This window comes from Pollicipes pollicipes, unplaced genomic scaffold (genome assembly GCF_011947565.3).
Source record: "Pollicipes pollicipes isolate AB1234 unplaced genomic scaffold, Ppol_2.1 Scaffold_5724;HRSCAF=6776_pilon_pilon_pilon, whole genome shotgun sequence".
NCBI lineage: Eukaryota > Metazoa > Arthropoda > Thecostraca > Pollicipedomorpha > Pollicipedidae > Pollicipes > Pollicipes pollicipes.
In genome coordinates this window covers 13,205,929-13,278,017 of record NW_023596746.1, presented here as the reverse complement: position 1 = coordinate 13,278,017, position 72,089 = coordinate 13,205,929, and the positions used below count along the sequence as shown (strand labels likewise).

Sequence of the window (72,089 nt, the reverse complement as noted above, 5' to 3'; positions counted from 1 at the left end):
GATAGGGAGACGGCCGTGGTCGGATGAGACGGATGGCTCATGTCTACCCACTATCTCGTGGGACTATTATTTCGACGTTTTTCAACGTATTGCGGCATTGGAGAGATTTAAGTGATCGGTAAAGTGACGCTTTCACCATCCTTCAGTTTTTGTTTTAAACCCCTAGTTAGCAAACTAATACCATCACGCTTCTTGGAATCACCCAAAGTGCCGCGAATTATCACAAGGCAAAAGAAAACATCGCTTTCCGGACGTGATCCGCAGGACCGGTCGTGTCTGTCAAGTGTTGAGCCTGTTATCCCAGCACCTGTCCGCCCCTCCCCCGGCCGTCGTCGGCGGCCCGCGCAGGATGTTTGCCGGCGTGCAAGGCCTTCCGGCGGCGCGCCCTGGCCTGCAGCGGCGGCGGGGGCGGCCCGCCGGCGCCGACGACAGACCATCGATCGCCGCTGTCCGGCGCCGCCGGCCGCGCATGATCGGCCGTCGTTTGTTGTTGCGCCCGCAGCAGCGCGCGCGAGTCAACAGCGCGCGCCGGCCGCCGGCCGCCCGTCGAACGGCCGCTTTGAACTGTCAATACGGCCCGTCTGCCCGTCAGGCGGCCGCGATAAAACTGGGGCCGCAGCCAGATCAAAAGGCCGACCGCGCCGCGCCGGCCGCGCAGTTTGACATGATGCTAAAGATGCTGCCGGCGCGCGCCGCCGCCGCCGCAGGAAAACACACGCCGGCTATAATTATCTGGCCGTGCGAGCTGTCCCACCGCTCCGGCGGTCGACACGGGACTGTGTCGTCCAGGTCACACCAGTTCCGCCCGCTCCCCATGGCATCTTCGTATTTGCTCATTGGTGTATGTACATCAGTGTAAATTGATGTTTTTTGTTTGGGCTTTCAATTCCGTTTTGATGGCCGCCCCAAAGCAATATTTGCATTAGCATCTGCCTGCGTCACCTCTGCTCTCTCCAGCGCCCCTGCACCAATTTCGTGCACGTGCCGCCCACCAGCGCGGGCGCGCCGCCGCTCCGCTCCTACGCTCTGCCCCGTGCTCCACGGCTCTGCCCTCGCCCGGCAGCCAAGCGGCCGCCACTACACGAGCCGACAGCGGCCGTTTAGACTAATGGCTTTGATACGATGTCAGCCGGTATTTCGCGCCGCGATTGGCTGGCTGAAATGTTGCCGCGTCTCCTGACCGGGATGTGAGGATGCCCTCCTAGGATGCTCGGGAGCAGTGTCAAAGCGTTCGGGGTAGAGCTAATGTGTCCTGGGACTGAGTCAAGTGCCCGGCTGATGAGACAGAGCACTCCGGGAGCTAAGACAAAGCACTCCGGGAGCTAAGTTCAAGAGTGCTTCAGGAGCTGAGCAGAGCGTTCTAGAAGGCTGAGTCAGAGCACCCCGGGGGCTGAGTAGAGCACTCCGGGAGCTGAGTAGAGGCACTCCGGGAGGAGACTGAGTAGAGCACCCCGGGGGCTGAGTAGAGCACTCCCGGGAGCTGAGTAGAGCACTCCGGGAGCTGAGTAGAGCACTCCGGGGAGCCTGGGTCAGAGCACTCCAGGAGCTGGAGTCAGAGCACTCTGGGAGCCATGTAGGGCACCCCTGCAGCGCGTCAGCGGAGCCGGGCGCTGCTGCTGTCGGCGTGGCACCGCACGTTTGAACGGAGTTGTCGATGCTGGCGCAGCACTACAGCCCGGCCGTCACGGAAGCCCCAGGTGAACATCATCGGCGGTGTTAACATGGCGGCCCGATCATGGCGGTGACATGACGAGCACCACAACTGGCGGCGGGGAACGAGGCAGCGGCGACGCCGACAGGGCCGCCTGCCATGCGCCGCGACGACCGGGGCAAGGTGGTCGGCACGGCCGCGTGCCATGTGCCGCGACGACCGGGGCAAGGTGGTCGGTACGGCCGCGTGCCATGTGCCCCGGGGGTCGGGACAAGGTGGTCGGCACGGCCGCGTGCCATGTGCCGCGACGACCGGGACAAGGGTGGCCGGCACTGTCGCGTGCCATGTGCCCCGGCGGGTCGGGACAAGGTGGCCCGGCACGGCCGCGTGCCACGTGCCGCGACGGTCGGAACAAGGTGGCCGGCACGGCCGCGTGCCACGTGCCGCGACGGTCGGGACAAGGTGGCCGGCACGGGGTGCGGAGGCCACAGCAGCTGGGTCAATAAACACCAGCTGGAGCAGAAGCCGCCGCTGTGGTGTTTCAACGAGCTGGTTAATCCAGCCTTAGTTTGTGTTTGCAGTCACTCAGGCAGATAGCCGGATGGAGGTCTCGCGAGGAATGGCTATGTCATGGAATATCCTGTGATGGTAATGCTAACGAAACTATAAGAATGTTCCTGCTCAGCCAATTGCACGACAAAAGATGAATATCCCATGACGGCAAAGCCTCTGAGAAACTTATTGAAGTGGAAGCGGCGAGCGAACGCGGTTTCGGCCACATTTCTTTCCGTGCAGTGTTCAGGCTCTTGTGCTAACTTCTCCCAAGATGGGTACCCTCCCTCCAGTACATACACCGTCACTGGGAAAAGCGATACCTATTTCATCACTCGAGCAGCGCAAGCGGGTGCACAGCACATGCAGCAGGAGGTCTGGGTCGTGTCGTGACTCAAACACGATTGCTCTTGAAGGGGCTCACCAAAGGAAGCCGCAGGGCCACCTCGCGATCAAAGCAGCGGTGATTGCTGATTACTTAAGAAATACCCACTCGTCAAAATGAATGATTCATAGACATCAATGTTAGTTTGCAAAACAACCGATCGGCCGCCTAAAGCAAGAAGAAAGGAAGTAATTTCCGGGCTTACACAAAGAAGTGCCACACATTCCTGCTGGTATCTGCAAGCATCACGTGTGCCTGGCATCATGAAAAACTGGATGCAGGGCCGGACCCATCCCGTGGATTCCCGAACTGGACGCCTGCGACGGTACCACATCCATGGCAAACTCTCCAAATGGTTCACGACTATGAGGAGGCTTCTTACGACCCTCCCTCCCTTCCTACGCTCCCTCAAAACTCTTCCTCACCTCAGATCGACTCCACCTCTCGCCCGCCCGCACGTCTCGCCCGAGAGACCGAGCGAGCTTGATTCACCCGCCGCGCGCGGCCGGCGAGCGGGCGGTGCGGCTTTGAAGTGCCGCCGGAGCATCCCCCGGAGAGGGCAGGCCGCTTTTTCGACGCGACTGTCAGCTCTGATCGGCGCGAGCAACTGTCGGCGGGGGTCGGTGCCGCACATGCCGGGCTGCTGGAGGCCGGCCGTCGCCCGAGGCCAGCGCTGACCCGCGCCGCGAGCGGGCCCGTCGACGTCGACGATACAATGGCGTCGGCGTCGGCGACGGCGCGGCCGGCGCGCGCCGCGCTAATTCAGGAGGCTTCGCCCGTAGATTAACAGGCAATTAAACGGATTTACGAACGCAAATGTTGTGCCCGCCCTGCCAAGACGGCCGGCTCCCACGGGCGCTGTTGGAGCGACGGACGGGTTTTTTCAGCCGTTGGGAGCCATCGCAGCGGGCAGTGTCGGGTTTCATGATGCGTCGTGTCGGACAGAACAAACTCTGCAAAGCGGGTAATGACGCGATAAACTGCTGATCACCAAGTAGGCCGGCGAGTTGTAGGGTTCAGCTGCTTCAGCTCGTACAGCAATGCCAACAAGCATGAATGCTGCTGGGGCGCTGCGATGAAAACGTGCGTAGGGAAACCAGGCTGTCAAGTCTGATTTTATGGCTGCGCAAAGTCAGCCTGATTAAGTTGTCGGTTTTCAGAGGGCCAACAGCATCATTTCACGGTTGTCTCTCACCAAACGAGCTGCGAGCCCCACGCCCGCTAATGTTCTGGTGGCATTCAGCAGGTGCTACAGACCCCAAACACGCTGTGGGAAGCGAGCGACATTTCGGCTTTTTGCCCGCTACCATGTTTTGCCAATTAAAGAAGTCGGTGCGCTGTGCTGGGTAATTTGTTAATTAGCGATGAGCTCCCATGCCATTTCCCGGGGCTGGGAATGTTCCTTAAACTGCAGCAACATCGTATGTGCGAGTGATTTCAATGACATGCCTGTTCCACGGCAACCAAGTTAAGAATGCATCGCAAAAGTTGACATTTGAGATCAAATACTGCTGAAGTTCCAGCGTGTATCATGCAATCATCGGTAATGTCATAGGTACTTTGATCAAATGCTTACGGTGTCGCGGTGGCAACGTGTCATTCTATTGAGAAGTGCTATGTGTAGCCAGACTTTATTAGATTAATATTCAAACCGATTCAAAAGAAGTAACTCATTACCATGTGTGTTAGGCACCGCATTGCTTCACTAAAGGAAGCTCAGATATTTATCACAAAATATCCATGATCTCGAAGCAAAAGGGTCGGATGCCCATTCCTGTGTGTTGTCTGGAAAATGGGTAAAAAAAATGTAGCATAGGCCTCTAATTCATGTGATATTTTTGCATTTATCGCCTCTCTTCACAGGCGTTTTTTGTTCGGCAAAGTTTTGATTTCAATGGGAAAGCGTCACATCCAGAAGCCATAGAAAAAAAACACATCTGCTACTGACGCTTGAGGATCATTTTGCCGCCAAAGATGACGAAAGAAGCAGACCTAGCTAACACAAATTAAACCATCGGCATATAACTTCAACTGATGTATGGTCTAATAGGGGATGGTAGCTGCAAGCAGCATGAGCTGAAACATTTAAAAAAGTTCGGGTTCCAAGTGTAACTTGTAGGTCCTATTTTTACTTGCAAAGCTATAGACGTAATGCTAAGTTCCTGATTGGAAGATTCAGTCCAGAATCAGTCCCCTGAAATTTGGGAGATGCAGCTGCATCCTCACCTAAGAGCAAAGTTACACCCATGCAAAGAGCACGCGGCAATAAGCAAAACGCAGTGTAGCCGGCAGCCCAACTGCTCCGAAGCTATTGGTTGCGCGTCCGCCGGTAGCTAATCAGATGACGGAGGCTTGAGAGAGGCTGAAGCGCCAAACCAAAGCCTCAAACCGCTACAAAAATACACCAACCCCAGAGGCGGTGCCACAAATACACCAACCCCAGAGGCGGTGCCACAAATACACCAACCTCAGAGGCGGTGCCACAAAATACACCAACCCCAGAGCCGGTGCCACAAACACACCAACCCCAGAGGTGGTGCCACAAATACACCAACCCCAGAGCGGTGCCACAAACACACCAACCCCAGAGGCGGTGCCACAAATACACCAACCCCAGAGGCGGTGCCACAAAATACATACCCAACCCCAGAGGCGGTGCCACAAATACACCAACCCAGAAGGCTGGTGCCACAAATTACCACCAACCCCAGAGTGGTGCACAAATACCCCACCCCGAGACCAGTGCCACAAATATACCAAACCCCAGAGGACGGTGTCACAAATATACCAACTCAAAGGCGGTGCCACAAATACACCAACCCCAGAGAGGGCGGTGCCACAAAGGTACAGCGCCGCACATGGATAAAGCGATTAACATGGGGACATTCCGCAGGATTGGGGGCCCTTCGCGGTCAAAGTATGAAAACAAGGCGTGCATGACATGCCATGATTATTGTACTTATGTGATGGCATGTTTTGGTAGCCAGACCGCTTTACGGAGTTGTATGGGCACTGGTTTTTCCTTTTTTGCACAGCCTGGACAGGTCAGGATGTATGGTGAGCTAGAAACCGGGCTGGAAGCCTCCCAAACATTACGCGCTTGATTAAGCCGGGTAGCTGCTTGTAATGTTTTTTTGTGCAGGCCTAAATTTCAGCAACTGTGACGATGCGAGTTTTAGTTCAGCGCAATAGTAGCTCTCATATGGTTTTATTAAATCCAACACGTCTGCACGACTTGGCTGCGTTGCTCGAGCTTCCCGTTGGTCGGGACAAACGCCTCCTCCCAGTCCCACCCTGGTCTGCTCCCAACCGCTGAAGCGATACTTTCTTAGTCCGAAGAGGACCTCACTCCGTGCTGGATCATGGCCATGCCGTCATAATGACGACCTCCTTCGGTATCATAGACCACGAGCCGTATCATAGACCTCCAGCCGTTCCCACAGACTTCCACCTGTTCTACAGACCTCTTGCCGCACCACAAACCCCCAGCCGTATTACAGACCTCCAGTCTTACTACAGCCTGTCAGCCGTACCATAGAGCTCCAGCTGTGCGCAGACCTCCAGCCGTGTTACAGACCTCCTGTCACACCAAAAACCTCCAGCCATACTACAGGCCTTCAGTTGTACCACAGATCTCCAGCCCTGCCACTGACCTCCAGCCGTACCACAGCCCTTCAGTTGTACCACAGATCTCCAACCCTACCACAGACCTCCAGCCCTACCACAGCCCTTCAGATGCACTACAGACCTTCAGCCGTACCCCGTCTACCATAGAACTCCAGCCGAACTCCAGCCTTGGTGCCAAATATGTTTTTGGACAGCGAATTTTGGTGACGGCCGAGACGAGATAATACAGCATCAAAACATAACATGAGGTCTGCATGCATAGATATTATGCCTCTATGGCAAACATTTCGTCACACAGCACCGCAAACGTTTCGGTAAGCACTCTTTATCCTACTCTACGGCACCATGGTATCTTTCCGGGTAAAATATTCCATGATTTTTTGTTGGTCGGCCGACCCAGGATGACAGTTCGGCGACAAATCAGTGTATTCTCCATGGCCCGGCCAGTCGGCTGACTTCGCTGTTTTTAACAGCCGACCCTCTCAGTGTCCCGAAATAGACAGTATAAAATGCTGAAAAAACCTAGATATGGGGCTTCATCTGGCCGCAAAGAACATGTTTCAATCGTTGCGATGCGACTAACGTGAAGTGGGCGTTGACTTTCAATGCTCCGCAATTTTGCAAGTGGCATTCGCAAGCTGTTAAGGGCAAGCCGTTTTGTTAAGAGCCTTTTCAAAGTTTCATTGAAGTGCATATTGACGAAACAACCCGCCGGAGCATAAGAATAAATATATATTAGGCCCATTGTGTTGCTGCCATTGCCAAATCACACAATTGAACTGCACTCATTTAGAACCACCAACCCATACTTCTAATCACGGGCGAAATTATGATCTGAAATCATTGGTCAGGTGTATGCTGTGCCATGGATATAAAAGCATGGGACACATATGATATGGGGACTAGAGCATGCAAAATGGACGGACACGAATGGTTGCGGCAGGGACGGTGATGGCAAACATGGCTGAGGTTCCTGCCGGGTTGGTCTAGTGCCCAAGCCCAATCGCACTGGGTATGCAGTTCAGGATGTGATGCGCAAGTCTAGCGTTAATCAATAACACACCGAAGTTGTTCGGAAGATCGCGTTACCTGGTAATCAGGGACACGAAAAGAGGTTACAGCCGACGACCCGACAACCTTTTGCTGGATCGTACGCAATTGCAAACATGTAAGATTTTGCAGCACCCTATCTAATGATACTACTCGCACTCAGAGATGTTAGTCTGCTTACATAGTGCATGATGGCCCCGAAGGCTGTCATTGGTGAGGTGGCTCGAGTCTGCTATCAACCCACGCACGTGAGGGCTACTGCGAACGATTTGCTCTCCTGATGGACACCATCTATGCGAGAGGCAATGGCTAAGTTTGAATCTAAGACCGCGATCGGGTTTCTCATCTCAGGTGAGCCTCTTAGGATGACACTTTTGATAGAACAAGATATACGTCTTTTTTACTTGGACTGAAAGTTGGCATAATGTAATTTCACTGCATACTTAATTGTTATTAATTATTATCGTAAAATTGAATTAAAATAGATACAAGTAAATAAATCAATTAAATTAAAAAATTACAGTAACATATATTTTTAAAATTATCATTGTAAAAGTATAAAAATGCTAATATGATAAATAATTTCAAACATATGTTCAAATTGGAGGTATTCTTTCAGATCAACTTCAAGAAGGGAAGTGTTGTCAGGGGAACGAATCTGCCCACAAAGTTTCGGAGTCGGTGTGCCTGACGCGAGCCGACCGGCGACAACGCGCATATCATCGCATTTATGAGATCGAGGGTCACACGTGGCAGCGCGCAGGAGGCGGCTCAGACATGAGCCCGACGAGGTGTGTCCAGTTCATCTCCCGTGTTTTTACCAGCTGCCCACGCCCACCACAGCCCGCCCACAGTCACCGCCGATCACATCGCGACGCGGCCCGGCCCGCCCCTGCCGCCGATGAGGGGCCGCGGTCCGGCCCGCCCCGACCGCCGATGAGGTCGCGACCCGGCCCGCCCCGGCCGCCGATGAGGTCGCGATCCGGCCCGCCCCGGCCGCCGATGAGGGGCCGCGACCCGGCCCGCCTCGGCCGCCGATGAGGCCAGCGACCCGGCCCGCCCCGGCCGTCGATGAGGGGCCGCGACCCGGCCCGCCCCGGCCGCCGATGAGGGGCCGCGACCCGGCCCGCCTCGGCCGCCGATGAGGCCGCGACCCGGCCCGCCCCGGCCGCCGATGAGGGCCGCGACCCCGGCCCGCCCCGGCCGCCGATAAAGGGGCCGCGACCCGGCCCGCCCCGGCCGCCGATGAGGGGCCGCGACCTGGCCCGCCCCCGGTCGCCGATGAGGCCGCGACCCCGGCCCGCCTCGGCCGCCGATGGAGACCGCGGCATCGGCACATTCCAGCGGCGGCGCGGCTGGACGGCCACGTGGTGCATACCCGGCGCGCGCGCGTCGGCTCGGTGGCGCGCCGCGACGCGGCCCGCCCGCGCGCTGACGGATCGGAGGCGCGCCTGTCAAATGCAGCCGGCGGGCGGTGACGGATGGCCAGGCGACGGCGACGGTACGCCGCCGGCGGCGACAGTCGAGGCGGAGTGGGCCCACCGCCATCGGCGACCGTCGAAGCGGAGTGGGCCCACCGCCATCGGCGGCAGTCGAGGTGGAGTGGGCCCACCGCCATCGGCGGCAGTCGGCGCGGAGTGGGCCCACCGGCATCGGCGGCAGTCGAGGCGGAGTGGGCCCACCGCCATCGGCGGCAGTCGAGGCGGAAGAGGCCCGACGCCGTAGCGTGTAGTTGTGCAGCAGTCGGCTGGCACAGCGCTGCCCGTTAGTTGAGCTAGGGCTGTGAGGAGTGACTGTGAGCTGTGGCTGCGTATGTATGGCTATGAGCTGCAGTGTGGTCCATCAGCTCACCATGCCGCGATCGCGAAACAGGGATGAAGAGTGAAGGCACATCAGAGGGCTGACAAGACTGAGGCCGGCTGTACGTGCACCGAGCAAGCTGTGATACTGCATTGAGTCGTGTGTACTGCTGAATTAAAGACAATATCGCTAAACTGACGCACTTCCCAAACTCTCTGCTACGCAATGAGTGCCCAAACACTTACTAAACATTTCATTAAGTTTCGGAAGTAACCGCGGCACTTAAGGGATGCATTACCATCAATCAACCCATTTATTATTACAATCAATTCATTAATCGCTTGGCACACGGAGATGGGCGAGTATTATTCCTAAAAATAAGTGGTAGCTGTCAAAATTGCAAGCGTGCTTCGGGCTACCTTGAGGCCGAACAATGGCTTTGTTAGCATCAGCATCGCGTTCTGGCGATTACAGGATGGATGACCACGACCACTCTCCAATGTTTAAAGGGTGCCTATTGGGTGTTGATTGGCCTTATCGCAGTCACTAGCGTTCGGCGAAGTCACGCGGGCAAGCCAGTGCTATGTGTTCGAAATCACGCATGCATGTTGATGGTGCATTTAAAGGTATATTTTCTCCGCATGTATTCGTTTGAAACGTGTTTGACCTTAGTTATCCGGTATATTACATGAACAATATCTGCAACGCAATGCTGTCTCCAGTCGGGATTCCAATTGTTTGAAAAATGGCTACGGCGCCGACGTGCTCCACCATGTATGGCCAGCACGAGGGCCAGCACAGCCTTTGACCAGCACAGCCCTTGGCCAGCACAGCTCTTTGCCAGCACAGCGCTGTGGCCAGTACGGCACATCTCCCTATGCATGCTCCGCTGCTGGGGTTAGGGAAAACCAAAATATAGCGGGGAGGTCAATTCAGCTCAATATTGTCGTACAGTGGGCTAGGCATGGACTCGTCACTCGTTCGCTCAAAGTGGGAACACACTCAGGTGATCATTTTTGTGTATTTTCGAGTCAACAAGCGTTACGGATAGCGACAAACCCGAGGCTCCAAGCAGGGTAGATGTAACTACCTCCTCCTCCAGCAACAGATCGGACTTGAGTACTCTACACACCTCCAAGACACACCCTTGAAGGTGTAGCACGAAAAATGGCCTATGCGGCATCTCACTGGCACGCGCTCCCCCATTATGCATTCGCCGACATTACTGCACCCGTGCCGACGCAGCCTGACCTCCCCTGCCCCGCCGTGGTCCGACAGAGGACGAGCTCGCCAAGGACTGTGACCAGACGGCCAAGGGCGGTGCCGTCGGCGGCGAGGCGGCGCGCAAGCGGAAGCCGCGGCGGAACCGCACCACCTTCACCTCGGCCAGCTGGCCGCGCTCGAGCGCGTGTTCGAGCGCACCCACTACCCGGACGCGTTCGTGCGCGAGGACCTGGCGCGCCGTGTCAACCTGAGCGAGGCGCGCGTGCAGGTGAGCTGTCGCCGGGGAGGGAAGGGTGAGCAGCGAGATGACGTGACGATGGCGTGGTGAGAAGGTGTGTGACGTGGTGAGCAGTTACATCGCGAGGAGGCGGTGAGCTGGGTGAGCGGCTGGTAAGGTGGAGAGGCAGTGAGCGTATTGGAGGGCTCCGTCGGCGCTGGCTAGTATCATTCAAGGGAAGCGCAGTGTGTGACATGGCGGGCAATGCCGAAGCATGTAAATTCACGAACTGTAAAAAGTTCACAGCGACAGCAGAACTGTTTGCACTCATTTAAACGATTACCTTATGATGTATCTGTGTGGAAACGTTGCGGGTCTTTCGGTAATGATGAAAGAAAACCAGCATGTTCTGAAGGATGTTCGCATCGCTTTGCAAGATCCTCAGCTGGCGTCATGATAAACTTCGATCGCGCGCCGATAGCAAACAAGAGAGGTAGAATGACTAATTTAGCTCATGATACTTGTTGCCAATCGTCCCCGCTTTCAGTCATAAAGGTGAGCATAAAAAAGTAAATTTCAGCAAATTAATCGATGTCTTGGGCTTCCACCGTTATGTCATACATATCTGTGGACATAATTCGGTTTTGCGCGAAAGGCTGGAACTCTCCCGGCACTCTGCGCTCACCAACTCGGCTTGTGAAGGAACCAGCAGCGATGTCTCGCAGCTGTCGAATGCAAGCCTCCTCTCAAGTTCGAATTTCTGAGCACAGCGTGCTTTTTTGCTGATCATACAAATGTGACAGGCGGGAAGTGACAGGAAACTGAACGAACGCCGCATTCAAACGTTGGCCGGTAATGAAGCATTTGACGACCATTGCCTCAATACTGTTTCGAGTTCGTAAAATGGTTTCTCAAACCGTTGGCATAATAATGGTGAGGTCGACACCTGATCCTTACTGGCGCTGACTTTGACTGGAGGCCATGCTTGCTGGATTCTCAGCGTGCGGATGGTTTGGTCAAAACTACCGCTATCTTCCGCGCCTTCTGTAACGGAGAAACCGAGATTCCGCTGGCAATAAGCGCCGCCCCATGCATGCATTCAGGACCTTTGAAGAGTTGTGCTTTGTCTACAACACATGTGCTTTCCGACAGAATAAGGTACAGCATAGTCCTACCGTCAAAGTAAATTACATCTTATAACCATGCTTTGTCACAGCTTGACCAGCGATGTTGGGGAGGGGCAGGGGGTAACCTGCCACTATGCTCTCCGCTCTCCACATCTAATACCAGCAGGGCCTGTTGGGGTGCACTGCGAGCGCGCCGTGTAACAGAATGCTAAACCTTAGACAGAATAGTCGAGAGGAGATATCTTGTAACCTTTCTCAAGAATATTTTTCCGGGAAAACAGCGCGTAGCGTACGTGACCATTTCATGCACACCCTGGAGAAGGAGAGCGAATGCACCACTGGGCAAACCCATAGTAGACCGACATAAGCAGGGGTGCAAAGCGCAACAAATACTAACTCTGAAATATGTACGCTAGCAGTAGCTAACGATTGGGCCGACCTAAAAATTGCTGTACATTAGTATTTCTAGGCCTATTCCCAGACCTGTTCGTAGAGCTAGAGGGCAGACCCAGGGATCGTTGCACGCATTTTTTTTTTAATCTTCGTCCGAGGCTGAACACACAAAAGGTTTCATGGAACCTGGTTTGAGCAGCCTTGTTTCGGTAAGGCACATTCAAACTAGCTCACTGCTCGTTGTAACGGACACCGACGCCCGCTGGCAAATTTCTCTCTATCCTGATCCACCTGTCTACCAGCACGGCTCATCGAAACCTTTCGGCGTAGCCGTCTGGACAGCCCTCAGCAGTGCCGCGTATGGGGTCTTAGGACGCCAGACTCCGAGTATAAGCGATGCTCAGGAGGCTCATGTAGCGTCCATGGTACCGGATGTTCGTGGTCAGTAATATTCTAACCTTATACTGTTGTCATGTGCTATCGTAACCTCCCGGGTTAGTTGTTCGTGTTTCTGCTAGCTCTTAGTGAAGTACCATGCATCGGTTATTAGGATGTGCGAGCCTAGATCATTTGCTATTTCGATCTGGTTTAGTGGCGATGTCTGCACTGATTATTGAATTCTGGGTTTTTACGTCCTGATATTTTCAACTCTGCTCACTTCTGGCCTTGAACATAAGCTCGAAGCGTCGTGTATTACAAATGCAGTCAAGATAACGCCTTTTAACGAATACCTCCTCTTGTATTGAACGCCGATAACTGTCAGCAAAGCATTCTGAACTCGTAATGACGAAAACCAGATGCTTAATACCTCTCTTGCCTATCTCAATAACAAACAACGTATAAGCACTAACACAGCAAAGCACTTACCAAGTTGGCCGAATCCGCAGAATGCGAATACGTCACGCGTCGGGCTAGATTGAATCAGGAACTTTCATTTAGACCCAATTATGAATTGACCAGCTTGACTTGTTTCAGCCCACATGGACGGGACGGATCGAAAATAGACGAAACGTAACACTTGCCTAACTGACCTTAAAGTACCAGGCTGGACGGCAATTAGGTAAAGGATCTCACACCTATAAAGACATTAGTTCAAAGTTAACAATACGAAAACAGATCACACAACTCATTACCATATCTTGCGGTCAAATTTTCAAAGGAACAGGTGGTATCGACCGATGGTGTCAGCCGATAAATAATTGAAAAGCTGCCTTGGGAAACATCGTTTCAATTCAGAGCAAAGGAGAAGACCAAACAATAAATTTGGTTTACTACGAGATTAATCAAACCTATCATAATGTTTCAGCGGTTTAATTCAATCTCATGAAGTAGCATTGCAATTATTATAAGGTCAAGTCATTTCCTATAATAAAGAAGCAAAGTGAAGTAAATGTTTACGCTCCCCGTCACAAAAGAGAGAGTACGCCTCAAGTCAGTATTAAATTTCTTTGCATTTTCAAATTGCAGTCCAATTTTCATCACCCATTTACAAGTGAACTTCAACAATGCAGCTACTGAGATGTTATTCCAATGTAATTATTAAGAAGGCCACATACCCTTTGTCAAGAAATCCAGGTGAAGTAACGTGAAAGTAAGCGTCCTATCACAAACTGCCTGTTCATGCCTCTCGTATGAAGGTTGAGCAAGCCTCCAAGTAACTCAGGGAAAGGGCTTGGTTAAGTTTGGGCCATAAAAGTGGTAGATGGCAAGACGACCTTTCTGATCAGTTGGATGCCGATATTGCCTGATGAGTCACGCAACCCCGTCCGGATCATCTGACGGCCCGTCAATTGTACACAGTTTACCACCGAGTTTGCATGGCAGTAATGGTAAGCAACGTTAGCGAGTACGGTGATGCACCGTGACATTCACATGCTTCTTACGGCTGCTACAGCTATCATCCTATTTTAATTAAGTGTAAACATACGAACAGAAGTCGCAGTGAATGCTTCGCCGAAATGTTGTTCGTTTCAGCGATCGCGATCACCATTCTAAGCCAACTATAGCGCACGTGCTGTAGCCAGTCTGTCGCCTGCGGCACCTTAAAATACAAATTCTTGCGTCGAGAAAGCATCACGTGCGACAAACGCGCCCAAAAGTCGCACTTCGTCTCGGCGTGCACAGCTGTCTAATTCGCAAAAACTGTGATACGGATGAGTTACGACTAAAAACTGTGGGCGATGATGCGCGCGGCTCATCCTATTTTTAATAATGTAGCGGGGGCGTTTCCATTTCAACAGTTTTGACACTGCCTGAACAGATTTCAAATCTTACTTCTGCTTCTTCTGAAAAGGTATTTCGTAACCTTAGATCGTGTTAAAATATGCTTTTTTACGGCACCTTTGAAAGCCTTCGGTAGTCTGAACTTATCTAGATCCGTAATCACCTATGTGGCCGCACAAATTCGCCTTGGAAATTTTCAGCTTGACATGCATATCTTTCTGTGTTATTTTAGTGACACTTTTCGTTTACAAGAATAAGAAGCATGGCCCGGCTGCGTGCTGAAAACCTTATCAGAAGGCACGTCTGAGCCAGCCTAAGCCAAGGTTTTCGGTTTCAGGTCACGGCTGTTTTGCCTTATTTTTTGCTTCATTTTACGAACATCTCAGCCAGAGGTCGACATTCTAAGCCACCTTATTTGCATCACAACCCACATTTGATCACAGATATAGACGTAAACTAAAACTGAATTGGCTTGAGACCACCTGGAAAAGCATGCATGGGTCATAGCCATTCACCTGCCTAAATCGGATGTCCTGGCGGTCAGGTCGTGCCAGGTCCTTCCGGCCAGGTCCCGCCAGGTACTGTCGGTCAGGTCTCGCCAGGTCCCGTCCCGTCGGCAGGGCGCCAGGTTCGGTGCCTGAGCTGCTCCAGGGAGTTGGTGCCACCAAGTTAATAATATAGTTTTTTCCAGCCGGACGTTCGCATACGGCATTGCCATGCGTTTTTGGAAACAAAACGATAGTTCGTTTTGAACTTCGCATGAATCGATTAAGTTTTTAATGTAGCAGTGCATGACAAATGCAGCGGTACCGTAAAGTGATACAACCTACGCACAGAGCCATAGCTTTAAAAATATTGGTTAAAACTTGGTGAAATCGCCGGCCATCATTCCATGCCTAAGGGCTGTGGAGCTGCAAGCTTTCCAAAAGCGTTAGGACGGCTCGGGTCGGGTCGTGTCGGGGCGGGTTGGGCCGCTTGCCCAAACACAAAGCCACTTATATTTCGTACAAGCTTGGCGAGCGGCCTCGCTACTAAGCATTTCGATGTCTCTGTGGGGTGTTCCCCAACTGAGTCAGAATCAGACGGGTTTCGTTCCACATGTCGGGGCGGAAGGCCGGACGCATCTGGTGTGGGGCAGATCAGCGTTCCTTTGTTGTCGCTGCCAGCCTTCCGTTCAAGTTCAGGGTGAAGCTGGCACCAATAATTCGCCGCCAGCGGTCTGCCTCCGGTGCCTGTGTGTGGCGGCCGGCGGGGAGGGGCGGGGAGGGGCGGGAAGGGGAGCGCCCGGGCCGGATCAGCGGCGCCGTCGCCAGCCGGCCGGAAATAGGCGGCGGTCCGGCGGCGGCGGCGGCGGCGGCAAGCTCTGATCGGCCTGATGTGCAGTGACGGCACCCGTCACGGCAGGCGGAGCGTCACCGCCCTCCGGACAGGGCGGCACCGACCGCCGCACGCCGCCTCGGACAGAGCAGCAGGCGCGCGCCGCCGCCAGCCGAGCTCAGCCGCGCCCGCCGGGGGTTTGGGGTCATCACCGACCCCCGTAGGTGGCGCGAGCTTCGTCAAGCCACGGCTGCTGGGAGCAGATCAAATGACTGAGCTATCGCCAGTGTGACTCCACTGGGGACCACCTCCCGAGGACCGGGCGTCTCTCAGACGTTCTCGGCTGCCCCGCGTGCGTCCTGTCACACTCGGCGGCTGGCATCGCGGCGGATCCTGTCCCGCTGCCGTCCCAGTGCCGGCCCGCTGCCGGCTCATTGCCGTACCGCTGCCGTCCCATTGCCGGCCCGCTGCCGTCCCGCTGCCGTCCCGCTGCCGGCTCACTGCCATCCCGCTGCCGTCCCACTGCCGTCCCGCTGTCGTCCCGCTGCCGGCTCACTGCCATCCCGCTGCCGTCCCACTGCCGTCCCGCCGTCGTCCCGCTGCCGTCCCGCTGCCGTCCCGCTGCCGGCTCACTGCCATCCCGCTGCCGTCCCACTGCCGTCCCGCTGTCGTCCCGCTGCCGGCTCACTGCCATCCCGCTGCCGTCCCACTGCCGTCCCGCTGTCGTCCCGCTGCCGGCTCACTGCCATCCCGCTGCCGTCCCACTGCCGCCCCGCTGTCGTCCCGCTGCCGGCCCGCTGCCGTTCCGCTGCCGGCACGCTGCCGACCCGCTGCCGCTGTTTCGTCTCCACGGGGACCGGGACGCGTCCCGACGGAGCCGGCATCCACGCTCCGTCGGAGCGGCTGATCTGCTCGGCTGACAGCCGCTGGCGGGGCCAGCCGTTACGGCGCGCCGCCCGCGCCGCCCCCTGCGCCCCCTGCGTCGCCGGTGCCGTCCCGCTGGCGCCGGCGGGCGTCGGCCGGCCGCCGACATTCCGGCCGCGATTGGTCCGTAACGCGAGCCGGCCGGCCTGGCTTGGGTTTCGCCGGCGGCACGGTCCCGCGTAATTAGATTAGCTAATTGTGTCAGGTCGCGGTGGCGCGAGCGTTTTTACCAGCTCGACGCGCGCCCTCGGCACGGAGCTGACGGAGACGGTGACGGGCCTTTGCTGACGCGCGCGCCACCTTGGCCGCCAGGTCTGGTTCCAGAACCGCCGCGCCAAGTTTCGTCGCAACGAGCGGAGCCTGCTGGCGCAGCGCAGTCCGGCGCTGAGTATGACCAGCGCCGTCGAGCACGCGGCCGTGGTAGAGCAGCCGCTTGCGCCCCGACCCACCGGTGAGAGCCGACGGGATCCATAGCTGTACCGCCATCCCCCACCTTCCGGTAAGAGCTGTCACCCCAACCAATAGTGAGAGCTGCCACCCCACCCAACGGTGAGCCTTACCCACCGGTGAGGGCTGCCCCCCTCCCCCCCAATGAGAGCTGCCACCCCAATCAACGATGAGAGCTGCCACTCCCTCCCGACAGTGAGAGCTGCCACCCCACCCACTAGTAAGAGCTGCCACCCCCGCCAAACAGTGAAGGCTGTCACCCCTCTCAACGGTGAGAGCTGCCACCCCACCCACCGGTGAGAACTATCACCCCCACTCACCGGTGAGAGCAGTCGCCCCACCCGCCGGTGAGAGCTGCCACCCCCACCCGCCGGTGAGAGCCAATCCGACTCATGGATGTACTGGCGCCCCCAACCCAACAGTGAAGGGAACCACCACCCTGAACCCACTCATGAAAATCGCCACTCACTCCTGACCCCATCCCATCGACGAGAATCGCCAACCCCTCCCATCTGGGGCGTGATCTTGCAAAATTAGTTTAGGGGAGGGGTCGAGCAGTGGAGCATTACGCCACCACCCGCCAAAGTACGCCACCAAGCAGATTTCCCCTCGGATTTGGCCAACTTTTTCTCAAAGTTGGAGATGGGGGGGGGGGGGGGCAGCTGAATAGGAAACTACACCACGGCTTTCGTCTTTGATCAGAAGGAACCTCCATCTCCGACATGTCGATGACAGCTGTCGTACCAACCCACCAATGAGAAGTACCATAACACCACAAAACGACAACACCGATCCACCCCGACTCAGGAGTAAACGCCAACACCGAGTCATTGGTGAAAATGGCTCTGACTCATTAGCGATCACCGCCCGACGCGGCAGTGGAAGCCGCGCGTTCCACACGTGGAAACGGTGGCTCGGGATGGGAGGCGGGAGGCAGTGGCGCCCTCAGACGTGACCGCCGACGACTGCCGGGATTCATTGGTGTAAAATCTGAAGGGACGGCCTGAGATGAACCGAAGCAAAATGAGGGGAAACAGATGCTTGAACGTACAGAAGAACGGAGGACCTGGGGGCGTATGCGTTGCGACAACAAAATTATCCATTAAGCTTTTACGTGGTGTTTGCACGCATTCAAAAGCTACGGAGAATAGTCCTGCCGAAAAGCCCGAAGAGGCTTGTTTATTTCCCAGCGAAGCGGAGTCAGACGCTGCATAATTGTACTTTGACATCATGGGCAAAGACGATGCAGACGAAGCACTTGTCATAGCGTAATTTCGTTTTAGAACAGTCCACGCAAAGCAAATGTCGAACTTCGCTGATGTGTTCGTGTTTTGTGCCGTACACTTTCAGCCAATGTGGTTATAGTACCACATTTACTGCTCACCTGGTCAATCGCATACACACGTTTGAAGTGACCAACAGGCAGCAGTGTGTCACTAGTCCCTGCCATGTCTCAGTAAAAATTCGGCAACGGCTTGATTGAAGCAGCTCACCCCACGAGCATCAGAATTCCGTTAACCTTTTATCCTGCCCGCCAGGGTCGCTGTGTGCCTCGACTTCGACTGTGACGTCACCCGGCGGCGACTACCCCGTCTACTCAACGTGGAAGCCGTCTGGCCCCGCCCACTACGCCATGATTGGCCAGTCTTTCATCGGCTCGACCACTAGCAGCGCGGCGTGCGCGATGGTTCCCGCCGCCGGTACGTCGCCGACGCCAGCCGCCAGACAGCCCGGGCTTCCCAGTAATCCGCCGATCAGCCGGGGGACGCCGCGCGGATAACGGCTGTTGGCCGCTGGCTGCTGCAGTCCAGGCGTGAACGACATGGCTAACGGGACCGCGCGTTGTTTCATGGAACGGAGTTTGTTTGGATAGTTGTTAGATTCCTGGTTTGCGGAATTGCTTGACGTCATGTGCCATTGACTTCCGGGTCCTTTGAGTACGCCGTTCCAGTTTTCATTTCATCATTCTTAACGGTATATTTCGTCTGGTACTATGCAGACGCCGAATCGCTCCCAAGCCTTGCCATTTGATGCTCCTCCCCAACGGAAGCCTTACACAGATGAATTCGGCGCCGTTCTTTGGGCCTTGCTAATTAACCCGCCTCGTTTGTCACAGCGTCGCTGGCATACACGGCCGGCCAGGCGGCGGCGGCCGCTGCCGCGGCGGGCTTTGGAACACTGGCGGCGCCCCGCGGCGGCCTCAACAACTTCCGGCTCCGTCCACCCGACTACTCGCTACACTAGCGCCGTCCGGCGATGACTTGCAAACTTGCGGACAGCTGGGAATGCTGACGACGAAGGGCGGGCGGATGCGCCGCGGCGCGTGATGAATGCAAGCCCGGGCCTCCGAACGGGTCTAGCCTATAGTGCTGAGAAATGTGTGTGGTATGAGGCTGAGCAAGCGCCAAAAACGACGCGTCGACCACACCAAGCGCGCTGGATAAAAACAGGTTCATGTGAGTCGTGCACGAGTGCAGTTCTCTCACTCTGTTGGGCATCAATGGCTGGCAGAAGCTGACGGCCGTGAGTAGAGGTGCTATGCTGACAGAACATCACGCAACGTGAAGTGCATATGTCATGATGAAATGTTTTAAGAAGTTATCAGCATCCCGGCATAAGCGACGCTGGGCTGCTACTTTCGCGACGCCGGAGGGTGTTCTCAGAGCTTCTCCAATTCGGCACAGGACGTATCCAAACACTCAAGGTTTTATATATGGCTGAACTACTCCATGCGTATCAAAGTGTGACACATGATTTTCAGTAGTTTGAATAAAGCTGTACCTCTTCGTCACGGCTTGGTGACGACCGAGCAGATATTAATGTGTAGAGCAATACCAGCTGGTGAAACTGTCTGCAGCACGGCGTATTCGGAGTGAGCGACTATGTTGCCTTTGAGGTAGGTAGCACTTTTCCCGTTATCGTGATAGACGGCCATCGTACTGATCATGTCAGAACTACTCGAATGGTAAAATAAAGCATCACCGTCGATGGAAATTTAGGCGATCCTACCTGAAACAACTCAGACGCAGTGGGACGCAGGTGGCAGCGAGGGCATACAACTTTGTAAGCTTGAGAGGCTGGGCCGTAATGTGTACAAAACGGGTTTAACATTACGCCTATGACGGTGCATTAAGAAACGAAAACACATTCCTGAGTCCCCTACGCTCTGTGCGAATTTCACCGTCTATGAAAGAACGCATCACAGAGTGCCTAAACACAAGTCTCCGTGCATCAGTACAGCAAAGCCAACAGTGCATCGGACATGTCATGTCGACCAGTTGGCTGTCAACGGAAGATAAAACGACGGTAGTACTACAGAGTAAACATGCACACGACGGTAGATAGTGCTTCAGAGCAAAGGTGTACACAACTGCAGATAGTATTTCCGAGTAAAGTTGCACAAAACGGTAGCTAGTGCTTCAGAGTAGAAGTGGACACAATGGCAGATAGTGTTTCTCAGAAAAGGTATGCAGACAGATCGTGCCTCTGAGTAAAGGTGCACACAACGGCAGATCGTGCCTTTGAGTAAAGGTACATGCAACGGTAAATAGGCTTTCAGTGTTATATACCCGGGCTGGAAGAACTAGAGTTAGCATCAGAGGCGTAAAATAAGCTCGGGGGGGGATTCGGTGGTGACTAAGTTGCCCCCCCCCCTAAGTTGTAGTGACGCAAGTTGCCCCCTCCCCCCTCAGGTACATCAACAAACGGGTTTCTTCACGGATTTAGCACACGTTCTTCTCAATGTTTTGGGAATGGAGCTCGAATCGAGGTGTTGAGGGAGGGGGCTCCTCAACTGAAAAGTAAACTACGCCCTACGCCCCTAGACAGTACGTCAACCTTCAGCCTGATTAGACCGTTTCTCGTAACGCGGATTGACAGGGGCAAAGCGAACCCCTGCCAAATCCAGGTTAAGAAAGATAGAGCTTCGTGGAGACAGTGTATATATTCCAGTGATATCTTGCGGGTGGTGATAAGTTTTGCGCTCCCAGATAAAAAAGGCCCAGCCAAGTCTAGTCAAATATTACATTTTTTCTGAAAAATTGGACAATTTTAGTTTATATGCCAATATCGACCAAAAAATACTGTGCAAAGCAGATGTAACTTGAACAGAAGTGGTACTGGTTTACCTCTGAGCAAACTGATCTAAGATCTTGTATACTTTGAGTATCAACATTTTTTAAACTTTTATAAATTTGATCCGAACCCTTTGAATGGATGGAGTTCTGGAATCAGCGCTCACGCTAAGCAGTGCTTGTTGTGTTGGTCCTGACCCCACCATCCGATCGCGCAACTTCAGGCAAGCGGCAGAATTTAGTGGCGAAAGCTTAACATGCCGCAATGCTCGACACGGTCCGTCCTGACGTCAACTGACATTTAGCGCGACCGCTGCCGCCGGCCGCAGGCCATACCTGTCAAGGGCAAACAGCGAGCGCCCTAAAGCGACTCGAACCCACCCTGCCACGGGTGGGTGGAACGGAAGGCAGGCGCTCTAACCAACTGAGCCACCGGGACGGACTATGTTAGCATATGTTGTAGGGCTCCGTTAATGTAACGATGTCGGCCCCAGCGCACGATCGGGGGCTTCGTCGCTTGCCACCTGCCGCCCGCGCCGGCCGTGGGTTGCTGTGCAGCGTTTCAAAGAAGTCCGTAGTCAGACACCATAAAGGCTAGATGCACGTTTTTGGTGCCTTAACGCGGGACTCGAATGTCTCAGAGGCTACTGAAAATTTGAATGCTACTGCGTAACATGATGGAGAGGTATCCTCAAGATATTTCGGCTGGGGTCGCATTGACTCCTCCTGCCATTAGGGCGAGAGTCAATTCAAAGTCACATTTTTCAGAACTGCTTCGTTACCTATAAAAAGTTCCCGGTTTGAAAACAGTGATTCAGGTTGTCATTTAGTGGTGACATTTTGGCCGTCTCGTTTTGACAGCGGCGAGGGCCCCGCGTGACCGCCTGGCTGGCATGGTGCCTGACGTGTCACACAAAACGTCAGAGGTCAGGACAGCAGGTGATGCACCAGGCACGGTGCGCAGTAGCTATGGTGAAGCAGCCCAGTGCTGCCAATCACGTCGGTTGGTATTTCCTCGTCACGGAAAACCTTTCGCGCCCTTCCACGTTTGAACTCTACTAACGTAAAGAGCATTTCAAACGTTTTCGTACGCATGTGTTTTCGTTATGTGAGCTTTGGTGTGTTCGCGTGCTGAAGCATGCGACAAGGAGAGCCATTTTCCAAAAAAAATCAATCTCTTCTAACGTAAAGGGCATTTCAAACGCTTGCGTACGCATGTGTTTTCGTTATGTGAGCTTTGCTGTGCTTGCGTGCTCAAGCATGCGACAAGGAGAACCATTCTCTTCCCCGAGCTTGAGGCTGGTGGTTCTCCCATGGCAGGCGATCCCAACTGGAGGAGCAGCGTCATCAAGAAGGCACTAGGTGGGAGGCTATGTCGCAACACGCGCTGTTATCCACCACATGCACTGAGCCGAAAATATCTGCTAAAGTAGGCAACAGCAGAGGCATTGCCTCCTTGCATGACGCTGGACTTTTCAGGGAGGAACGAGATAGTGATGGTTCAGGTATGCCTTTTGATTTGTGTGTCCGAATACAGTCGCCGTGGACAGCGCCGTCTGGACCAGCAACTGCCTGTGTGATCTTGCCCACAAGTAAGTGTTTTGATGTTTGGTTCGGGGGTGGGGGGGGGGGATGTCTGACGTTTCGAATGACGCTCATACACGATAATCGATGATCGTAGATTATCGAAGATATGTGCGTTTTTAAACAAAAGTGTTGTCTGACTCTGATTGTAGCTACAGCGAGTTAGGCAACTATTCGCAAGCATCTCTTTCCGGGATATGTAAACCGCTGGCACGCACGAAGGCGCTATGCATCTCGCGACTAATCTCACTTGTCGGCCCAGGTCATATGACCCAGGATCGGTACAGCCCATCCACCATATTTGCAGGCGCTGACCACCACATGCGTGTCAGCCATTACGAAAGACCATGACAAAATATGGCTTTGTTGAGAACCGTATACGTGTAGTTTTAAAGATGGCCTAATTTGCGCAATGCCTGCTGTAATTGTCGTGGCAACAGCAGACACAAAATGCGTTTCGAATGAGGCGACGGAATCAGTACTGGAGTTTGGACCAGCGGAGTTGACTTTTGTCAGTCGCCTCTTACCATGCAACGCCGTAAAGTAAATCTAAATTGTACCCAAGCTGGTAGGGCGAAGAAGCCCGAAGACCCAAGCGTATAACTTATAGGCAAGCGGCCCTCTCTCCGCTTAATGCGCCGCGTGACGCAATAGGTCAGCCAGTCGCGCCAACTTCACCCCTGACCTTAGTAGCATGGCAGCATAGGTCACCCGATTGCGAATGGCACCGAGAATCAGCGCAGCACACAACTGGCAGCTGCCGCATTCTCCGTCCATCCGTCAACAAGTGAGCTGCTTACAAGGCCTGTGAACAAAATGAACTTCGTGTCTACGTTGGTGAGCTCTTGACGTTGAGCACGCTTGCTGGTTAAGCAAACGCACATTTCTATTCATTCACCGATTCGTTTTAACAGCAGTAATCTACAGTGGGGCTGAGAAGCAACACAAGCTAGTACCGGTCAGGCTGAGATCCCGCCACGCTGTTCCGAGCCTGTCTCGCCTGGACGCTGCTTCACCGCACAGGCCTAGTGTTTCTGATTTGCCAGACCGGTCATCAGCATTGTTCGTAGATTAGAAGCATTACTTACGTACCCGAATATGCCCCGCCTTATTTCCTTATCTGAGACCACCATGTAATCACTCCGCGTTCAGTATGACTCAGTGGCAAGGACCTTCAGCTCCCAAGCGTGTGAATGGCGGGGGGGGGGGGGGGGGGGCGTAAGGAGGGAAGGGTGTTGAGACCTGACTGCGCCATAGCCCTTGAGTGCCTTTATAACCGCTGTGGTCGACGGAATCTCATAAACGGCGCACGCCGACAAACACTGTAATCCCTTTAAAACTTCTCGCCGACGAGAGCCCTGAAGGGCCTTGAGGTTTTTCAGGATTAACGTTAGAGCCATTACTCACAGAAGGCTGATTTTTTGGTGAACAGCCTCAACAGATCACGCATTGCGGGCGAAGCTTCTTTTATTCACGATTAATGACGCTTTTTTAGAATTCTAGATGACGCAATTGTTTGGGCCTATTGCCCTCGTCTGGTGTGTTAGTATGACCTTCTCAGACACCAGGTGAGAACGATAGTCCGAACGACCATGCCGTCCGTGATGCTGATAGGTCGTCTTAATCCTTCCGTAAAACAACGACGTTCTTCTAAGTTACGTCATTCGCATTTCGTGTTCAGACGCGCGACGGCGTAAGCACGCGTGCTGTAGCATATGTGTTCTGAAAACGTTTCATGTACTCCTGTGTTGCCGGCGATGTCCTGGTCTTAAATGACCTACAACGCAATAATGTAGCTCTATGGAATACGATTAAGTCAGGTTGGTAGTTAATTGGTCAAATTAAACCAAGTGCGCCAAATGGGGATGTACGAAACACTGAACGATGGGTTCATCTTCCATGGACGGGTTCAGCATATTATAGGCCGCAATAACATATGCATGACGAAAGACGTTGTCACTCAGCGTCCGTCGTCGCACTACCGCAACATGCTTAGTTCCTGAACCGCCCAGACGAGTCCCGTGCAGACATGGCATGACCCGCGTGACCTGACCTGACCGACCGCAGGCCGCATCCACTGATGGGTTACTATTGATAGAAAGCACCGGGCGGTGCGTTATGCAGCACACCAACGGCTACACATAGCACAATACGTCCTTTGCCACTGTCAAACTGGATAGCTCCGAAGATGGGAAAGGAGCTTGCATTTCCCAATCTCACCACGTCGACTTGGTTCGACTTGTCGGGGTCACTTGCACTGGTGTTCCATAACAGTAATCTGATTTAGCTTTACGCGAGCTATCCGATGTCGTCGTTCGTGTGCCCTTGTTTGTTTACTTTTCGAGATAAAAGGTATGGAGCCTTTCGTGCAACAAAGATGAGCAAAAACTCCGATCTGGGGCAGACTTAAATGTGCCGTCTAGGCCCTGGCGTCAAAGGTCTTTGCCTTCCGTCCGCCGCTACTCGCGACAGTCGTTTGGCATTGTTCCTTGCAAGCGCCTGCTCGCCTCACGCTAAGCTTGCGCTGTTCCAGCTGCTGCCGCTGCTGGTGGTGCTGGCGACGGTGCTGGTGGAGCGCTCGTGCGGCTCCCCCCTGGCAGCTCCAGCCCCGAAGCCGTTGGTTGCCACGTGCTGTCGATGCTACAGGGGGCTCCGCTGCTACGGCCCATGCTGCCCTTTCTAGGGTGGCTAGCTGCCTGCGGCTAGCGCGCGGCTAGCGCGGCTAGCACGGCAAGGAGTGGGACGATGATGATGAGCAGTTCTGTTCGTTGGTCGTTGTCAAGCACCGTTCCAGACGTGCCAAAAAGATTGCAAGCAATGCGGTGTGTAGTCGTGGCCACTGGTTTTGGTCAGGCCGGTGTAGATTTAGTCCCAGGACAAAATGAGTTGCAAAAAAGTTTGGTCTTCCGCTTAGCCGCTGCTATTCGTATGTGACAAAACTGTGAGCTAGTAGGTGGGCTTCAGTATGCTCATGACGCCAGCCATTGTTTTTAGATCTTAGAATGAATTTGTGCACTTTGATTTGTTTTCTTGAAACACATGACAGTCATCCTTGTTGAGCGCCCAACCCACCATGCGCTACCTTACAACTGAACAACTGCATCACAGAAGGTATTGCCACGTAACCAGCGCACGTGAAATAAAACGTATGTCAGCTATCTACAAAGCGTATTTTTGATAGTGTCGCGTGCAGAGCCCACCTCGAGCTTATCATATCACTGTCAATAGGGAGAGATGCGAACACAACCAACCAGCCAACGGGCCGAGTGAACCACGCGTTATCGCACCCTGCCTACTTCATTGACAGGCTGTAGCTGGTCGCACACCCCACACGCACAAACACGCATGTGCACACACGAGGACGCACACATGGCGGCGAGATAACAGGCCGTCGGGCGACAACAAGCGGTCAGAGGGCCTTCGACCCTGCCACTGCCCGGCGCACGGTGCGTGGCTGGCAGAGGCCGGCTGGACCTGGCGGGAGTGCGCGTCAAGTCATGACGCTCCTCAGACGGTGAGTGGGACGATGGCATACGCCTCTGAGCCGAGCTTGCGCGGCGCAACTCCGTGTTGTGGGTCACACGGCGGCGTTGTTCAGAATGTTGGGCGGCAGTAGTCTTGATTGAGTGGGACGATGTCACGCGCTTCCGTCCCGAACTTGCTCGGCGCAACTCCATGTCGTGGGGCTCACGGCGGCGTTGTTCAGAATGCTGGGCGGCAGTGGTCTTGATTGCCATGGGAACTATCTGCTGATTCATGGTGTAGAGCAGAGGTGGTCGGTGTAAGACAACATTCTGTTTTAATCTCATTGTCATTTATCGCTTTGAAACACTACGTAAGCCAAGCAGTAGTGCACCCAGATCCTTGACAAGGAGGGCACAGGCAGGAATGCAGCCGGAGCCCTGGCAAGAGACGCAAGTTGTGGGTCGATGTATGCCTGGATCGACGATCCATAATGGCAGGCACTCAGTCCCTTCGCCCCGCCATGATCGATTGAAGTACAAAACATGTGACGCGGGACGCACCTGCGCACCTGAAGCAAGGAGTCAGCGCACGGGAACCAGGGTGGCCAGTGAGGCTGAGCCCCTCAGCTTGCTTGGCCCTATGAGCGTTGGCTGGCAAGAAATGACAATGCATGGCCATTCCCTTCCCCACTTTGGGAGGACTTCCGTTGCTTCTGGCTACTGGTGTCATTTTAAATGCTTTTGGGGAAACCCGGGGATGCAATAATGTATTTTTTGGCATGTAGCGCCAAGCGATTTCGAAACTCAGCCACTCAGGTAGAACAGCCATGTCTGCATTTTCGGTGTAAGCTCATTTTGCTCCCTCGTTTACCAGCTGATGTGCAGCAGAATAATCAAGGCGCGTGCGCTTATTAGCCCTTTTAACATGGGCATGATCAGGCGGAAACCTAGTTTGGTATCAAATCCGAAATGCATGAACCTAGGAAACACAAAGGCGAAACTGATCGTTCGTTGGTGGATCTATGAAATAATGCGTGAATTTTATTCTGGAAGTGTTTTGGTTTTGTTATCATATGCCAACCCGTCATTTTACATTGATGGGGTTGGCCCCTTAGAACAAAATCATAAAGTGCCGCAAACCTGAAATCACGAATAGACATGCAGCGATAACACAAAACGCCTTCGGAGTAAAAATTATGACTATTGTGACATCCCCGACAATAAACCATGGGTCTCACTCGAGCCCACCCCAGTTTTCGTGTATTTCATGTTTGACACCACATTGGGTAGGTCCCTATGTAATAATGTGACGGCTAATACGTAACATGAACATGACTACATGAGTACATGAGCACTTCAAACATGAAACAGAATTCAAGCATGAGCATAACACCACTGTTTTGACCATTTTTGGTTAAAAAATTGCAGCCTGATAACTGTGCTTGATCAGCTAGCATTGGGCTTCATGGACAAGCGTTCATTTCTTTTCGATGCTAGTATATTTCCTCGGCTTGCATGAGCTAAATCATCACCTTTATTAGGAAAATTAGGCTTTCTTTTAAGACAGCTGATGGCATATAGCATAGTCAATGTGGTAAGCACGACATAGTGCTGCGTACTATGCCGTACCTACCATATATTCTGGCATACCAGGCAGTACCTGGTGTCGTGGAGGTCAAAGAGGGATAGGAGCCGGAACTGGAAATATTTATAACAAAGACTTGATGCGAACCTTTTGCATGACTGGACTTCTGAGACCAGAGGCTACGTTAAGCAGTGCATGATGTGTGATCTCTGACTGCTTACATCCGATCGCGTGATTCCAGGTCAACGGCAGAATTTGGGGTGAAAGTTCAACATGCCGCAATGCTCGGCGCGGTCCTTTCTGCCATCTAGTGTCGTCTGACCTTAAACGGAATGTTTCACATTCGAAAATGCATCAGGTATAATGAAATCAGCTCACTGAAAACTATTAGTATACTTTTAAGTGGAAAAGGCGGCTCTAGACAACACAATTTCTTTATCCAGTAACTATGCTCCTCGATAAGCCATTGTTTCATTGCAGCATCGTACATTGCACAACGTTGACTGCAAGCCGGTTGACGTCTATATATCTGAAAATCGGGCTCACGAACGTCAGATATAAACGACTGAACAACCATTTTTTTCTTAGCCTTGATCGCCGTATGGCCAATGAAATGACAGGATTTGAATGACGTCTTTATGGCGTCGTGGACACCTCGGTGACCTTTAAGTAGTCTGCACGCAATAGCTGCACATCTTCGTCGGCACGTAGCCTCAGAAACTAGGTGGGTTTAGGTCTTACAAAGGGCAACGCTCTAAACTGCGCCAAATGATCTTAAGGATGGCTATTTTAGATAATACGCCATACAAATGAGCAACACTTCCTTTAAGAGCGGCCGCTTTCACCAGCCGTCGACCATGTCCATCAAGGGCAAAATATAAAAAGAATCACAAGTTTGTTTTATAGCTTGTGTTTTGCTGCCAACCACAACGCAAGATGCAGTAAAAACATCACCAAAGGTTTGGTAAGGCTGGTCAAAATGTATTCGGCTGTCCTTCGGATCGACAGTTGCAATTGCGCAAACCACGATCATACAATTCAGGGTGACATTCCCGATTATCCACAGATATTGCGATTGCTTGCAATCTTGGTTTTCCCTGCCTGGGCATGTGTTTCAACGTCGGTCTGCATGAAAACATTCCACGGTTAGACCGGAACATTTTTTTTGCACTTATGCCCAGGCTTGTTGTGCCCAAACTATGGATATCGTTCTTGTGCTGTGCGACACCTTTCTCTGCTCTGAGTAGGTTAATGCTGTCGTTTTATTGTAGCTTTGCGCTTTATTTCACGCGCGCTGGTTACATGGCAATGCCTTCCATGGTGGAGTTGTTCAGTTGCAAGGTAGCGCAAGGTGGGTTGGGCGTTTAAACAAGGGTGGCTCTTATGTGTTTCAAGAACACGAATCAAAGTGCCAAAAAGTCATTCTAAGATCTAAAAACAATGGCTGCCATCATGGGCATACTGAAGCCCATCTACTAGCTCACAGTTCTATCACATACGAATGACAGCGGCTAGGCGGAAGACCAAACCTTTTGCAACTCATTTTTTCCTGGGACTAAATCTACACCGGCCTGACCAAAACCAGTGGCCACGACTACACACAGCATTGCTCGCAGTCTTTGGTGGCACGTCTGGAACGGTGCTTGACAACGACCAAACGAACAGAACTGCTCATCATCATAGTCCCACCCCTTGACGTGCCTGCCGTTGATAGCCGCGCTAGCCGCGCGCTAGCCGCGCGCTAGCTGCAGACAGCTTGCGCGGGCTAGCTGCAGACAGCTTGCCACCCTAGGGAAGGGCAGCACGGGCCGAAGCAGCGGATACCCCTGTAGCATCGACAGCACGGAAGATGTTCTTAATATGTCGAACTTTCGGACTTACGCTTTCTACAATGGCTGACTGTGAGGTGGTGCCAGGTATCCTTTCGTTCAAAGGTATTGGTGGATAAAAGCTTTTAACCATCACACAGGGTCTTCATATCTACTCGTGCGATAAGATATGGAGAGACGTAGTGGCTTGTCGTTCGTACATCTGTGAGTAATACAGTCCTGGTTATATGCCATAAGATAGCCTTAAATGAGGCCAACGCCACACGTGGCCGGACTGAGACTGATACCGTGTTGACTGAGCCTTTTCACATTGCAGAATGATATTACGCCCAGTGGCCGCTCCAGGACCTAACTCATCCGCCTGTTGGTTGTTCCAGTACGCATGTCAGGCTGCCTGGCCGACCGAGGCAGCCTGGATCCCGGCTGCCCACACTGCCACTGCTTCTGTTACTGGCACTGCACGGACAGCCGTCTGCGGGGGTGCGTGGCCCTGTTATCCGAGTCACCATCACCGACCCGCAGCTTCGGCCCGGCTGGCCAGCCCTAGCCCAGCACCCAGGTCAGGTCGGGTCACCGCCGGGCACGGTGGGTCAGGCCGAACACATGGCTCGTCAGGCCAGGATAGGTCAGCTGGGATCCGGTTATGAAAGGGCAGGACGGCCTGGTCCGATTCGGTTATGTTAGGTCTGGTTAGATTAGGATGTTTCGGTTGATCGAGCAGCTGGCACCGATTGGCAATCATCGCGTCGGTAATTCACGCACTAACAGAAAAACTACCTGGCCAACGTTGTGCTATCTTTCTGTTTTTCCAACGTCACTGCAGAAAATGTGAAAAGGTGACTTAAGCCGTTGGCACATGCTATCAATTACCTGTCAGTTGATGGCAGTTATCGCCATTGCCTTATCAGGCACCTGCCAACTTATCAGATCTAACGTATTTTTACGTTAATTGATCATTGCTATGTTATTTGCATGGGACAGCTTTGATATATCACCAGATCATTCTCAAAGTGCTCGCAAATAGCACTTAAGATCAGCCTGCTGCGTGGTTGTGGATCGCACCGATAACTTCCCGAAAACGAACGAGCCAAAGTGGCAATAGCGCGATGTGCATGAAACATGCTTATTCATTTTCAAGGTAAGCTGCGTTTTGAACACTATTTTACGCATTGCATCTGAATCATACTGACTGGTGAATTTCTGTGATCCACGATACCTTACATTACCGAAAGGAGCAGCTTTCTTTGCCCTGAGAAGCCATTTTGTTCTTACTTAGGAGGATTTTATTGGTAGCCTCGGATTATTTGGGTGCCATATTATAGTTTTTTTTTTTTATCTCGTGACTACATTGAAAACACACTATGTGATAAATGCTTCAAGTTACGAGGCAATGTATACTGCCCTATACACACCGCAACATACTAATTTATCGTTTATGCCGAATTTCTTCTGGTAATTGATTATAACCAATTTTCGTACCTGTTTCTACTTATTTAATCATGACTAATTCATTGCATGTTTAGTGCTGTAGTTTTCAGTCCATGTGCGTTGCAAGGGCTCAGAAATCGCGTCGCCCATCCAAGTGACACGGTATAGATGGCGCATGGCCCACTGTGATCAAATGCCACATAGATGGCACTGCCGTTTGCTTTTCTGCGGGCTGAGCGCAGATTAGGCAGACACAGTTCATATCGCTCTCGGACACTTTTCGCATTAGCTAAAGCCAGGTAAAATTTCAACAACAAAAAACGTTAAGAGGGCAGGGGGAAAGGGCAAATGTCATAAACCATTGCCATTTTGCGGTGCTTATCGCTTTTTAGAAGCGTTTGCAGCAATTTCGGCGCTTTACTTGAAATCGAAACAGTCATAGGTAGGGGAACGGACGGTGCAAGGCAGCTCCAAAGTGAAGCGAGCGCAAACCATACTACCAGTCATTTGCGTTTTTGCGCTTTACGCATTACTAAGGCATAAGGCATTACTACAGCATTACATACATTGCTACATTACGCGTTGCTACCTACAGTAGTAATGGAAATTACGACCAGCCAGTCGCATCACACTATAGAGTTCCTACAAGAATAAGGCTGCTACACATGGAAGACAACACAAATAATCATTAACAGGATGTGTTAAAAATTTGTTTCCATGATCTCTTTCCCTGAGTTTGTGCACATGAGCATGATAATCGAATGGAAAAACCCGTGTGCAGGCGGTGAAAAACATAACTGTTGACAGCAAAACCATCGATTGATTTTTACCAGAAATACCAAACTGAAAAACATAGCTGGGGAATACACCGACAGCCTAGATATTGACCCAGCGGATCTTAACATGAGTCACTGTCGAACTAGGAAAAATCATCTCCGGTCAGCAACCATGTCGAGTGGTAAGATGTAAGCCATGCTCGGTAACGTGCATTGTATCGAGCTTAGGTCACTTGCAGGACCTCACACCAGCCCCCTGGGAGATCCAGGAGTCACGGACCCTAACCTGTAACGCTATGATGTGATATGGTAGGGTCAATCAAGCATGCGACCTAGACCCCCAAAGCCTATGAGAACGCCAGAACTTGTAAGTTTATGGACTTAGTTTTCCTGCAAATTGCCAGCAGAGGATACCACAGAAGCCGGAGTTCTATGTCAGATCCCCATGAGCTAAACCAATCTAAAGGGACCACTTTATCTTAACCTAATCTAACCTAACCTGACCTAACCAAACCCAACCCAACCCAACCTAACTTAACCAAACTAAACCGAACCGAACCGAACCCAACCCAACCCAACTTAACCCAACCCAAATGAAAACGAACCGAACCGAACCGAACCGAACCGAACCGCACCGAGCCAAGCGGGACCGAATGGAGCCTGAGGCTCGGTTCGGCTTCCTAGCGACTATGACATACGTTACAGCGTCTGTGCCTTAAGCATTGGGCGGCAGCGCGCACGAGGCGCAAATTTTAACACGCGTTCGGGTGGGGGGGGGGAATTGGCCCCCCTGAAGGATTTTTCCACAATGGTTTGCGAACGGCGCGGCCTTTGCCGCGCCAAATTCTTCATATCGGTAGACAGTAATATAGCGGAACGTTTGGTAAAAAATTAGATTTACCTATTAAGGTCGTTGACCTATGTCAGGTCAAGGTCAGACCATAGTTTCAGCGAAGTAAATTTCTAGGGAATCGTTCAATCTGATGCAACAACAGAGAGTTAGACGGAGCCATACATCTCTGAGATGCTTTCTTAGGCAACACAAATATTGAATAAACAAGATGCGTTGACCCAAGGTCGGGTATGAAGGTCAGACCAAGATCAAAACCAACCTGTTTCATCACTCTAGGGCTTGCTGTGTGGGGTAGGTTCCGGTGTTCATTTCGAATTTATTGATCACAGGAACCGCATTATACATCTTCCATGGACTTCTTAGAGATCAGAACAGTTCATTGACCTAAAATGATCCAGCTCAGCATTTTGTTTTTAGAGACATACTAACTAGCGTAATCCTTGTCGCTTATTCACATGCAGCACTCACATTTTTTGCATGATTTTGGTCACCATGACCCTAAAAAGGTCAAAAAAGGTCACTGACCTTATATGAACATGTGACCTTTTGCTTAGAAGCAGTTAGCTAGGTTCTGGGGTCCCTTTGGAAAATAACGTGAACTTTGACCTTGTTTGACCTCATTTGACCCAAAAGTCATAATCTACTAACCTCAAACTTTGACCTAAGTGAGTTTACGTACAGGTCAATACACCCTGTAAATTTGGTGTCTCTAGCTCTCTTAGTGGCCGAGATCTCGGGGGGTCAAATTGACTTCCCACCCGAGCGAAGGGTATCTGACCGGTCACCCGGACGCGTGTTAAAGCCGACCCAAACACAGCTACCATAGAGAGACGGACATGTAAGAGCTTCACACCCATGCGGGTAGGCGTAGCACCCGGCCTATTTAAAAATTCTTGACGTCACAATAAATGCTCTTTCATATTATCATTAACACGCGCCCGGGCGGCCGCCCAGGCATCTCTCCCTCGGGTGGGGGGTGGGGGGGGGTGGCAATTTGACCCCCTGAGATCTCGGGAACTAAGGAAGCTAGAGACACCAAATTTACAGGGTGCGTTGACCTGTACATAAAATCACCTAGGTCAAAGTTTCAGGTTCCTAGGTTGTGACTTTTGGGTCAAAAAAGGTCAAACAAGGTCAAGTTCCAGGTTGGTCTCCAAAATGCCAGTCTCCAGAATCTAGATAACCGTTTCTAAGCAAAAGTTCAACTTCTCTTTCAAGGTCAGTGACATTGCTTGGCTTTTTGAAGACCAAAGTGACAAAAATGATACAAGATTGCTTTGAGTTTTGCATTTGACTAAGCAACAAAGATTACGCTAGGCAGTATGTTCCTAAAACAAAACGTTGACCCGGGTCATTTTAGACCAATGGCCTGTCCTGACCTCTAAGAAGCCCATGGAAGATGTATAATGCGGTTCCTGCTATCAATAAACTCGAAGTGAGCACCAGAAACTATCCCATACAGCAAGCCTTAGAGTAACAAAACAGGTTGGTTTTGACCTTGGTGTGATCTTCGTGCCTGACTTTAGGTCAATTTAGCTTGATCATTCAACTGTTGTGTTGCCTAAGAAAGCATTTCAGGGATGTACGGCTTCGTCTAACACTCCGTTGTTGGATCAGATTGAAGGATTCCCTAGAAATTGCCTTCACTGAAACCATAGTCTGACTTTGACCTGCCATAGGTCAGCGACCTTACAAGGTAAGTTTAAATTTTTGGCACCAAACGAGTTGCTATTCAATTTTTCACAGCTATGAAAAATTTGGTGCGGCTACGCCGGGTCGTTTGGAAACCATTCCGGAAAAACCTTTGGGGGGTCAATTTGATCCCCACCCGAGCGCGTGTTAAAGGAATGTGCTCCCGGTGGAGAAAGTGGTTCATCACCACCCAAAGACAAGGGTTGTGGGAGTATTACACTTACATGTTTCATATTCTGGTGTAGCGCTGAGCTTTCCTTAAAGAGAAGAATAACTAGATGGTGCTTGCATCTTATCGGGCCAGTGTTTGGATCAAAACTTCTCAATTATTGTAACGCAAAGAGAGAATTCTTGGCAAACATAATTATTCTGTTAGAAACAAGGAGGACGGGGAAGTTTCACCCATTTCACGCAACCACGTCGCCCTTTATGCCGAGCCCAGTTCACTTGCTATTCTTCACATGGTCTCTTGGTCTTGGTCTTGGTTGTTATTCTTGATTAAATTCCTTCCGTCAACAATTTACCGTCTCATACATTTTGTTTCCATATTTATGGCTCGTGATCATGATTCCCTCCATATTTTGTGTTAAACATTTTTCATACCGATACATTTATATATATATATATATATATATATATATATATATATATATATATCTCAGTTTATATATTGATGTCCTACTAATCGAGTTTTGACACTATAACGCTGACAACGTTGACGCTGACACTGACATCAACATTGACCTTCCTGGCATTCACTTCTGTCATTGTTTATCTATCTCGACATTCATCCCCTCTATATTTATCCGTGTAGATATTCTGTCTTTGATTCTTTGATTACTCATAAAGATGTCTCGTTCGTTTTTTTCCATTTTATCATTTCATGATCACCACTTTGTCCACTAACCAACACATATAACAGGGTCTGCTGTGTTATCTGAACCCCAATAGTGCAAAAGCACAATTTCTGTTCCACGGTAACATCTCTCAATAGTTCATGACAAAACTTCTGCAATCTGACAGTACACAACTAGGATAGCGTAACCTAAACGATGATGGGGGACATCCAATGGAGATTGCAAGCCACGAGTCACGACCTGCTTGGCTAAATGGCATTGTTTGATGACTCCAGACTGTCCACGGCGTCTGCACAATGTCCACGCAGGTTGCAGCCGCTGTTACGCTGACCTCGACGGCGCAGCAGACGGACTGCGCCGTGACCTGACATGGCTGGCTGACTGGATCATCGAGCGGGTCAAGCAGGGCGACTTCTTCCTGGAGAGGGACACCTTCTTAGCGGCGCTGCGGAGAGCGAGCGCTCGGACCCGATCGCTGCGGGACAAAGTTGTCTGGTACACCGGCACAGGTGAGACTCCCTCCCTCCACGGTTGATGGGAGAGGCAGCCAGTCTTCGACAAGTGTTGGACGTAACCAGGCACCCCGTCTCTCTACCGAAAATAGATCACAAAGGTAGCTCGACAGCTGTTGTTAATCAATTGGGAAATGTGTTAATCAGATACCAGTCCATCTCAATCAACTTACTTTAAGGAAAGATCTATCGGCGGGAATGGTCGACTTGTATATGATGTCATGAACGAAATCAATCTACAGGAGAACTCGGTCCGTTTATAGCAGTGGATTTCGAGGCTCCTTTTGAGAGAACCTCGAGAGCATATTTAGGAGCAGTTTTAGGGCAGGTAAGTTGCGGCGGCATACTACACTAAAGGATTAATATCATGTGCCTAAATAAACGCATTTTCTGAGGCATTTTACTACACGTATTTTTGTGGTGAAAAACAAGTTACCGGCACCAAAGAATACGAGGCGATCCTGTTTCCAGTTGCCTACGCAACGTGGTTGGCAAATGATTGGCATTCAAACTATCACGAACGTAGAGGTCTGCATGAGTCAATACCCTGATAACATATTGTTTTTAGCTGGATAGTTGATAATTTACTGTGCGGAGTTTAGCCAAACCCGCGGATTTCTCCATGCAGTCTGGCGTTAAGCTCAACTGGAACAAAACAGTATGCATACCACTTGGGGAGGGGGAGACGGATACCAAGGGAATCTTTGGATACATTTGTCAAATGGGTAAACAAAATACAAACTTCAGGCGACCACTACAGTCGCGGGATTCATCAGAGCAAGGAAGTAAATTTAGAAAGGCAGCTTCCACAGCTAGGAAATGTTCTTATCACTCCATCGGGATGTTTAATAAGGATAAATGCTTTGCTCTTCTTAAAACTAGTACACATGTTTATGGCTGTTATAAATATTTATCCAGCATACTAAAGAAATTCAAAACTATTTTACAATTTACTGTGGAACAATGATAGCTCAATGAAATAAGCTATGCACCCTGTTTTGTGGAAGTATGCTGAGCTGCGGTCATTGACTGTGAATCGGGTGATTTTAAGGCTCGTGGCTGGTGTTGATCAGCGGAAGTAATGCATTACAATATATTGGAGAAAGAAAAAACTTGCAACACATTGCAATGATGTATGTAATGAAGCTGCGTGATGTGGTGATGTGCTATTATGTCGCCGTGTCTTGCGGTCTTAGCATATTGTTTTTGTGTCTCATATGTAAATGTTAGGAAGCTCATGTTGATAACAAAGCTTCCTGAAAAAACAATAAAGGGCGCCTGGACGTCTGTAATGAGTCTGTAATGAGCCCTAAAATTTTCGAACCACTACCCTCTTACTTAGCTTGACATTGTTCCTGTCTGCTGAAGGATCCCTCTGTTTTGCTGACGTATAGTTTTGCTATCCCAGTAGCCAGAAAACGTCCTATGTTTCTTTTGTTTTGAAAAGCCTGCATCCGATTGGCCGGTGTTGGCTCCCTGCGGAGCCCAGTGAAGAAGGGGTGAGGGGATATGCACCCGTGCTCCCTCCCTCTCCTCTGAACCAGCCACTGGCCACCAGTGTCCCGTGCAGGGTCATGTTTACATCAAAACCTCGTAGGAATACTGCAATATGAACAGTCAACAACAGGCAAAAAGAAATACAGCACATGGACCCGGGAGTAAAATCGCATCTATGAATGTAGGTACCCCAATCACTTCGTGTTTACAGACCCATCTCCTAAACATACTCGGCGCAGGAGGGAGTCTATCTGTCGGCGAGGAAAGTCAGGTCGGTCGACTTCCAACATAACTAGGTTGACATTATCGGCCCGTTTGATATTCATCTATTCGTATCAGATGCTTCCCAGGCGAAAGGTAAGATCATATGCCACGTGCTTCCTACGATTACAGCACCAAACCATGCATAAAGGAGCTGGTCTGGCATTTGATCGCCATTGGTATCGGAGAAGCCATGGTTTGACTTAGAAAGTTTTGTCACGAGAGGCGAACACACTGCGATCATTGTCTGATGACACTCAACATTCGTGCAACATTAGAACATGCCATGCATGAGATTTAAAACTGCGGCAATCTGAGCTGTAAACGCGAGTATGTGGGGCGTGAGCCGGGAATAAATCACCCTTGACCTAAAAAGATGCGATTCTGAGAATGATGTATGCTGCCCAGTGCAATATCTCTTGGATGAACGTCATGTTTATTTCCGTATGCCTTTAGAGTCAACAACTTGTAATACCAGGGAGAAGAGGCCATTCTGAACAAGGCAAACTCGTATTTAATCGTAAAACAAGGATGTTTATCAGCATATATTTAAACCGCATACACATGAACCGAATAACATGCGAGCTTGCTGGCTTTTGATTGCTTGCTTGTTTTAGATATGTTGATCACAGCTGTCATGCCATATTCTCAACCCATGTGTAGCGCTCATCTGCCAGGTTGTGAAACTGACTCACCTGATATGCCTACGACATACCCGAAACAACCATTATGTTGCAAAACAGAGGCTTTTCATACTTTTTACACTAAATTGTGGACTGTTTTAGTATCAGCGTAGTATGATATTGAATGCATGTGAGCAGGGTAAGACGAAAGACATCATTAGAGCAGTTTCAATGTGCATCAGCCTCACAGTTCCTCAAGGATTGCGTGCATCTAGTCTATATAGGATCAATCCACCTACAGCATCGGCAGGTTTTCAAGCGCCAGGAATGGCATCAGATTGGAAGATTAGAAATTAGCTCAAACGAATAAATGTAATTAAGTTATGAAGCTGTTCTCGTCGCGAATCATCACGACATTACCCTGTTGTCTACAGACGTGAACACCAAAAGGCACTGGCTGTCAAAGGCAACGCTCAAATTATCTTGGCTTCAAACGACAGCTGGTCATATCGAAGAACGGCTTTCAAACGCTACCCACGTAGCTGGCAAGCAGAAGGGTCACATCGTCAACGCCGAGTGGCAAATTAACTCTGTGGACCGAACTACTCAGGTATGAACTTAGCGCTACTTCGCTGTCAGTTGGTTTACGTCAATCCAGCGTTATCTGCAGGCTCCGCTGGCGTAACTACCATCTATCAGGTCGTCTCTTCATACTTTTAGCCCTAGTCCGTTGAATTAGTCCTCAATTTCAGGTTCTTCAGAGCTATCTTCAGCTAGAGGGATTTACGTCCTTCAACAGGGCCCGGCAGCACCGACAGCAGCTGTTCTCAACAAGCAGCCGCCTGAGAAAACTGAGCCGCGAGGCAGCTGCTCTAGCCGACAGGTATGCGCTCTCCTGAGCTGCAGCCAGAGACGTCGCTGAGCCGTGGGGCAGCTGCTCTGGCCGACAGGTATGCGCACTCCTGAGCTGCAGCCAGAGACGTCGCCAATATCTGATCCCGCCAAATCGTTTTAAGGGATTGGGATGCCTGTCTAGTGCTTCATTACTACCACGTTGTTAAGATGTGCTGTGCCGGGCTGTATTTTGATACGCATACACTTTGTACACGTTCTTTTTATCTGTACTAAATTGCTATTTTATATACGCCCACGTCCACTGCTTTATGGAAGTTTGCTGCACTCATTTCCGTCCAGCATACAGCGTTGAACTTGAGCGCAAAAATACTCTAACCACAGGCTCATGCCCTTTTCCCGAATTGCCACTTTGACAACACAGTTCCACTGCCCAAATGCCAATTCTCGGAACCTTTTCTTAGCCATATGGACCGTGCGCTATGAGGGTCTGCTGATGCCGGTCATCCCCTTTACTGGCGTTGTTTTAACGACTTTTTTTGTTCTACAGTCATGTTGAAACTGCTGACACGCTCACCACCATTGGCCAGACTGCGCTAAGCGAAGCAACTGCAGCGTACAACATGTTAGCCACCCAGCTGACCGAAGACGGGCAGGCATCTTCGTAAGTGACCTAATTTGGATCGACGCCGCTGCAGCACCTAGAATATTCTAACAGCTCGTCCCCACAAACCAACAGGATGTAGGCTGTGCGTGCGAGCTGCGAAACCCGTCGTCGCTATCGTTGCCTATGGTTTAGACCAATTAAGAAACAAAATGTGTGAGCTTGGTCACCGCCCTAGGCACGCACGAACAGAACTTCTTGACCAACGTTCTTTTTACAGACCAGATCTAGTTGATCTGCGAGAAGCGTATGGGGAGCTGACGTTGCTTATGCAGCAAGTGCACGCGGGTTCGGCAGAGGCGTCAGCAGAAGCGGACTCCGTTCAACTGAAGTCGGTGCAAAGTCGCCAGCATGCGCTGAATCTATCGTCTGCAGGGGCTTCCGGCGTCCTTCTGGAAAAGGCACTCTTCGCCGCCGAACAGGTGATATCCGATAATTATCTTATCTTAGCACGCAAGGCATCCCAAGTAGAAACTTATGCTAACATAAGTTGTTAAGTTGATTTGCGAGAAACATTATGCACGTAGATAGGACAATAGTAATAGTCTTATTCCTCGGACGAAAACCAGTAGAATGGAGATATAGATGCGTTGATGTTTCGGCAACGTGCATTTATCAAAACGAAGAGCAGAAATGAATTTAAAATTCACTTATGATAAAGCATTTTGCATTCACTTCCCCGCTTTGTTTCAATACTATGCATGTTACCGAAATATCAGCGCATCTATCTCCATTCTTCTGCTTTTCTCCGAGGAAAAAGGCCTTTCCCTGCTATCCTATCCAAATGGTAACATGTTGTGCAAGTGCCACATGCATCAACAAGACTAATTGAATGGTTACGATCTCCATATTTTCAGATTTCTTTAATGAGTAAGAATTTGTCCGAAGGTTACAAAAATGTCGCAGGTAAGGAAGGTGAAATATTGAAGAATTCTTCACTTGCGGAGACGAACTTGAAAAGGGCAGCTCTGGCAAGAGGAGATATTGGTAAGTGGGGGATGGAAACTCACTGCGAGTGTACGAGCATATGCGAGTCATTCGCTGATTTCACTCATATTTCAGTCATGGCCGCTGGCCAATGCCACCACCATGGCGGTCAAGAACGCCTTCTTAGTTGTCGCAAAAATGCTCCATGTCGCACATGCTTGCCTGTTCGACATCAACACGGAGCATAACATGAGTACGGCATCTTTAAAAGGGTTGTTGTGAGGCTTCCAAGTTCTTGTGGGAGTCCGGGCTTTGCCTAACTGCGCATAGTTTCCAGATGAACTCTGGAATAGGGCGGACAGGGCGAACACCGCAACATTGGCAGCCGTCGAGACAGCAGAAGATGTTCTTTTGGGGGTGAAGGATACAGCTATGGACCTGAACGGTAAGCACTGATCATCGTAGCCAGCGCATGTGATGCCATCTCAATGAGTTCTACGCATGATCGGTCGCGCGCATTTGGTATGAATGGCGCGTTCCGCCGCGTTACCCGCAACTGAACTCCATCGGTATTTTACGAGCTCTGCAGAGCTTTTAAAACAGGACAGCCCTCCCGTAAACCCATGTCGGACCGAATCAAGCCCCGAAAGCCCCGAACACACTTCACCATGCGCAACATGCTGATGACCGAGATTCGAGGTTCTGAAAGCTGACGCCGATCACTCCGCGTAGACTTGGAGGAGCGGGTGGCGCGGGGCAGCGCCGAGGCGGCGGCGGCGCGCGCCCGCCTGCCGGCCACCAGCACGCTGCTGGAGGAGGCCGAGGGGACGGCGGAGAAGGCGTCGGCCGCTGCCAGCGCCGCCGCCGCTCTAGTGGCCGCCGCACAGTCGGAGAAGACGGCGTCCCTGGCCGATCAGGTGGGCTGGGGAGCCGCGGTCTCCTGCCACTGCGTCTGAGATGTCCTGGCTGTGACAAGAGAGATAGGGTCTTGCCTGGTGGGTTGGGGCTCAGCGCTGTGGAGGGAAATGCGTTTTCCTGTAGCCTTTACAGATGTTTGTCCTGAACTGCTTATGCGATTGTCGCATGTCAATGTTTATCTTGAATCCGTCGGTGCCGCCAACAAGACTGCAAGGGGCGGTCCACCGCAAACCTCGGTCCTTACGTGTGGAGAAACAATGCAATCTGAAACATGGCGTCTGGAACGCAACACCATCTGCATCACTGTGGAAGCTCTGGTGGCCCTTCGGCTCGCTCCTGAGCGACTCACATCAACCGCAAACTCGGGTTGTGAACTGGGCCGAGCAGTTTTAAAAGTGCGGACGTGCGGGCCGCCGGAGCGCCTGTTTGGACCTTTTCTGATGCGTGTCACTAACGTTTCGTTTTTTCGCCTTTTAAGACGCAACCAACTCTACGAAACCCGGCCCTACATTGCCTGTCCTGTCAGGTCCCATCAGCCGCTTCTCCTCGCCGCAGATCCGACAAATAATCCCAGTAGTTGGCCTTGGTGCCCGTGGTCCCACTGATGTCGCTGGTTCGATCCGTCTATCGGTTCTGCCTCCGAGTCTCCGGCAGCGTTGGGCGCCGATCCGGGCGCCACCTCCCCGGGCGCTCGCCCCGACTGTCGGTCCCAGCCTCACTTAGCACCGGCCGGCTGTGCCGAGGCGGCCATTCCCACACGCTGGCCGCGGCGGCGCCGGCCGACCGACCGGGGCCCACCGGCCTGTTTACTCGATGGTCGGCTGGCCAGTGTCGGCCGGTCTCTCAGGCAGGACGTGCGTCACGTGTGCCGCAGATCGGCACCGCCGCCGCCCGTCTGACCACCCGCTCCCGGGAGGCCCGCGGAGATGAGGCCGCCGTGGCCGCCGCCGCGACGGCGCTACGACAGCGGCTGAACCGGACCACCCGATGGCAGCAGCGCGTCCGCTCGGAGGTACGCCGAAAAGCAGGGGAGGGGGAGAGGGAGAAGACCGGAGTACGTGAGGAAGGATTTTCAGTTTACGGAACTCTTGAAGTCGATGAGAACGAAAGCTGATCGAGATACGATGCGTCGCGCGTGGTTCCGACGAGTATTTGACAAATGGTGATCTTAATAGCATGAAAGGTCACCAATGTGGCCGAATGTCAAATGATTTTGCTTGTAAAAGATTCGGTTCTCGTAACTTACCGGACCTGCCGAATGATGAAGGCGCAATGAAGTTACTTTGCGCTCTTTAGTGAGAGATATACGCTTCTAAAAATATCGCGCGGAAAAAGGAAACTAGCTCCCATACGGCATGCCGAAGATTCTCAATTTGGCCAAGTACCAGGTATTTGCACACTCTCAGCTCAGTTCATGAAAGCTTTGAAGCCAATTATCACGAAACGTTACCATTTGATTTGACGTTGCCTCTTCACAACTGAAATTTTAAGTCACGCTATTTACGGTTACACCAGCGTACCAAGCTTCTGCTTCAGCTTTTTTTTCCTGGACTTGGATGCGTCTTGTTCGGTAATGCTAATGAGAGCCTAAAACGGCAGTTGTCCCAGCGACGCGGAAGCGCGGTCTTGTGACCTGGAGGCAGTGTGTGCTCAGACTTAGGATTTAACAAAAATGGAAGGTGGTTTCTTGGCATGTTTGAGTTACGATGTCCGCGATATGCAGCACAGTGGTACGCTCTGGATGTTGGCATGATGCCACGCATGCTTGAATTTTAATGACCAGCAAGGCAAAATGCGGTGTGAGGTGAGTGAGGTGATATCAGACGTGAAATTCGTTGCTCGTTATCGAGATGATGCTAGAAGCTGAACTAGTAAGGCCTGACATCTCCGACAGCCAACACCAACAGGTTTTGTCAGTGCGTGGAGGAGACCCCATTTCATAGACGTCAACACCATACAGTAGGTCACCAAAGGGATGCCAATAAAGTGCTGGACAGTGGCACGAATATTTTGATTTTCTTAACATATACTGCACCGTTAAGGAACATCATCTCTTCTACTATACTCTGGTTTCTTGCGTGCCAATTTTACCAGTGGAATGAGCAAACAATAGCGTATCAAGATACTTTTTACCAGTAAAATGAACTAACGATAGCGCATCAAAATACTTGAACCCGAAAGTTGAATTACATTCAGGCAGTCAATTCAACAGGTCAACGTCACAGCGTACGCTCAACAGTTCACTTTAGGTTCATATAGCCATAGATGTGGGAACGGAGGGGGATGGGGGATAGAGAGCCATGGCCCTCCCCCTTTTTCAAGGGGGCAGCGATGTCCTCCATCTTTACCCCCTCCCCCCAGTCACCGGGCCTGCTTCCCAGTAAAAATATGCGCTGACTCTGGTCCCACACTTTTTGAAACGTTCTTAGCCTATGCACATAGCTGTTACTGGATGTCTTTATGAAGTCATATACTTCCCAAATCTGTATGCCTTATTTCCTACATATCTTGAATAAGACGCTGCATTATAAACGCATTAAGAAAAATACACAATTGATCAGTTATTTCGCCCAAGCTATGAGAAAAGCCATGGTCCAGCAACTGACTTTCTGACTCGGACTGCGCGGCGGTAGCTATATAAACAGTGGGATGCCCGACGGATTGGTGAAACACATCAGCATTGACTGCCAAAGGCAGCCGGCTCCATAAGCTCAGTTTCGGACATCCACGTCATAACACTGGCGAACCTCACATCTGTTATGGAATCGCTCGTCGTTCGTCCGACCGGCAGAGTGTCATGCTGGTATCTTCTACATGTTTGAAACTGCTCAGCATTGGGTAGTATCAAATATCTTATCAGCTGAAGCTCGTACGAGCGAGGGTGTTTGGACTTCACATTGCTGCAGACTCGGGAAACTTTAAACAGCCCAGGCAAGACGTGGTTTTCTGCGACGTCTGCCAATACGTAGGATCGTAATCAGCATGGTGTAAATCATTGACCCCGTTGCTACGCACAATTTGGCAGGCTACCCAGGCTCAGTTTGTTTGGAAAATTCTATCAAACTGCAGGAACTTCAGCAGGAAAAGAAACAGGAACAGGAAAAGGAAAAACAAGAGATATGCGAACTGCTTAGTCTCCTACGCAGTTTACATTTCCGGAAAATCGTATTCAGTGAATATAAAGGGCTGACTCCTACTCCCGCCCGGCTTTCTTTTGTCCGAAGGGGGACTATTTGGCTCTCTTGAGATCTTGGCCCCCATGAGAGCTTGACATCTGAGAAGGGTTTGCGGTAGATTTGAGCTCGGGGTTAAGTGATTTGCGCTGAGATCATTTGCACCAAAAACATTAAGCAGTGTGAGATTGTCCACGGACGTGGGCAGGGCAGCTAAAGAGGGATACCATGCCAGCCAAGCTTCCAACACTTGTCAAGCGCTGACCATGCTTTTCCTAACACGGACATCCTGGTGACTCGTCCAGTCCCCAGCCCACATCCACCATGTCCTGTCATTTCAATTACTGGCGTAAGTCTTGAGAAGGTCGTGCAAGGTCAGTTTACTTTTATGCAAGGGTACATCCTAGCAGTGTACCTGACACATTTTTAGTAGCCTTTCGTATATACGTGTCAGACCACGACGTTCTACGTGAATCGTCTTTTTGCGTCTCGGGCTGCCTTTCATAAACAAAAAAGGACAGTTTTTTACGCGTTCCCAGTCGATCTACCTAGGTATGTTTTTCTGTAAATTGCACCCATTCTAAGCTTCTCATTAATCGCAGCTCCACATTAGCCTGGAGTAAAAAGTCATTCCTCATCAGTGAAACGATGTTGGTATCGAGTGAATGTTTTGTTTATTTGATCATGTGGATTCAGCTTAAAATAATCGAAATCAAAAGATAAATCAGGTTTGGGCGATAGGTTACGAGAACCTTTCGGGCTCAGCACCCCATCCGATTTAAGACAGGGACATCCCTCTTCGCATGGGTTCGTGCCTGCCGGCATGAAGGCGCTTTTCAACGTTATTTAATTGGCAGGGTTTGTGCGAATCGTTTTATTGCAACACGCGTATGAACGCATTTCGAAATTTTAACTGCTCCATCCTGAGAAGAACGTAGATTTTAACCCCGGGCGCAAGCCCGTCGCGAACGCTTGTCTCTTCTTGCACGTGCAATGGCACGCCGGCCTCTTTCCGCAAAATATGCCTAATTCTTGTTCTTTCCGAGCTTGCAGCGAATTGCGGCTTTACGATACACAGACAGCGACATTCTCTGCATTTACCGGCTACCGGCACTTTCAGGCAGCCAAGTAGGGGATTTTGGTTTTGTAAATTGCCTCATTTTTTGCGATACTGCGCAGCAACATTTACAGTGCTAGGAGGCTCCAAGCGCTTATGGCTAGCGATCAGGTTTTTGTATTGCGTGCAGGTGACTGGCAGTGTAAGTAACAGGCCGCAAGTGCGTAGTTCATAAACAGCCATTTATAAAATGTTTCCTCCCCAAAAATATTTGACACTTACAGTCGATTGGGGGAGAAAATAGTGATTTACTTACTCGAATAACGCTTCACTCGTTCAGGTAAGGTTTGTGCGTGAATGCATATTTTTATGAATGCGATATTATGCGTTTTATATGGCTGACCTCCCATGACCTCGGGCAGCAGCCAGTTGCCGCCTGATATTCTAGAACCCCGGTGACCGGTGTGACCGGTGATGGTGACCGGTGAGATGCGCTCGGCAGACCTTGTGCATGTGACGTCACCTCTCGTGCCCTCAGGTATCCACCACACGCGACCTGCTGGGGCAGGTCACACAGGCTTTGGGAGAGCTGGGCCGGTCTCACTCGTCGACCGACGCTCGTCTCGAGCCGACCTCAGACGCCCTGACCGAGCTGAGCGCGCAGCTGGCTGCCCTGCAGACTGACCAGCCGCAGCAGACCGCGCTCGACCGGCTGCAGCGGCAGCTGGACGCGGCCGAGGCGCAGCTGCGCCAGCTGCAGCTGGCCGAGCGCGCGCGGCGGCTGCGCACGTCGGCGCGGCGGCGCCTGCGCCAGATTGAGCGCCTCGCCCAAGAGAAGAAGCGCGCGGAGAGCGAGGTGCGGGAGCTGGAGGTGGTGGCGCGAGCGTTGCCGGACGGCTGCTTCAGAAGGGTCAGGTACACCTGAGCGTGCGGACGGCGCGTGCGCGGGCGGTGCGTTGAAGCTCGTGGAGCCGAGCCCAGTCGGCGGTGCGCCGAAGCCGCCCGCACTTCGCTGGGATCTGCACTCTGCACGGTTCTGTGACGTGGTTCGGACAGCTCTTGGCGTCTGGCAGATTGTTTAAACATCGCGATATGTTTATTCATTCAGAGCTTGAGCTACGCTATGATGTTTTGACATGGGACATGTTCAGTGTTCAACGATCATGTGTAATCAGTGACCATATGCTTATTGAGCACTCTTGAGCTTAGTGGTTATAGCTACGCTAGTGCGTCACCGTCTACCCGAGCCGGAGTGCGCCACCGTCTACCCGAGCCGGAGTGCGCCACCGTCTACCCGAGCCGGAGGGCGCCACCGTCTACCCGTGTCGGCGTGCGCCACCGTCTACCCGAGCCGGAGTGCGCCACCGCCTACCCGAGCCGGAGTGCGCCATGGTCACGCAAATCGTCATCGCCGACATGAACCACTCACTTAACAATAACAATCACATCCTGTCCATGACCCGAATTCGGTCAACAAACGAACGACACGGATGCCACACCACAAAGCTCCGCACCACCCAGAAGACTGTGTCTCCTCCGTCGCGCAGCTGTAGGCCCATGCGAAAAGCAGCGCACTGGTTTGGCCGCCACAGTCCACTGGTCGTATCACCACCGCTGCGTCTCTGGTCCGCCATAAGTCCGGTGAGCCATGAGGTCACGTTACGGCCCGCCAGCGCCAGCCGGCCGTGCTATGGTGGCCAGGCCCCCGCACAGAATGGCACACTCGTTGATCACTACACCACATGTCGCGGCGGTGCTCTCACGTCCAAAGGCGGCCTGGTGTCCGAAGCACCATCACGTGCAGTCCACTAGGTCCGCTGGCGTCCCCCAGCGCCAGGCATCGGCGGGGTGGGAGGGACCCTGCTCGGGCCGAGGTCGATCGATGCTTGACGTCACGCTTCCGGTGTCGGGTGCCGTCACGGCTCTTGGACGCCGTCGCAGAGGGCGACATCTATGCTGAACTGTTCCGCCGCCGATGTGAGGGACCGCCGCACGGTCTCGTCCTCGCAGCGCATCGGATTTCCTGAGAGCAAACAACCGGCCAAATGTCAAGGTCTCGCAGCAGCAAGCACGAGGGGCTGGCAACTGAAGGCCCCGAGAGGCCCGGGTCCTGTGCAACGATCAGGGCAAGTGGACATATGTGCATGTATTTGTGTGGGAAGCTTTTAACCTATGTACATATGTCCATTGTCCTTTGTGTTCGCAGGGTCACTGCAATCAGTCGGCGAGGCTGTCGATGTCACGCTGGACCGATCATGCTGTTGTTGTTGTTGCTGTTGTTGTCGTTGCCTGTTGGCTACCCGAAGCTCAAAACGGCGGCCTCGCACCAGCTCTGATGACCGCCAATAGTCTAGCACCACAGCTGGTGACCACCCATGACTCAGCACCCCTTTTGGCGACCGCTGATGACCCAGCACCACATCCAACAGCGACCGATGGCCCAGCAGCGGACGCTCTGACCTCTGATGCGGAGCTTGCTGCGCTGCAGGCTGCAGTGCCAGGCGTGGTGCCGGTGCCAGCGCAGGCTGCTGATGGCATTGTCGCGCACGTCCAGCACGCAGAGGGACGGCAGCCGGTACAGCGCCACGTGCAGGGCGCTCAGGCTGTTGTTGTTCAGCATCAGCGTCTCCAGGTGCACCAGCTGCGGCTGTTGACGCCAGAGGGACTCTCAGTGGTGCGGCTGACAGACGGGGAACACGGGCTGACAGACGGGGGAACACGGCCTGACAGAGAGTGGGGGGAGGGGTAGGGGCAGAAGCACGGGTTGACAGATGGGAGCATGGCTGACAAATGGAAGCACGGGCTGACAGACGGAGCACGGGCTAAAAGGGAACGGCTATTGGGTCGGATTTGAGGCGGTGGGAGACGCTCTGTTCGCTTGGGCAGCTTCTTGGTTGCGATAAAGAAGGAACCCTAATAACTGTACGGCGTGAGATTGTTACCCAAGGCTCCAGAAAGCTAGGTAGCTTGAATATAGCCAGAGGGTCACGTGGATCACGCTTGTCAAAATATGAAACGATAACAGGGATACCAAAACAATTGTCTGCTTCATACTTTTCATTTCCAAAAATATTTTCTTTGTTATCCCATTATTCAGATAGATCCTGCGTTATTGCCCATTCCTTTTGCGTAATAAAAGCATTATTTGCCATCTGGAACGATAGCAACTGTCATCGTGTTTACGACCCTCCTTTTTTCTTCAGATCCATATACGATCAGCAAAAATCAATAGCATTCTTGTGTGGAATTCTGAATTTCTGATAAAGAATACTACAACTACGTAAAGGGAAGTCTTCACAATGAAAACAGCACAAGATGGCGGTGCCGTTGTGTTGGTGGGCCGATGTAATCTGATTATGTGCGCACGGAAAAACTGCGCAGAAAGAGAGAAAAAAACTTAATTGAAGTAACTTTATGACACACGCTAACATTTAACCCAACTCTTCAACAAATAATTTTCGATGAGAAAAGTTAGTTGCATTTGTTGTTTTTTCTTGAGTAACATGCATGCCTGCAGGGAACTCTTGCCAGCAACGGCGCGGAGAAACGCCATATTAGTGTGAGAGGTGGTAGAGAAGCAGCCAGTCAGCGAGAAGTGAGGATAGGTGGATCGTGGATTTTGACATCGCAGCAGACGTTCCGGCCGCTGCGTCTCGGACGCGAGATAAGCTCAAAACTACTAAGTGCAGCGCAAGAGAGGACTGTCCGCTGTGTGCGCCAGCGATCGGAGGGTCTCAACTCAATGGTGAAAACTTCGTGGCGGGGTGGACTGTACCTAGAGTGTAACTTCATTCATAAATTAACACATAGCTGATAAAATACCAAGATCAAATGGCATCTACCTAAAAGCAAGGGAAAACAGCTTTACGGAAAATAATATTTCAATCCGTAAAAGGCACGTACAAATAAAAAAACAGCTATCGTCATTCACTTTCTCAACAGAAGTATAGGAACAGTCTTATGGGAAACAGCCCCGACAAACTTGACAACCTAAAGAGCACCAATCTAATGTATCAATTCAAATTTAATTCTGAAGGCTGCAAACCTTGTGCCAGACACTACACTAGCGTGACGACCTTGACGCTCTCACGACGCCTGACAGCGCTCTTACGACGGGGCACGTCTGGGGCACATGTGACACGAACATGACAGGACGTTGCCACTACAACGACTGACGGACCATACTGGCGTCTCCCAAGCATGCGATGACAAAATACGCTGACAAATGTGGGACGGTATGCTTACCAATGCGTTCTCCCCAGCCATTAAACAAGAGGTCACATTCTTGCACAACTGTGAAGTTACTATGTGTTGAGCGGTAGCTACCGTCGATACGATTGTTGTTTCGTATCTTTGCAATGCTTTTTACCAATAATATCTTCCCTCACATTAAAGTAGCCAGACTTCAGAGCGATAAAAATAGTCACCTTCTCTGCACTGAAGGATGCAACAAGGGTATAGATGCAATACTTGTGTCCTTAAAAGACAGAACTTATCACCTGTGCAAGCTGTTTCCACGACGCGGAGATAGGTCTCGGAACGTTCGAACAAAGGATATCAAGGAATGTCTGAGCGATTCTGTCCGAAACGCCTTTTACCTGAACGAGGCGGCAAAGACAGAAGCCCCACATCTCGAACGATGCTTTAAAAACCTTAATGTTGTGGAATCAGCGGTCGTTTTCAATAAAAACACACACACACACACACACACACACACACACACACACACACACACACACACACACACACACACACACACACACACACACACACACACACACACACACACACACACACACATATATATATATATATATATATATATATATATATATATATATATATATATATATATTGATAAGCACACACACGCATATCTTTGTATGTGATTGTTTTGTCCGTGTGGCTGTGTGACTCACTGCAAGTCAGTATATTCGTACATTCGCCGCATGAGAAGCTGGGCGGATGCCGTTGATTTCCATGACGATAAACAACTAAACAAATGAGGGGAAACGCTGCAACAGTGGGGTGCACATATAGTGGCTCTCGGGTTATGTACCACTCCCCCGTATTTTGGGCATGCATTTCTATTTGCGTGAGTAACTGTCAATGTGTAAGGGCCAAGTGGCTGATTTCCCAATTGGTGGCCCGAAAAAGGAGAAAGTGGTTGTAAGACCGAAAGGCAAATTGTGAAACTGCTTCTTCACTGTTTTTTCCTCAAATAGGCGCTTTATGTGACCTATTACGACACAGGCTTGTTTTTACTCGCTTGTGGTGTAAAAAGGGTACCAATTTGTATTCTCTGGTAAGGCTCCCAGCTCCTCAATATTACTTTTGGCCGCCACTGTCGTTAAACGCGCGCCAGTTTTTTTTTGAGTGTGCGGGAATTGGGATACACTGCTCCCATTTCCCTTGGGCGCTTTTTTGCAATTATGGTGATCAAATGAGTATCATGATATGATCATGATAGCACCGACATTAACACGGAACCGTTCATCAGCTTAAAGTGTGGCAAGTCCGTTAAGAAGCACACATTTAGGGAGGGCTAGGCAGTCCGTCCCTCGGCTTGCCCACTGTTCCTGTCCCCACAACAAGCAGTTACACAAATCGAAGCTCCTCTGTGGCAATGCCGTTGGGTTCTGACCTAAACCTCATTCTCGTGTTGTTCTGCCGTTTTATAAACATATTTCGGCTGCGACGACCTTACAATATTGATCGAATGACCCAATGGTGTGCATGCACACGCACATAGTAATGGTGTGCATTAACAAATACGTGTAGAGCACCATTCATTCGTGGAAAAAGATAATCCAACGTACACGAGACTTCCGTATTCTGTTAGGATATGCATAGATACACCGAACTTAGCGAGTGACTTAACCCAGGACGTTTCCTGTATTTAGTTCCGTCAGGTTGCTTTGTGAGGATTTGGTGAATGAACACATATGGTCCTGGAAAGAGCGGGCTATGCGTGAAGTAGCAATTCTGAGCGACAACATCTCCGTGGTGTCATCGCAATGGCGCAAAAGTTGGGGCATATTAACGGTATATATACAGTTAGGTAAGAAGCGATTTCGTATCAAGTTTTATGTCAAGATGTTTGCCATGCTCAGCATGTCATGGGTTTTGCCTATCGACAGTTACACGTCTCAAACTGATAAACATCCGCTCATCCGTGCAAGCTTTGGCAAGTCAAACGGTGCAAGCCTCCGAAACACTAGCTATTATTTGTTTATGAACAGAGACTTGTTATCAAAAGGAGACTGGCCAACATTCCGCGCGTTAGTATGCAAGACGTGACCGGGGATCACTCAGAGCGGGCCTGCGCCGGCCTTGCGTCATACATGGAGGGTCCCATGAACCGGGGCGTGCGCAGCTGGACCATGGGAAGCGAGTTATACGGTCTGGCCTGAGACCCAGAGCAGATGCTACAGCAAGACATTTTGCGAGGCGCCACAGGAAGGCAGCGCTCTAATTATCTCATGGGATGGCTGGATGGACGGTGCGGTATGGTAGGCATAACAGCAGCAGGTCTGCTGCGCTACGCCGCAAGAGCCATCCACACATAAACAAGAGGCCGGAAAAGCGGCAGTCCTTCAGCATGCACTGACGTAACGCACGGTAATGACAATGTGTGTATCTATCGTATTAAGCGGCAAGAATAACGCGAGTCATGGTGGCCAGGCAACTATTTCAAACCTACCCTTAAAAACGAAGTGAGGCGATGCCGATCAGTGATGTCCAATGCCACTAAACTCAAAGTTTTGTCCGAACCAATAACAATGTACATGTGGGTACTGTGTCCAAAAATTAGCCGATTTGGTTCTGAGTTCAAGAAAAGACCGATTTTTGGAAAGGGAAATATCACGCAAACATGCCGTTTTTCATACCCGTCTAATGTTTGCGTTTACTGTTAAACGTACTCAAAGTTGTTTTTTAAGCGTCAAACCAACCTACCACTCATTCTGCGCTGATCAAGATTGATTTTGGCCTTGTTTCTCATTTTGAAACCAGGTGAGACCAAGCCCATGAAGCACGTGTCAAAATCAATTGTCAGAGATTTCCTGGGCAGTGTTGCACGTAATCTCTTCATTGTTAAAACAGTGAGGATTTCGCACACGCAGATGTCACGACCAACGCGCACCTCGGCACGCAGCCTTTCTTCAGCTTCGGACTAATCTCGGCTGACGTTCGCCATAGACAATGTCCGACAAACACTGCTCGGAAGCCGACGTCGATGCTCGCATCATTCCTCCCGCAGCTTTTGTGGCAGCATCCGCATCTCTTCCATGCATGCCACAGCACTGCAAGGGACCGACAGCCTCACTCGCCTCACTTGCCGCGCTGCCCCGGGAAAGGTCCAAATGAGCGGCTCAATTCTGATTTAACGAGGAGTAGTTAATTTCCATTTTAAATCTAATTTCTACTTTCTAATTTTTTTCTAATTTTAATCTAATTTCTAAAAAATAATTTAGCGATCGAAATCAAGCAGCTCTGCCATCCCTGTGACCTTCCAGCTGGCAGAGAAGACACGCATCACGTGTTTCTGAACGTCTGAAGTGCCACCAGACCGCAAACGCTGGTGGCGTCAGCCATCCCCCTCCCACCCATCCGACCATCAGACATGAAGGAAGTGTGGGAGCTGCTGTGACACCACATTAGGTCCCCGATGTCGCCTCGTCTGCACCCACCTTGTCTTCATGCGGCAGCGCCTCTCGCGTATTGAGCGGTGTCATCGACCTGATGATGTTGTCCGAGAAGTCCGCCTTGGTCAGAGAGGGCAGCACCTCGAGGAGCAGGCCCACCTCCTCCAGGTGGTTACCGGACAGGATGAGCTCTCGTAGTGACGGCAGGCCAACGAAGTTGGTCGCCGACACCTGTTTGGTGCGGGGAGGTTAATGTTATTCCGTGATAGGCGTGACTCATGCCTTGTAGCCCTATCAACGACTTGAACTGTCAAGGTGTCTACAAGGTGACTAAACGTGACATGACTTTGCACACAGCTAAATTGAAAGTTTAGTTTGATGTGCGTTAGAAGGCCCTTGATCTACCGATTTTTCGGCATTATGGGCGAGTATCAATTCTGGCAATACTCGACCTTCAACTTCAGCATATTTCGAGGTACTGTTACCGGTTCAGGTATATCAAAGATTGATAAATGCCAGAAGGGAACTCGCAAGCCATGATAAATTTATTATCAACATAATTTTAATAACTTACCTAACCAGACCCTAACCAGGCCCAAGATCCAATGACATTATTTTGCGTACCTCACATGCGCGTCTTAATTGACATTTTAATAATACGTACATGATACGCGCGATATGCATGCATGCCGAGATACCATGAAACGTGGTGTGGTGGAGGCGGAGCAAGCGATCAAACCGGTTAGCTTTTTTGGCATTTAGCATATCATTTATGGAACTTGTGCTGAAATGCGGAAGAGCTCCAAGAAAAAGTTTGACAAAATAAGGTAGCAATTGGTTAGAGCCAATACCTACGTAGCAAGACCTTGTTACAAAATGTAGGACCTTGTGGGAGGCTGCGACTGATTTCGGTTAAGTGCAGGGTAAATACTGCCCTGAGGGCGGGCTGACTTACGTGTAAACGTCTCCGTCACGTAGATATGAAGTGGCTCACCTGGGTCAGCCGGTTGTCCGAGAGGTCGAGAATACGTAGCTTCGGCAGGTGCAGCTCGCCCAAGGACGTCAACCGGTTGGCTCTGACGTAAAGATGAGCCAGCACGGGAACGTCGCCAGCGGCCTCCGTCGCACCAAGCTGGCCCGGATATCGCGTGTCACTTCCTCACTTCCGCGACAAAGTCCGGTTCTCGGCAAATTCATGAACATACTAAACCCCTTTGCGACGACGTCTGAGGATATTGGAGACCTTCCAGGACCATTTTAACATCACGATGCTTCCAGACGCCAACATGGCATTAGCATAGGACCATTGGGGCATGCATACCACTGCCAAGGACCATACGAGCAAGATATTGCCAAACTTAACGTCTCGTCTACCCAAAAGGCGCGGCAATATGGGGACATGGTCCATGCTGACGGAGTTTCGTGTTGTTCACATTGACGGAGTTTTATGTTGTTTACGTTGGCAGAGTTTCATGTTGTTCACGTTGACGGAGTTTCATGTCGTCCACGTTGACAGAACTTCAGGCACCAGTATGGGATGGCGGACATACCTGACGATCTTCTGATGTCAGCTGACCGATCGAGATCAGCCCGTTATCGGAGAGGTCCAGCTTGTCCAGCGCGCGCAGGACGTCCAGGATGGGCCCCACCTCCGTCAGCCGGTTGCTGGCCAAGGTGACTTCCTTCAAGGCAGGCATGCCGGCAAAATCCTCCGGAGTCACCTGCAGCGAACGTAAAGCGTAGACCTCACCAAGCTGACGATCTGGGTGACTGCTGGGAAGTGTCTCGCTGGTACGGGAACCCAAATCCAAAGAAGGGTTCGTCGTCTGAAGGTGTAGCGACACTACCTGCCTGAACTACTGCCCTGTTTCCATGCATCAGTTAGCACAATTGCTAGGTGTTTGAGCTACTGCCTTATCTTGTGTCGCACCGGGTAACGCAGCTCCCTGAAGAAAAAAAAAACATAACGCATGTTCCAGGAAAACATAACGACCAACACGATACAAATGTTCCGGGAAAGCCGAAGAAGAAGAGGTAGTGGCCCTGGGAGTCTTGTAGCTTTGAGGGGTCTGGTATTCAACAATCACGTCGAAAACGCTGAATTTTCTCAGGGGTATTGGGTTCGCATAACCGTGTTGATGAATGATCGCTCAGCTGGTCAAGCGGGCCGTGCCAGAAGTGAAGTTTGAAAAGTTGACCGCCAGACGTCCTTACCAACGACACGTGACACTGCTGACCTACTGCCACTGGGTATTTACGACGCCGTCAGCTGTTGAGGCTGTATGGCGTCGCCTGTCTCTCGCCCTGACAAGGAGGATGGGCACTGCGGGACACTGTTGACCTAGTTGATTACCATACGATGAGCGCAATGATGATACTAATGCACGATACGTTGAACGCCATGATGATGATTATGATGAACGTAATGCATAATACGCCTGATGGCGTTTGGGAGTGATATACACAAGACCAATGCGACGTAGCACATCTTATATGATTCAAAGCAATCAAGGAGCTGGACGCTTCATTCGTGACAACATCCGGACGGCACCAGGTGAAACGAAACGAGTTTTAGGAAATGACGAACACGTGCGGGGTTTTTGGCGCAGCCACGCCTAGGCCTTAGGCCAAGGCCGTCAGTGTTTCTTGCTTTGGCAAATTTAGAACTGATGAATGGCCGATGCTAATGCAGAATCGTGTGATTCAGACGGCCTTCGAGTGCCTCTACATGCAACAGCTTATGACCCTCATACAACCCGAGGGGCAACACATGCGACATCATTTTCGTCTTACGTAGCAGCGGGATGTTTAAATTAGTCGATAAGTTCAGACGTCACGATCAGAGGCCAGAACGGGGCTGCCATCCTAACCTGTCAAGGCATGCATAGTGTTTTCGTCTGGATAAATGAACTGCGAGACGCGTCGACACCCTTCCAAAACATTGCGGTAGAATATAAACACTATTCAAATAGGCAACGTAGAGATCGGACCAAAGTTAAGACGCACTGGCACATGTTGCGACATTGCTGTTTACCGTTCACACAGCTGCGGTGTTACAACGCCAGCCAGCAAGACACCAGAGTGTCACGGAGCACCGCCGCCGTGACAAAGGTTCGCCCTCGCTGTCCGACGAGACAGATCTCCCCGGCGGGTCTCAGACCCGTGACACGCGCCATCGGAACATGTGGCCACGCCGTCGCTCATCCACTGACGCCAGAGCGGCCGCGCCCCGGCTCTGGAAGCTGCCGGCGGTGGGCTGGCGGCCGCATCCCCACGCGTCAAGGGCCATCACGCGGCTGCGGGCATGGGAAGCCGTTGGCGGCGAGCTGGCGGCCGCATCGCCGCCCCAACCCGGCCGACGGCAGCCACCTCCACGCGTCAACGACTATCATGCGGCTGCCGGCTCTGGGAGCGCTCAGCCGTAAACAGTGCGACCGAATGACAGCTGCGTGCTGTTGCACCGATCGCCGCTCGGCCGCGGGCGGCGCGCTGGCGCGGACGCCTGCAGCGCTGGACGGAGGCGTGACGACCGGCGCAGGTGCGGCGGGGCGGAGGCGGCGACGTCAGCGCATCGGCCTTCTCTGTGTGCAACAGAGAGCTTCCCCGCATGCATCATCGCTGTGGTGGGGCGCTGTGCGAGTGACGCGATCTGGCCGTCCGGTCTATTGGCGATGACGGCGGAAGGACTTCGGATTTATCCTGGGGAGCTGAGTGGAATGATGTCCCTCGTTGTCCAGCTGACTGCAGTACTGGTACCTGATTGGGGCGTTGTGTTGTCCGTAGAACTGCAGAGGAGCATGCCTAGCTTTACCTCAGCTGACAGGTCTCAAGGCGGTTGGGAACGTGCTTTGAACCTTTCGAATCCTAATCTGCACGACCTTGATCCTTGAGCGACAGCGGGTTCAGATCGCCTCGACAGCACTCCAGCCGACCCTCGCCAGCCTGAACGGCAGCGGGTTCAGATCGCTTCGACAGCACTCCAGCCGGCCCTCGCCAGCCTGAACGGCAGCGGGTTCATATCGCCTTGACAGCGCTCCGCCCGACCCTCGCCTAGCCTGGGGCCCACGCTGCAACAACATCGCCGTCTCACCGTCTCGATCTGGTTGTCGGAGACTTCGAGCAGTTTGAGCAGCGGCAGCCGCAGGCGTCCGAGCGAGGTCAGCCGGTTGGAGCGCAGGAAGAGACGCGAGAGCGATCTCGCGTCTTGCAGCCCGTCGAGAGACGTCAGTTGGTTCTCGTAGGCAGTCAGCGCTCTCAGACTGTTGCCCGCAGGCAGCTCGTCCCGCAGCGACGTCAGTCTGTTTTTGGAGATGAACAGCCACTTCATGCTGTTCATGTTCCTGTCAGCCAAGGTCGGCGTCAGAACAAGACTTTTGGGGTGTGGGGGGCGGGGGGGGGGGGTCGTAGTGCGCGTGTTTTTGTGTGGGGGAGGGGGAGCGGGTAAAGTCCGACGGGAGGTTGGCCGGGGAGCGCCCGTGGGACTCAAACATGCGAAGGCTTACTGCATAACGTCTGAAACATCTTAAAACTATCCTGACAGCTGTTGTCGGCTTGGGATTTAGGGGTTACGAAATCCCAATGTCTGACTCCTCGCCACACCCTGGAAACGGTGCGTTCAGCGGCATCAGCCCTACTTTCTAGCAAACGTCGCCTGTGCTTCAAATGCAACATGCAACACCAAACCCAACAGCCAATTCATGACGTCCATTCCCACGCACCACATTCCAGCGCCACCGTCGTTTGAGGGCACGACAGCAGTGTTCCAGCAAGAGCACGCATCGCCCTCTCATCGTCCTGGCCTCTCGGGCGCGGCCCACCTGAGCGTGCCGTTCAGCGACTCGAGCCGGTTGTTGTAGAGGCTGAGGTGCTTGATGCCAGGCGGCAGCGCGCCCTGCTCGACGGCCTCCAGTCCGTTGCCGGCCAGCGAGAGGTAGCGCAGCTGCGCCAGCGGCGCCAGCTGGCCGCGGTTCAGCCGGCCGATCTCGTTGCTGTTGACGCCGAGCGTGCGCAGCCGCGGCAGCCGGCGCAGCGCCGCCGCTGGCACGGCCGACAGCCGGTTGTGGTCGAGGCGCACGATCTGCGTGCCGCGCAGCCCGGCGAACGCGGTGTCGGGCAGCACCCCGAAGCTGTTGTGGTCGAGGATGAGCTCGCGCACGCTCGGCTGCACGTCGGCGAAGAGCTGTGACGGGAACTCGGCGCCCCATTCGGTCAGGCTGATCTGGAGCCGGTAGATGCTGGCGGCGTCGGCGCAGCGGAGTGGTGTTACAGGGGGTGAGGTGCGGCATGGTGACGGAGGAGCCGGCGCGAGAGGCGGGCTGCCGCCCCGCACTCAGCGAACCCCGCCCGGCACCCATCAGCCTATCTCCAGTCGCCAGGGGGCGCCCAGCGTCGATGGCGCAGCCCTGCCATGCATTTGACTCTCTCCGTACAGTGCCGTAGATTTAACGTTAACGACGGCGTACGTATTTGTTATGTTACACATACCCCCGATACCTGATATCCCGGGCAACGTTACCTGTTGCTAAAAGACAGCTGTCTCTGCTGTGAAGATGACATATGTCTTCAACCGTTTATGCAGAAGGTTTCCGCGCAAAAGACTGGATTGATTGGACGATACCCAGGCACTCTCCGCCGTATAACTGTGTTGGCCCAAAGCAGCCCGATTAATTACGTTCAGGAGAGGAAAGCTTTTTAAATAACTGCCAAATCGCAAGCTCTAGAAGAAAACCATTGCCAAAACCGTAGCCTTTGTATAGTCGTTGACATCTGGTAGCTGAAAACCGTCTCCCTGGAATGTGTATTTTCTTTTTTCGGCTGCTTCGCATAGTTCGCTGTGTTCAACATGCAGCCAGGAATAACAATAAAATATTACGCAACGGGCTCCACTGTCCACAGGACGCACCCCAGCCAGCCACAGCGGGGCTTTTCCCGCGATCCTGGCGATTCAGCCAAGGGTGTCGAGAGGTCCAGACGGGTGGAGGGGTCAACGGAGAAGGGGTTAATGCGGCCCCCGGAAGAAATGCTTCGCTCTTCGAGACAACAGTGAGTTTTGAGATCGTTAAAATAAACGGATGGACGGTGCTCGTTCCATCAAAGTCCGACGACACGGATGTGGGGAACGAGGTTGGCTGAAGTTCACTGGCACTCGTTGCACCATGGGCTCACTATTTTGACTTAGCAGCAGACGTTGCTAAGTATCTCAGGTACCAAGGGATGTGAAACATAAGCAATAGATAAGCAAGGATATGGCAGCAAAGCCCTACAGGTGTAATCCTATGTTTTCACGAAGACCACGTTTACGACAAATACTCGCGACAAATGTTTGGATGAAACACGCATTTGAGCTGAACGATCGGCATGACTTTAAATGGCCTGCGTCCCTCGTACGTCCTGGTCGCTTTTAACGGACCATGCGAAACACAGTCACGTGACTAGAGCCAGTCTGCTTTTGTAGTTGAGTCCTTGGTTCGGCGGCAGCAGCGGCTCATCTGGTGTTTACGTTACGTACCCCAGTTTCATCATCTCCCTCGCTTCAGCACTCCACCTGGTCGTGCTTCACATGTCATCCAGCTCCCGTCAGCACTTAACCTGGTCGTGCTTCACATGTCATCCAGCTCCCCTGTGTCAGCACTTCACCTGGTCGTGCTCCACATGTCATCCAGGTCCCCTGTGTCAGCACTTCACCTGGTCGTGCTCCACATGTCATCCAGCCCCCTGTGTCAGCACTTCACCTGGTCGTGCTCTACATGTCATTCAGCCCCCTGTGTCAGCACATCACCTGGTCGTGCTCCACATGTCATCCAGCCCCCTGTGTCAGCACTTCACCTGGTCGTGCTCCACATGTCATCCAGCTCCCCTGTGTCAGCACTTCACCTGGTCGTGCTCCACATGTCATCCAGCCCCCCTGTGTCAGCAATTCACCCGGACAGTGTGCTAAATCCTCTGAGCCACAGCTCAGAGGATGTGGGCTCGTTTGTCGTCCTTTTGCGTGGACCCGTGGGCAGGTCAAACGGCAGGTCACTTGAAAGCGTAAGTGTGATACCGTGCCCTTGCGTACGTGACGACGTGCCACGGCGAGTGTCGTGCTGATGTGGTCAGCGGGTGGCGCGTGGCACACGTTACAAATTACATTTTTAGCCCACTGGTTTTGCATGGACGGCACGGAAGAACGGCCGGCGCCGAAGCCGCCGAGCGGGCGATCGAAACCGTGGCCGTATCTCGGCAACCGCGGGTCGGGGCGAGGCGCAATCAACGCGCTTAGACAGAGAATTGAACGGCGCATCACGTGATGTCACGTGCTACGCTGCACATGCCACGTGCCACGTGCACAGCTGCGGCAAAGACAAATTTCCCTGTTTTTAACCGCTTTTCACGCTTTAAGCTACAACTCGGTAACAAGAGCCGGCGGAAGCGTGCATCTAAGTTCAAAGCGTCGACCAGTGTGCCTCCTGAAGCTCATGTGGCTAACACGAAACTGTGCGATGCACGGTTGCGGCGGTAATCGTCGTGCAAACCCGGAATGCCGGCATTCGGGAGAATGATGCCAAGTGCAGCACGCTTTCGTCGAAAATGTCGCCAGATTCCTGGCGAAATTTACATCACCTCGCGTGCCGGTTCACTGCCAGCATTTGCTACCCATTTTAAAAATTGTTCTGTACACTCTTCTGCTCGAATGTCAAGGTTAACTAAAGGATTTTACAGCAAAGTTACGATTTCTTTTTTTCGTGACGTCAAAATGGCACCGCTCGGCCGCCCTGTCGCCGCCGCCGCGTATTTCAAGTAAAACATGGGAAAGCGCACGTGCTGTGATCGCTGACAGCGAAATTGCATTCATCTGCCGTCCATTCATTCGGTGTGTGCTGAAAAGCTGAGCCACGGTAACAACAGCATTCATCATTGCTGCCCTTTGCAGATCATTCAACAAATCATGCAAAGTGAAAATCTGATGACAATACCTTACGATGCAGTACCATGCTTTTATTTGCGTAGATGGATATAAAAGAATCTGCATAGGAAGAGAGCAAAACAGCAATTGCAAAGGTCGTGGCCATAGGACTGATCGGGGTAAGCTGTTGAAAAAGTCCGCTGCCGCGGGCAATAAGCCCGAATAGTGTTGCTGTGGCTGGTATTTTAGAATATCCCTTTCGTACGGAAGTGCAAAAGGTCGCAGCAGCGTTCATGAATGGTAACTGCAATATAGCTGGTTGCAGCGGTCAAGAACCTTTATTGAAGCGCCTAGGATGCATAACAAGTCCCAAAACACGACAGGAATTTGGAGAGTAGCAGTTGGAAACTTAAAATCAGCTGACTCGGATTTGGGAAGCAGGCGGATGATGGTTCCAGTTCACACCAGGGGTGAAAAGCTAACGATTGACAAGATATTATCGGTGAAATGGAAGCTTTTGCGAGCTACTTGGCGACAAACGCGGGAAAATGGCAACAAATTACAATGGCAATTCCAGTAAGACGTCACTTAAAGCTCATGATTGGTCGATACTCGCCAACGCTTGCAACGTAAGCTTGTGTAGAGATCATATAAAGACATCGACGTTTCGCTGCATGAGCAAGTTGCACGACACCACGCTGCTCAACATTGAGTAGCTTTTACCTGGAAGGCTTTTAGGAGGTGATTGCAATATCCTACAAACTATGCTATATGAGGGCTCACACCATAGACCAGAGGTGACATTGTACTCTTCCAATGACCCTGAGATTACTGTTTTCCACAGATTTTTTTCAGCCAAGCCTCACTTCACAAAATAAGCTGTATAAAAAGGCAATATAACTAGGCCCCATGCTAGTCGTAAAAATCGTGGCTGGCCTCAGCACCTTGCGACGAACGTGAACAGTCTGCTACGCAGCACCCATCGCTATACATATGTATTTATTCTGTACCAAAAAGTATCCTGTAGGTGCCTCGTGTTTTCGTCATTGATTGGCATTGTGGAGCGCGTCGGCTACTTGGGCCATTTTGTCATGTTTTTGTCATGCTGACGACGTTTTATATTTGGCCAGTCTGCGAATGCTAGAATGTTTTTCGCCAGATATCACAGGTGGATGGGAGCGGCAATGTACGCAAGCTTTTAAAAACGTTGGTTGACCCAAATAAAAGCTTACCCACGCTCTCCTCGACAGTGGAAAGCTCTCAAAGTCGTGAATTTGGTGGCATTCGGCTGCAGTCGAAATACGATTTACCTTAACTGACATCGAAAGACGTGGGTGAATGCCAGCCGTGTCGAGCGCGCGCCTCCAGAGCACTTGTAACCCGACCCGCCGGAGCAGCCGGGTAGCCGATATGGCAGGAGCAATGCCAGACGTTACACTGACGCTGTAAGGCCTCAACAACTGCCACTTCATTGGCAAAACATGACGACAGCAATGTCGGTCACCAGAGACTTCACATCCGTCAAATTGTGACAACAAAAGATGCCCCACATGGACCCCTGACGGTCTAAGGCGCGCAACAGCTGAACCCGCTGCAGGCGGTCGATTGTTCAGTCACTCTTGTCGACGGAGGACTCCCCGTGATGCGTCCCATTTCAAGTCTAAAGGCGGCCTGGAGCTTTTGACAGTTAGCTCGGCTGTCCTGTGGACGTAGTTCTTGTGACCAGGGGCGACTGTTAAGTTCAGGGGCGATAGGTTGGGCGAGTGGGAGACCAGATGACGGCAGTCCTAAGCTGATGTATATGCCAGGGAAAAGGTCATCCACTAATCCGGAAAACAGAATCGGGCGACACTGCACACATGACGTGTGCGGTATTCCGCCATCCTGCTAGGGTCACTCTGAATTCCGACCGGCGCCGTGAAAACGCCCCAGGGCAGGTCAGAAGGAAATCAGAACGGTAGCGGTGTGGTGCTCTGAGGTAGTGTTAACAGGACCTCGTTTTCGTCCTCAGAAGAATCTTCTGTAACGGTCACGATTTGAAGAATGTGAGATCAGTGATGCCTGCCATTGTTTTTATCCTGATTTGCCATTGCATGGTCGCAAGAATGCAAATGCGGTCTTGATCGTGCAAAAATACACATGCCATTGTTGAGTAAAACAGGAGCAAACTCCACCTGGGGAGAGTTCACGATGCAGATTGAATAAGCGGTTGTTTCACACAGCCCCTTTGTTCCACCTTTCACTGGTTTCTTTACCACCCTGCTGTTGTATTGTTAAATCAAGAACTTACGGCACAATCGAGAGGCCTCACTCATCGTTTCTGGCACATGCTCTAACAGGAAGAAAGGATTTGTTAGGACGACCACGTTCACGCGACTGGGGATTAAGCGATCAATACACCGTCCTCCACATTTGTGATATAAGGGCTGCCTTTTTCATAATTGTAACGCGTGCCGACTGCAAAGCGTTATGATGGGCACGGCCATGAGTTTTTTAGATTTGGTATGAGTCTTTTGATAGTGAGCATTTCTGGCATGAACGCCAGCGCTATGCGTAGGCACGGACTCCACTATCCAATCAAAGAGCTCGGGTCGACGGCAAAACTGCGTCGAAAGCCGCGAAGTGTTCGCAATGTGCCCCAGCGCTTGGCACGGTCCACCCTGCCCTCTGACATCACCCGTCACGTACGGTTTTTACGAAGGAAGGTTTGTTGCAGTATTTTAGGCGGAAGCCAATGCGGAAGCTTAAAACACCAGCTTCCAAAAAGAGTGGACAAAAGCAATTAAACTGGGTTTTCTGCTGTAAAAAACAAGGCATCAAATAACTAAATTTTTGTCGGACATTCCTTGTCCGAGTCCTGCTCCCGTTCGCCATCGGTGGCCACTGCCCTCGACCAGCTGTCCCCTGCGAACTGATGGTGTGACTGTTCTGCTGCATGTTTATGAATCAGCACCACCACTTATTGGCGTATGAAGCAGATGGGATACTTGCTACAGAACCTGGGTCCGAATTATCTCCCTTACACCATAACACAGCAGAAAATACACTTTCGAGAAAGCTGCCTGGCTTATACATGAATTGATCGGCCAGGCATCCATACGCCCTCCTTCAACGTAGCCGACTTCATCCGCTCTTGTAATTAAGACACTTCTCCTAAAAAACTGAGTTTTGGTACGCAGCCTAATCAAGCTGTGTACCATGGGTGTAATTTCTCGAAAAGGTGGGGAGGCGAGTCGTGGAGGTCTCCAAAAGGTGACAGGTACGAAAACCTTCTCGAATTTCACCCACTTATGTTCTGATTATCCACATATATATGAACACACACACACACACACACATATATATATATATATAATATATATATATATATATATATATATATATATGTATATATATATATACATATGCATATATTTATGTGATATATGTATGTATGTATATATATATATATATGCATACATACATATATATGAAAACATATAAATATATACACGCATGCATGTTCGATTAAAAGTGACCGCTGGCTCAGCATTGACGAGCTTTGTAATGCATCGTTCTAGGTCCCAGGCTGTTGAGTTAGCATTATCGTTTAGATTAATGATGGCTTTTGCAAAATCACTCATATAACCGTCAATCTTTACATTCTTGCGTTTTGTGGCCTTATCTCATCGTCGGGGAAGACTGAATGGCACGAGAAAGAAGTTTTGAGTTTTTAAGGATGAAAATTGTGCACTTTTAGAGGAAAACATGTTTTGTTACATAGAACACAAATGAAGCATGGCCAACTGAAGTATGACGGAATCCTAGTTTTAATTCGATACATATAAAATCCACCCATTATCTGGACGCTACAAAGACAGGAACACATTGCCACAATCACATCAATAGTGCTTACCGCCCACCACCTATTCATTCAAGGGTTGTACCAGAATTTGTTTGTCTATCTGGGGCTGGAGCGAGCTCATAAATAAATATGTTTCCCAAATTTAAAAGCGTCTTCTGCCAAGGGTTGTATAAGAATTTGTTTGTTAAGGGCTGGAGAGAGTTCGTAAATAAACACGCGTTCCCGAATTTGAAGGCGTCTTCTATCATTGCACGTCTGTAGGGAATGTTATTGACACAACAACTGACAGACAACACTGTCATTTTACAGGCGTGCAATGATAAAAGATACCTTCAAATTTGGGTAAGTATATGAATTAAACGACTTTCTCTAGCCTAAGAAAGCAAATTGTTGCATAACCCTTGAATTATTAGGTGGTGGGCGGTGAGGAAAATTAATGTGATTGTGGTAATGAGTTCGTGTTTTTGTAGTGTTCCCATTATGAGTGTATTTTACATGTATCAAAGTAAAAATATAATTTTGTCTTACTTCAGTTGGTCACACTTCATTTGTGTTATGTGTGCGGAAAGACGTTTTCCAGCAGGAGTGCACAATTTTTATGCTTTAAAATTCAAAAGTTATTTTTTGTGTCATTCAGCCTTTTCCAACGATGGGATAGCATCTCGAAACGTAGGAATGCAAGGACTGACGAATATATGAGTCATTTTGTACAAATCATCGTTAATCTAAATAATAGCGCTGAGCCAAAAGCTCTGAAACTAGAACGATGCTGAAAGAACTCGTCAATGCTAGGTCAGCAGTCGTTTTTAATGGAACATGCATAAAAGCGAGGATTCCGCCAAGATATACCAATGCACACAGACACATACACACACACACACACACACGCACACACACACACACACACACACACACACACACACACACACACACACACACACACACACACACACACACACACACACACACAAACACACACACACACACACATACATATATATATATATATATATATATACCACATTTTTTATATCTACTTTTCATACATGTTTTAAAATGTAGCATGTATGTAAGTCCAAAGCGATCACGTAAGGAACACTGGCAGTTTGTATCGGCTCTTCATAATCACGTCACTTTTGTTAACCAAGATGAGGTGAAGTCGCACTTCTCTCCTGCATACTGAGATGTGAAACATGCGTATAAAGTGCCATTATGTGCTCATGTAATTTTTCATTACTTAGTCAAGTATTTCATTACTTAGAATGGACTGCTCCCGAATATAGGTGATTATCACAGCCCGTTTACACGCACGTTTTCGACACAAAAATTTCATCGGCAAAATGGATACATTTCAGCTAATATAATACATAACATAAGTACATCCTTACTGCACTGGCGAAAAAGCTAACCGATTTACAGGATATGATGGGTGTCAAAAGTGGCAGTTAAGTTTTGGGGAGTTAGGGAGTTCGAATTTTCCAGGTAGGGATTGTAAATGCTAGAATTCTGAATTTTGAGCATTATGGAAGCTATGAAATTGCATTTCAGACGCTGCAATTATAGACGGAGGTATAAATGTGATAGGAAAGGACACAGCGATTCTGAACTTACCAACAACCAGATAGAATACATGGTGGGGTTGCCCGGTGAATTAAGTAAATTACGTTGTGAATTAAAGCGACAGGTAATGCAGTTTCTGACATGAAAGAGAGCGTACAACTAACAACGAAGTGGTGGAGAGTAATCTCTGATGGATGGAATTACCCATGTAAGAGCTTTGCTCCAACACTGTTATTTGCCCCAGTATGTCATGATTGGTATGGTACGGGTTGTTACGTGCCATTTATGGACTGAAGCGCGACCGATGACCAAGCATATCCTCATCTTCTCCGTACACACAACGTCGTACACACAACGTCTTAGGCTTAATAAGCGTTACCTATGTGCCTACCTACCTACCTACCGAACCTATGTGCTCACCGGCCTTAAGGCCCGCTGCGTCAGACACTCATGCACTAAGACCTACTACGCCTAGCCACCGGGTTTTTTTGCCATGGCCGCAAATGATACTTTAGTGCAGGTGAACCTTTCGAAACGAGATCACTGATGATCTTTATGAATCTTCCGCCCTTCATTTATCTTTGTTTTGTGTCGTTTTATCGCATTTCTGGTTGATTGTGACGGTTTCTTCTGATGGAGTTTGCTGCAGATGGACAACTCAGGCTTTTCAAATTGAGTCGGTGACAGAACAGACACTTTTTCACCCCAGGGCTGACGCCTTTGACAGCGTGTCACGGTTGTTGTATGCCACTCGGTTCGGTACCACGCAACTCATCAGAGATTGGCCGCAAAGTTATGGGCTACGACGGCATCTACGCACGCTGTGCAAGCATTCGACTGAGTTTTAGATTAACGACCACGACCATTAACGCTACCCCCATTGACGCTACTTCCACTATATGCTGTTGCTTTTGAAAACCCTTGCCAAGGCTTCCATACTTCGCGTAATGTCCTGCTTCAGGACATGGGTATGAAGACGCGAAGCGTGTTCAGCGAACCACTATTTGTTCCATGACACTATTTTGTTCAAAGTTTTAGTGATTCACCTTGAGTGTGTTGTGGAATTTCGCGCTGCACACCGGCCTGCCCGTGAGATACGTACATCACTCACTGTTTTGTACGCTATGTGGGGTGGTTGATTCCTACCCTTATTTAAGAACGCGCATATCGCTTGTAGCGTAAATAAAAAAGCAGCATGACTTTTGAATTTGTGGAATTGGCCTGCCTACGGAATTCCGGGGTATGGAAAGGGCAAAAGGGCTGCTATCGGCTGCTACCCACGATTTGCCAAAGCCATACGCATCTACTCCGTGGTGCTACCGCGGAAAAAAATTGCACAACGGTTCGCAACGCGGTCATTTTATGCCACTGCGGCTTAGTTTCACATCGGCTTGGCTGCATGACGATGAGACAAGGCACCGGTTTACGCCATGGGAACGTTTTGTCCCGGGTTTGAATGACCGCTATATATCCGCCGTTTATGACAGCACTTTTGAAATCATTAGAACATATCTGCCTAGGCGGTGTAAATCAACTTGCCTCACGCGGACGGTCACGGCGGGGCGGGACGGGTGGCCAGCACATCACCGCTCTAATACCAGTCAAGGGCACGATGCGGGGGCGGGACGCGGTGGCCAGCACCACCGCTCTATACCAGTCAAGGGTACGGGCGGGGCGGGACGGGTGGCCAGCACCACCGCTCTATACCATCAAGGGGTACGAGCGGGGCGGGACGGGTGGCCAGCACCACCGCTCTATAATACCAGTCAAAGGGCACGAGCGGGCGGGACGGGTGGCCAGCATCACCGCTCTATACCAGTCAAAGGGCACGAGCGGGGCGGGACGGGTGGCCAGCACCACCGCTCTATACCAGTCAAAGGGTACGAGCGGGGCGGGACGGGTGGCCAGCACCACCGCTCTATACCAGTCAAAGGGCACGAGCGGGGCGGGACGGGTGGCCAGCACCACCGCTCTACAACCAGTCAAAGGGTAACGGCGGGGCGGGACGGGTGGCCAGCATCACCGCTCTATACCATCAAAGGGCACGAGCGGGGCGGGACGGGTGGCCAGCACCACGCTCTATACCAAGTCAAGGGGTACGAGCGGGGCGGGACGGGGTGGCCAGCACCACCGCTCTATACCAGTCAAAGTGACACGTGTCTCAGGCACGATGGCTGGAGGCTTCCGACGGCTTACCGGCTTAGGCGAATGGATATGTGGTTCTCAACCTTCTGGTGGAGTGGGTCTAATCAAAAGCAAATTGCGATTCAAGCTAGACGAGCTTGACAAACTGGACAAGCTAGACAAGCAACAGCACATAGAAAGGTTATTCTTGAAAAGGGTATATGATTTTTGGGCTGTAACACTGTCTCTTCACATCTGTGTCCAGTTAAATAGTAAAATGATAACTTGCATGTAAAGGCGGGTTTCCTACTCCACTTGTTCGTGGCTCAGCGAGTGATGAATTGCAATAATGATTTGGCTGATTGGGAAGCATACAAGTAACAGTCAGGCCACCTCAAAATAATCTTAACTCTCGTCCAGCGAAGCGGACGCAAGTGAAGCCCGCCTAAGGCTAAATATAACAATGATTTGGCTGATTGGGAAGCGTCATAGTAACGGTAGGCCCACCTCGAAATAATATCAATGGTCGTCCAGCGAAGCGGACTGGCCTTACTTGTGGGTGCATTCAAGTGAGGCCCCGCCTAAGGCTTGATATTAAAAAACCACCGAATTCAAATAATTAAACTGCTTCGCTCTGTTGTCAGCGGAGCGGGCGGGGCCTGGTCAGGACACTCGCCAGCTGCTGAGCTCCGGCTCAGCGGCAGCGGCTCACCTGGGGCGTGTCCCGCAGGTCCTCGCTCAGCAGACGAGCAATGTCGTCGGGGCTGTTCTGGCCGGCGCAGCACACCCGCACCCGCTCGTCCTGACGCACGCAGTGACAGTTGGTGGAGTAGACACCCTCGCAGAGCGTGCTGCCCGGCTGCAGCAGCCCCAGAGACGTGCAGAGCTGTAGCACCGCGGCCATGTCGAACAGCGCTCCTCTCGCGACCCGCGCTGCGCGCATACTGGGCCACAGGGCGGCCGCCGCTCGGGTAAATAGCGACCCGCCACGGCCTTCTGGCCGCAGACGTCCGGGTGGCTAACGTCTGAAGGGGGTGGGGGGGGGGAGAGGATCAATAAATTGGTGGTACCCGTCAGGATGTCCGGCGGGCTTTTATACTCGAGCACAAGTGCTTGAGTAGGACTATACCATTTCCAGTTCAGTCCCCGAAACGGAAATGGTAAGGATGAGACCAGTCCGACCCGCGTACGTATCAGCGATGTCGCATAAAGTTGTGCGCAACGCCTATGCCAGTCTCTTCTTCGGGCCGTCGCCAATAGGCTGAGACTGACCGAGGGATGTTGAGAGGCGCTGGGTGCGTGGTGTGCGTACGTACCTTAGTCTCGCAAGTTTCTGCCTGCTCTGTGAAAGTCTCCACATTTCTGCCAAGTGATTAGTAGAACGATGGTATGGCCAGTGGTCCACCAGGGAGTACGTTCGACATTGCGTTGAGGGTGGCCCCCCGGGGAGTACGTTCGACAGTGGGTGGCCCCCCAGGGAGTACGTTTGACAGTGTGTTGAGGGTGTCTGTTGTCTCCTGCATTTTCAAGGATTTATTGGATGAATGGGTGAAGGACCGCATAGGAAACTGACAGAGGGTACTGAGTCTGAAAACACGGCTCTATCTCCAAAACCTATCAGCAGGCTTAGGGCGGATTTCCGTTCAGCGTCCATTCATATGATAAACAGATACTCTCAGAAATGAGAGACGAAGACTTACGACAACTTTTCACGCCCCATAAAAATAGAGACATTGCAGCGTTTTCATCCGTGTTGACATAAATTAACCACAGAAAACATGAGTTAGATATGCCAAAATTTGTGCCACGGTCTTTTGCCTTCCATCTTTACCTGAGCTTTAACGTAACCGCTACCACCGGTCACAGTCAGGGGCAAATAGCAAGCTCCTATACCGACTCGAACCCACCTCGGGCATCCGCTGCCCTGGCTGGTACCTGCATAAGCGTTGAAGTTTACAGGTTGGGTTAGTGTTATGTGGTTAAAGCGTTAGTTTACCGATCGTGAAATATTTAGATTTGCAATTGAAGATGCCAGAAATCACCGCGCTGAGAGACGTATGCATAGTTAAGCGCCAGACGCCCTGAGACCCTTTCCAGGGCCTCCAAGCATCTAAATGCGGCCTGATAAGTAATTGGCCAAATCGTTGAGTGGATCTGAACCTTGCAGACGAAGACAACAGTCGGAGCAGTTATTCCAACCCATGCCTGATGCTACCAGCTGGTCTCAGAGCCCAGAATGGGTGGTATATATATATATATATATATATATATATATATATATATATATATACGGATCATGTCTGATCACGTCCGCCATGGTAACCGTGTTTGCTTCAGCATTGCTTGAGTCAGGCACATTTCATCGTTGCTTCTGGACACCGCGTGACTTGTCTATCCCGTCAAGATTACGCGGAAGACATGCTGACGACAAATAGGCACAAACATGCTGTTAGAGCGTTTCTCCCTAGAGTTCGGTCGCGGCGACAGCTTCCAGCTCGGCTGGCTGAACTGCTGGCAGCAGGGGGCCTGACTCTGGCTTGTACCTGGGCTCGTGCATTCATGGCGGCTGTCAATGGAAGTCAGTGGTAAGCGTGCATGTGCGGGCAAAACAACGCAGACTTTATGTTTTCTCTATCATAAATCATTGAAGTTACGTCTATGCGTGGTCCTCAGAACGAGAAAAAAACACGAGTGAAGGCATATTTCTGTCAGCTTCTACTACAGGGCCCCCCGGCTGAGCGCAGAGTACATGCTGTCGGGCAGCATCTCGCGTCGTGTCCCTCAGTTTTGTGATCAGCTCTCTGGTCTCCATCCCAGCACACTGACTGATGAGCGATTACCGACCGCAATCAATGTTTTAGCGGGTATGCTCCAGCCAGCAGGTGCAAATTTTCCGCACACATAACATTAATATTTGCATACGATTCGCGAGATGGTTATGAAACCCTACCCTGCATACCTGGATGTGCGCACTAGGCAAACGCAAAAGTTGGTCACGAAAAGTTCGATAAATAAGGAGATATGATGCGCGAGTTTATCTTTGCGGTGCAATGCGCGTGGTACATGTCATAGAGGAAGAACTGCGCAACAAAATTTCAAATATCTTTATTATGTCATGTGATGCAAAAATGCATCTTTTGAGATATTCGACGCAAGTAATTGTGCTTTTGCAGAAACTTGTTTCAAGAAGTACGTAAACAAAGATAAGAGAGTAAAGAGGCGCGTATGCGAGGAAATGCGACGCCAAGAACTGCTGAAGGAAGTTAGGTAAATGTTTCGAAGATACAGTGCTCTGTTACGCTAAAGTTGTGTCTGCACATATATTTATCTGTCTGAGCTTATGGGCTCAGGGAGATTTGCAAGCAAAAATGTGCTGTGATATGTTCCGTTTGAAATTTTGTGTGTGAGGTTCAACGGGATACCTATGGTCACTGGAGTTTTGAGTGCTCGAAGGTGAAAAACAGGCAT

At 51.1% G+C, this 72,089-nt stretch overlaps 2 protein-coding genes and 1 long non-coding RNA gene across 3 annotated transcripts in view; 2 read left to right on the top strand and 1 right to left on the bottom strand.

The window, feature by feature from the left end:
• The window catches only part of LOC119103797 (paired mesoderm homeobox protein 2-like), a 29,631-nt gene extending 9,700 nt beyond the window's left edge, over positions 1-19,931 (top strand). Inside the window, 5 exon segments of the mRNA XM_037227450.1 lie at positions 10,344-10,445; positions 10,448-10,557; positions 16,803-16,941; positions 18,476-18,637; positions 19,054-19,931. Coding sequence (XP_037083345.1) covers positions 10,344-10,445; positions 10,448-10,557; positions 16,803-16,941; positions 18,476-18,637; positions 19,054-19,181 — 641 coding nt within the window. The 3' untranslated portion in view covers positions 19,182-19,931.
• Positions 19,932-41,272: 21,341 nt separating this feature from the next.
• LOC119102627 (uncharacterized) lies at positions 41,273-46,321 on the top strand. The gene is made up of 3 exons (XR_005094725.1): positions 41,273-41,331; positions 42,207-42,344; positions 46,101-46,321. It is a non-coding gene; the product is annotated as an uncharacterized LOC119102627 (long non-coding RNA).
• Positions 46,322-46,331: 10 nt separating this feature from the next.
• On the bottom strand, positions 46,332-69,525 carry LOC119102694 (podocan-like protein 1). The gene is made up of 9 exons (XM_037226152.1): positions 69,334-69,525; positions 58,260-58,426; positions 58,026-58,196; positions 57,299-57,548; positions 54,759-54,929; positions 54,203-54,340; positions 53,254-53,439; positions 48,023-48,209; positions 46,332-47,585 (listed from the first exon to the last, which is right to left on the bottom strand). The coding sequence occupies exons 1-9, from the start codon at positions 69,523-69,525 to the stop codon at positions 47,479-47,481; spliced, it is 1,569 nt and encodes a 522-aa protein (XP_037082047.1). The 3' UTR covers positions 46,332-47,478.
• Positions 69,526-72,089: the final 2,564 nt, after the last annotated feature.

Excerpts from the sequence above, each read along its gene's own strand:
- LOC119102694 (XM_037226152.1), bottom strand. The coding sequence starts at position 69,525 with ATGGCCGCGGTGCTACAGCTCTGCACGTCTCTGGGGCTGCTGCAGCCG. Across the intron at positions 58,427-69,333 it reads ACCTGCGGGACACGCCCCAG|ATCAGCCTGACCGAATGGGG; the intron begins GTGAGCCGCTGC and ends TACCGGCTCCAG. Across the intron at positions 57,549-58,025 it reads TCGCTGAACGGCACGCTCAG|GAACATGAACAGCATGAAGT; the intron begins GTGGGCCGCGCC and ends CTTGGCTGACAG.